General features: G+C 38.3%; 1 protein-coding gene across 1 annotated transcript; it reads right to left on the minus strand.

Annotated features, from left to right (window-relative positions):
* Positions 1-39,400: 39,400 nt before the first annotated feature.
* cenpw (centromere protein W) lies at positions 39,401-46,589 on the minus strand. The gene is made up of 3 exons (XM_036579300.1): positions 46,403-46,589; positions 40,906-41,019; positions 39,401-39,844 (listed from the first exon to the last, which is right to left on the minus strand). The coding sequence occupies exons 1-3, from the start codon at positions 46,487-46,489 to the stop codon at positions 39,818-39,820; spliced, it is 228 nt and encodes a 75-aa protein (XP_036435193.1). The 5' UTR covers positions 46,490-46,589; the 3' UTR covers positions 39,401-39,817.
* Positions 46,590-61,374: the final 14,785 nt, after the last annotated feature.

Raw genomic sequence — 61,374 nt, forward strand, 5'->3', positions numbered from 1 at the left:
GCCGTTTAGGTCATAAAATCCAGGTGGGTGGGGGAGGAATGTGTGATGAACCAAGCAATGGGCCTTCCCACGCTTGTCCAACTTGGTGTTTGTGCTGGACCACCGGGTCAAACAAAGCAGAACTTATAATTCATCCAACATAAGTCATTTTTCAATTTTAAGGGATGCTTGCTTTGTGCATACAAACAATTCTTGAACTTTGGATAGATTTTCAGTGGGGTTTTTCACCTACCTCGATCTGTAATTATAGCCTGGTTGACCACCCTGGAGCTGCGTTTGGTTTTCTCTACAGTTTCAGTGTGGCTATGCTGTCATGGCAAGCCTAATTTGTAATGTGTAAAGAATCTCTAAATGTTAAATATATGATGTACATGTTGCATTATGGATGGATAATCTATAACACTGGATCACAGTTTTTCACATATTATGAGAAGCAAGGTGATATTTAAGCTCAAATATCTTCAGATATGAGTATGCAAAACAGAGAAGCTAAAATTGAATGTACTAGATCCATAATACATGGACCAAATATTATTGAAGTGATTTACAAAAAAAAAACTCTTTACTATAAATTGAATTGTCTTATTGTTATGCTTTACTTGACGTAAGAGTTGATTCTAATTATGGAACTTGTCAACAGAGACTAGTTGAAACCTCTTCTTTTCATTTTGCACTAATGTGTGCTGTGTGGCATAAAGATGAATGTCCTGATATGGCTTTTGTATAGATGATACTAGTTAAGATGAAATGTGTGTACTGTGTGCTGTCAGATGTAATTATACTGATGGCTTGTATTACAGAGTCATGCTAGGCTATAAACAAGAACAGAAAAAAGGTCAAATCCCTTGAAAAATCAATAACAGGCAGAAGGCAGATTGGCATAAAAAACTCGGACATATGGAATATTCAAAGGTCAGTTTATAGCAGGATGAGCACCTTCACTCTGTGCTATGCTGTAGCACAAGAGGATGGACTAACTTGCAAATTGCAACTTTAGTAAAAGGTAAACTTTTATAAGTTTAAATGGTTACTGGGGGAGAATAAACTGAGATTCATAAATTTAATCAAATTGCTTTTAAATCTCCACAATCACCTCTCAATTTTGTGTGGGCAACAGATACAGAAGAAAAATGTATGTACATAGACAATCACTGAGCACTTTATTAGGCACACCTACCTTGTATCTGCACTCATTGCCCATTTTATCAGCTCCACTTACTATTCCAGACTGTAATCCATCTGTGTCTCTGCATACTTTGTTAGCCCCATTTCATCCTGTTTTTCAAAGGTCAGGACCACCACAGAGTATGTATTATTTGTGTGGTGAATCATACTCAGCACTGCAGTGACACTGACATGGCGGTGGTGTGTTAGTGTGTGTTGCGCTGGTATGAGTGGATCAAACACAGCAGTGCTGCCGGAGTTTTTAAACAATGTGTCCACTCTATTAGACACTCTTACCTTGTTGGTTAGTCATCCTCTAGTTCTTCATGAGTGGTCACAAGATGCTGCCCACACGTACCAGCACAACACACACTAACATGCGACCACCATGTCAGTGTCACCGCAGTGCTAAGAATGATCCACCACCCAAATGATACCTTCTCTGCTCCTCTGTGGTGGCCCTATGGGGTCCTGATCTTTGAAGAACAGGGTGAAAGGGGTTAGCAAAGTATGCAAAGAAACAGATGGACTACAGTAGAAGTACAAAGTACAAAACTATCAGCAGATAGCTAGTATTGTCTCTTTTACACACATTCATTTTCAGAAATTTTTATACAAATGTAGCTGGCTTAGTAACAGCGATTGTTTTATATTTCTCCCAGAATGTTATTCTGATTTCTCTCACTATTATTGACCATCCTATTAAAACACAGCCTCTGACAAGTTTGTCAAAATCTAATAACCTTTTAGTTGACTAAGTTTAGCTGATAAATGTGAGCAAACCGAATACCCAGGCTTGCTAGCAGCTAGTAAAGGTTAACTGCTCAGTAAATATAGTGGAGTTTGTCAAACATTTTGCAAATGTTCATTAAAAACTATGACTTCTGCCTTTTTGATTTCATAGCTGTGTATGTTATGTATGAAGGACATGTTCATGAGGGAGTGCATGAAAGACTGTGATGAGGCTGACATTAATGTCTTATGTCCTTTAATGGTGCAACACGTAAATTGCTCTTTATTTTATTACCATATCAGCACCATTTAAGGTCAAACAGAACATCTGAATACTACTAAGCTGACGAATAAGAGCCTAACTTGTTTGCGGTTCTAGAATCACCACTGTCAAACACATACTTTGAATGAAACAATGCAAAACAAAATTTTAGTTTAGATCAGGGGTCGGCAACCCAAATGTTAGGAAGAGCCATTTTGTCCTTTCAACAAAAATCTAACCACCTTGGGAGAGCTGGCCAAAGTCAGCTTGTCATTCTCCAGCTTCAACTTCCTGTCCCACCTTAAGTGGCAGCTGAGGTGCCAAAATGTTACACCAGCACTATTTAAGGTGGAATGGAAAAATTTGAACAAGAAGCTGACTTCAGCTTCGCGACATTTTAGTGTTTTACAGTTTCTTGTTGCACATTAAACAAACCACGAAACGAGCTGAAGTAAATATAAATGCTAATAAGTCCATTCATCCCCAAATTATTTCTTTGCCTTCTCGTTAGCTACTAGTTGGCGAAAAAGTAAAAGAGCTCGTTGCGCATTGCTGACCCCTGGTTTAGATGAACAAAAGCAATATTTTACAATCACTTGTACAATCCACTTCTGCTGTGTTCTACTTTTTACAGTTGAGCTTGGATGTAAGATTCCAGGGGAAAAAAAAAACTTTAATTGCTATGTTACATGGAAGTTCATTTACAAAAGTAGCTCTTCAAAGAACCATCCATTACAAGGCTCTTTGAAGAAGTAAAACTGGTTCTTTTATAGCATCGCTCCAAAGAATCCTTTTTGGCACCTTTATTTTTGGAGTGTACACAGTTTTTTAGGAGTGTACACAGTTAGCCTGTTATCTGTCTTTATTTCTGCTTGGAGTAGACTTTCTTGTAATCATTTTGACCTTTCCACAGACCTATATCCGTTTCCTCGTAGTATGATCAGATTTATACATACTTTACTTCTTTTTCTGTTGCTAAACTCAGTTGCCAAACTATGGGTTTGGCAAACTCTGTCTAAATATCACAGACTGCTTCTCTAATGTAGGACGAGTTATATGCCTTCTTTACTCTGTTCCTGAAAATGAACCATCACTGTGTTTTGTTTGAGGCTCCTAACATCACAGTTCTCAGATTTCTTAGATTGTTTCTTAATGAAGCTTGTCAATGTTGATTTCCTTTGCCAGTCAATGCGTGCAAAAATGATTTCCTACACAAACAAAGCATCCTAATCGCATATCTATGTCAAAAAATGTTCTCAGGTTCCAGGTTGTCAGATTCCAGAGGTTTAGAAAGCTGGCAAGTCATGCTTACAAAATTCCAAGTTATAGATTTTGAAATATCTATTTACAAATGCAATAATATTCAGTGACGTTATTCAGGGTCTTTTTGCTTACATATAAAAACTGGTATTTTAAACATAATTATTCTGTTCTGACAGAGGAAGTATGCAAGGATTCCTTCATTTCTCTAGACAAGTGTAAGCAAATCAGGGAGCTGTGATAATGGTGAGGTATGAGTTATGAATATGTTATGCAGAAGGTTTGTTGATGTTATACTAAGTTAACACATCCTCTACAGAAAACACACTTAAATAAGACATTTTTTCTGCTTGTTTGCATATTGGAAAAAATAAAACATAAAAAGTTTCTTTTCAACCATAACTTTTGCACAGGCCACAGTTTATGTCAATTTTTTCCCAATATGTTGAATTCAGCAAATAAACAGCACTTGTCCATTTAAATGCACAGAAGTGTGTTGTCTGTAGAGGACATATTCTTATCTTCACTTAGCAAATCAACAAAACCTGTTATTTGACCAGAGGGACCTCACACATTCTGCTAAGATGTCAAAAACAGCGACGGTTAATAAATGGATCTTGGCTTGAATGTACGGTTCTAGGAACAACTCTTAAGTGGTGTAGAACCTTTACATTACAAGGAAGTTCTTTACACTTCACATCTTATTTATCAGAATATTCTTAAGAAGAGTCATTTGAAGATTAAATATGGTGCAAGTAGGTTCTTCTGAGGTTCTAGATACAAGCGGTTCCTCTATGGCATCACGTAAAAAAAAACCTTTTAAAACATTTAGGTTTAAAAGAGTTTGTTTCATTGCTGCCTATTTGCAAAAAGAAAAAACAAGATTTTTGTTTTGTGATGTTCAGGTTTATTTCAATTACAATGAAGAGGTCATTTAACTACAAGCAGATAGCATCTCTGGAGAGAAAAGCTTTGAGACACGTTTACTCACGTGCTCCTCCACTGGCTGGCAGAGGAAATTAGCTTCTGTCCGTCTTTCTTAAGTGTCTTGGTGACAGTAAGCATTAATGGAGACCAGTCTAGCTGCCTGTGTTTTGAGTGTCATGGTGATCTTTAGGTGTGAAATGACCGTACAAGACTGGAGGAGCTTACAGAGGAAAGCCCACACCTCCCCCTCCTTCTTTTGTGCTGTGACAGTGCACAGAGACTAACCACGTCACTGACAAGAGAGAAAAGGTGGAAGACACTGATGCAGACTGATGCATGTTATGTTGTGATTTAAACAGTTTAGCATTAAGATAAAACAAAAACAAAATTAATGCTCTAGAACAGGATCTCATATTATAGCAGAAAAAGTCATATATAATAGTAATAAAAATACAGAAAGAACAAAGTGTCCATTATTGATATTCTTATGCGCTGCATCTTTTGAGCACTGCTAATGCCATCATAGTTTATTTTAAATAAAGGCATCAGACACATGCTTAAAGATGGCTACCAGCTGAGCACGGCTTTTCATGTTCTTGCAATTAAACCTCAGATGTTGTACAGTCAGTCTCTAAACACAACACTGAATTTTTATTAATGTCAGAAATTTATAAAAATATACTTCTTTAACGGTACTACAATACCCAGCATGCCTTACACAAACACATTATAAAACCATTGAGAATCCCTGTGGTGTCAACCAGTCCTGACTACTAGCCTAGCCACTGAGCTATAGGCTAATAAATACAGCCAAGCTAGCATTAGTGTTGTTCTTACCTCAGTTTTCAAACAAAGTAGATACCAGAGTCAGTTTTTACTCTTTCTAACATATATGGGAATAATCACAAAGCTGAGCACATTTAAATAGTCCTAACTTCCATTCTCTGACTCTTTCTGTTCCCCATCTTATAATACCCCCACAGAAACACACACACACACGTAGACACACACACAGTAGTAGTGTTAAAAGTTTGTTCACTAGTACAGATTTGGCTGTGCTGTTTCTACCATTGTAGCTAGCTAGTTAGACTATGTGGTAAACAGTCGCAAGACAGTTCTCCATCTAAAATTGAGTTAGCTACTTTACATAATTCCCATGTGAAAATGACAAGATTAAACAGTTTTTACTTTTAAACACAATAAAAACACCACCATTTCTTAAGCAACCTATGGCAGCATTGTGTTTTATTATATCAATCACATTCTTTCAGACAAAGTACCTTTGATGTTTTAAGCTCTTGAAAGTGGTGTTAATGGTCTTATAAATTTGGTTTAATGAGATTAAACTAAAGAAAAAAATTAATGGAATTCTTTTTACCGCAACATAGTCATGATGTTAAAAACACACACCAGTACCATAATGATAAAAGCACTGAACAGAAATGTAAAGAAATTTTAAATGTTAATGGTAACTTTTCATGCTAAGATGCATCAACAGGTACAAACATTTTTGAAAATAACTTTAAAAATATGGTTTATTTATGAGATACAAATGCTTTTGTTGTTGTGCCATTTTAATGTAGCACTACTGTTTTTCTGGTGCATTTTGTCTGTTCCATCAATAAATACTGCGATGTACATTGTTATGCACACTGGGTATTGTGAAAATGATTTTAAGTATTGTGATGTTATATTTTGGCCATCTTGACCACACTAAGGTAAGATACTACCTACTTGTTTTATTTTCTCAAATACATATTTTGGGACTGTCAATTCCTACCTCAACAGTATGACACAGTAAAGTGTTTTACATGACTGGGAACAGGCGTTTAAGTTCTTATCATGTTTCATTTTGTTGAATCATAGTATTTCTGCTCAATGCTTTTTCATTACTCTGTTAGTTTTCATCACTCTGAAAGCCTGTTTTCTAGACAACAGGCTTAAGATGGTACAACCAGCCCCTTATTGCAGCCACCACACTGCTGTAGCATATTAAAGATAACAGGGAACAATGAAGATGATGCCATAGGCTTTAACATACAATGCATGCATGAAACTGTTTTGTCCCATCCATACATACAATGTATATCTATAGTGCAATTTAGAAATCAGACCGCTGTGTTCTTAGAGACTTGTTGCCTAGTAAGTCATTAGGCAGCACCACAGGGTAGTATATCCTGCCACTGGCTCAGACTAACTCTTAAAATTCCACTGCTCTGCTGTATTGGATTACAGCCTCATAGTGGGGAAAGTAAATACCTGCTTTATTGCAGCTCATCCATTTGGTTTATGCCTTATTAAATTATGGACCAGGCGGAGTAATAACAGGTATGTCAGACATGCCGTCCCGCCACCCCACCTCCCCCCAAGTTTATATTGTTTTCATTTCACATTCTCAGTTTTCATTTCGTGTTTATAATAGTGGACAAAAATATCAGGCACAGAAAATGGTTAGTAAATATTTGAAATTAAACACTCTTTGTTCCAAAACGTACCTTAAGGCTTTGGGGTTAAAGTAAACAAACAAATAAATAAACCTCCTTCCAAACCAATAAACAAATGTGAAACGTGATTCCTACATCACTTCACTTTACATAATGGTCAGGGTTGAATTTGTCAAAATTCCTGGAATTCACTTTGCGTACTACATACGCAGCACTAGTCAGTTGGAAAAAGAAATGGGCTTGATAATCAACATTTTCTTAAACAAGTTTATCCTAGAATATACCTTCATTTCTTCGTCACACAAAAGGTGCAGAGATTCACTGTTTGGCTGTGATGTTTGGCTTATTCCCGCATGGAACATTTAACGAAACATCTTATCGACAGCTGTGGGATCGCTATGGTCTTTCCTTCAATGATAAGGGTGAGGGCTTTGGGCACCGTCTCTCTGCTTACAGGCCAAAAAAAAAAGCACTGTCAATTCATGAACATGCTCGGGCAGTAGCAGAGAATGAACTAATTCTGGATGTGTTGCTGGAGGATGAGCCCAGTATGAAGTGTTCATGGCATGCATAACTCAATGAAATGTAACTGAAACAGAGAGTACTGAAAACTAGAGGGGTAAAAACAGAATGTCTTCAAGAAACAGAACACTAAAATCTAGCCAATTCACGGGTAATCTACAAAATCTACAGTGCACAGGTTTATTTTCATCACCGTAAACTAAATCTAAACAAGACAAAAATATATATTATACTCAGATCAATTATCATACCAATGTTCTAATTAACACTACATTTCATGACTTTTTAAATAACATTTGCTAGAATATGCACTTTTAAAAAAGATGGTTCTTCAAGGGTTCTTTAGTGAAGGGAATGGTTCTTTTTAGAACTTATGGTTTCATGCTTAAAAAGTGATTTGCATGGTGAAATCGTTCCTCAAATTGACATTGGATATGTTGTATATGGTTCTATATAGAAGCTTTTTGAAAATGTTTCTATATAGCACCAAAAAGGGATCTGCTATTGTTATGATGACAAGATTGCAACAATAGAAGAATCCTTTTGGTGCTATATAGAACCACATAGAATATAGAACCATATAGAACTATTTTCAAAACAATTTCACCATGCAAAGAACCATTTAAACATTAAATTGAATAGTTCTCCACAAAACTTCTTGTTCTAAATAGAACAATTGCCTTGACTAAAGAACCCTTGAAGAACCATCTTTTTTAAGAGTGTTGCTAAAGTTCAAAGTGTTGTCAGAATGTAATATTGGAATTTCTCAAGAATGCAAATGTACTTTTTCTAGACAAGTTTAAGCTGCTACAACCAGACCCACATTGCAGCCACCACACTGTCGTAGCATATTAAGGATAACGGAACAATGAAGGTGATGATATTGGCTTTAACATACAATGCATGCATGAAACAAGCTGCTCTGCTTCTGAAGCATGGAAATAATTAGTCTGAGGACAAATGAAAACATGAGTCGGGTAATAGTGAAACCAATGCACATTAAAATTGGAGTGCAACTTAGCAGGAATTTGGCTCACAGCTGGTCAGGGCTCTAAGTTCTGCATTCCAGTACAGTGTTTAACTGTGTTTCAGAATAAATTATTTAGCAGCAGTCAAGTAAGGTGACCTCCACCTGCTGTTCTTTTTCATGAACAGTGGCAAGTTAATGTTTGAGTTATCTGGAAATTAAAAGGTCCACATTATGTTGAGACTTCCCGCCCCAGTGCAGTGATTCCACCACAAATCCAAACCCTTCCCTCGTAAATATGTCCCCCGCCCAGCCGCAGCTCATGAAATCCTTCTGCTTCTTACTGTGTGATGATCCAAATTAAGTTGTCATTGTGATGACAGTAACCGCCTCCCTAGCATTTACCAAAAAGTGCTCTTTCAGTTGGGGCTGGATGAAAAAAGGAGCAACTGGAACAGTGAAACTTTTTACTGCCTTGCAAATTCTTCTAAGGATTATTGAGCCAGCTTGGGCTATAAATTTTGTACTTTATTCACTGAACAAATAAACAGTGCAAAGAATGAATAATAAACTAGAGAAGAGTCAGTGCTTCGTCTCTAACAACATGCCTGAACTCCTCAGGGGTTCCCATTAACACTGAGGAAGCATTAAGAGAACAAGTCATAGTATATTACCTTTCTTTAGAGCCCTTCAGATGAATTCAATTAACACTAGTGATATGATGTGCAGTTACATTTTTAAATATGGAGTAAAAAACTACTGTGTGATCATTTCCATTAAAAAAGGGACAAATGTTACAACTGACTTGGAATGCATTATCTGATAAACCAGTAATTTGAGCATACTTCTGAAATTCTGTGGAAAGCGCCAAGGCACTGATATGCATGGGAGGGGGGAGCAGGGGAACAAAATGAATAGTGCCTGTTTTGATGAGCTTTAAATGGTTAATATCTTGCTGTGCAAACCCAGTATAAAACTTCAAACTGGGCCTGGAGGACAGGAATGGTTGGTTGTGTCTGTCAATGTATAAAAGGACCTTCATCATCAAGTCACAAATTGTTAGGATTATTGAGATATGCAAATATGATTATCACAGACTGATTAAAGAGTTTGAATATTATTCTATTGCCATTGCAATTATTTAGGACATTTATTAGGAGTAGCTCTGGTTCTTGCAACAAGAAAATTGAACTTGAATACACGTGTATAATTAAAATCGGCACACAGAACAGCACAATATTAGAATAGCTGCCTATAATGCTATTTTCTTTTTTTTGGAAAAGTGTCAGCATGAACTGTTCCTCATTTGCTCCCACAAAGTGCCCTTTAGAAACAGCTCAGCCCCTGCCCTCGCCAAAATTGTTGCGGTATGGGCCGCACCAAGGTAGAGCTAGTTCTTCAGTCCAGAGTGTTTGAACAGCTCCTTTCGACTGCTCAGGATCCACACACGAGCCCACACCTCAACAATGACCCGAAGGGAGACTGGCGATAATGGCAGCCACATGTTTCGCACAGTTCACTTACTGTAAATACACTTTTGAACAGAAAACGCACACAGATGCACAAGGACTCTCCCGCTCTGTCCCCAGTGATCTCTCTTTCTCTCTGCATAGCTGTGCTGCAGATGTTGTGGGAGATGTTATCCAAGCACTGGTTAGGGTCAGAGGACTTGCTTCTGGATCAGAGAGCATTTAAGAATAAAAACACATTAGGCTGAAAATCTGACATACTGAGCAAAATTGATGCTCATGTTTGCATGCAGTAGCGCACACACCAATCCCACAGTAGCTGCATTAAGCCAGAAGAAAAAAAAAAAAAACTAAAAAGACAATTTTATCTCTCTTAGACATCTGATAAGCATCATTTAGATATTCTTTGGATAACTAATGGTACAGGCAGTTTACGATCAAAGAAAGATTCAGCTATAAATCGTTCATACTCCTAGCACCGTTGCAAGGATTTTGGAGGGAATGGCTAATCTTTACACAAATGAAGACATTTGCACTCCCACACACTGCTATCTTGCACAGGATAAAGCTGCATGAAGATGAAGTCATAAAGTCTTCAGGGATTTATTTGAAATTTTAAAAAGAATTAAGATGTAAGATTCAGATTGCTTTTTTGGGATCAACTAGCCAAAAGAACAAAGTATATCAGCAGTTTTATCATTAGAAAGCCCAGAGACATATCCATCAAAAAAAAAAAAACTTTTGCAAAGTCAGCACATCTCGTTTAGAAAGAGAGAGTGGGAGAGAAAGAGAGAGAGAGTTTCTATTTATCATTGCCTGTCTCAAATGCTTCAGTGTTAACAGCTGGTCTGCAGACATCATTCTGCTCTGTACAATCTAGCTATTCTCTCTTTTTACACCACTAAAAACCAGCTTTCCTTTCAATTCTCATGCAATTTCAAATGTTTTAGATTTCATTTTAAAAAGTCTTAAAAATCCCCTTTATTTGGCATTACTGACAGCGTGAAAACACACACAAAGCAGGTTTTCCTGATCCTTCCAATTTTTTCAATACTGTAAATTATCTTCCATGTATAAATGTTGTAATAAATATTTGGACCTTTTATACTTCTATGCTATAACATTTCAGATTTTTCATTTTTTCACCCAAAGTTAGCTGTAGTACAGCTACCAACCTGTGAGGGTGAGGGCTACCATCTTCTAGTTGTTGCTCTCATAATGGTATAGTGCATCTGTGTGACTTTATGGAAGACCTAGACTGGTTGGCATCATGTAGCCACATCAACAGAGAGAAACTAAGCCACTCTAGCAAGGTTCTCTCAGGTTCCAGACTGAATCTTACTGTTAGCTGGTGCAGCTACTTTTGCCTATTTTCCATTTTGAATTTAAAATACTTTTTCAAATGAACTACTTGGATTAAAACCTAGCGAATATAATCTTAGGCTTCTGCAAGCACTAAGTGCCTCTTATTGCAGGCTTACCAGAGCAAAGTGTGATGGTGGACAGACTCAAGTGAGTTGGGGTGGAGGGTCTGCCTGTTAATTACACTTGGACAGTTGTGGATGTAATTTACTTTCAGTGTGTACTCTAAGTAGCCCCACTAAGTCAGATAATATTTATCTATGTATGACATGATCATACTAGCAAAACATAAATGCATTTTCATAAACAAACCACTTGATTCAGATAGGTGATCTTAAAGACAGTGATGAAACTGTAAAAAAAAAAAAGGAGAATATTTCAAATGACAAATCAGGGGAGGAGCTTGCTTATGAGCTGCACAACCGTTTTTCCCCCTCTTCTTTTGTTAGTATAGGAAAAACATCTTCAACTGTGATTACATGGCCTATAAAAACGTAAAAGCTCTAATTCTGCAGATGTTAATATACACATGCCCAATATTAATCTAAAGGGGTGGCATCCCCCTACATCTTGTCCTCAAACTGAAGCCTGCTTCATGTAAAACGAGCCCCTGTGTGAAGGATCATGGCAAAGAAACAGCATTGAGAAGTAACTGCACCAACCACTGCAAATATGGTGAGCATTTCCCCAGCTGAAACATGTACGTTTACTGTTTCAGAAGAGTGGGGACAATGCTTGCGGGGACTCCATGAAATGTCTATTATGATCTAATGCCATGTGATGTGCGAGTACTAGGTCAAAAGCTGTGACCCCTCAGACACTTGGGTGTTGAGAAGCCTAGGCCAACAACTTTCCCAAACGCGCTCACAGTGCAGAACGGAAGCAAGGCTAAGAGAGTGTGAGGACAGGAGATTGTAGGAGATCTCTCTTGACATTGAGACAATGTATCTAAGTTGAGGCAGACTGGTGCTTCTTTTAGGCAGCAGACTTTGGGCCCCTCTCACACTAAGCCATCTCCTTCTGCCAACTGGAAATAGTGCATGCAGCTTCTATGTCTGCAGAAGTGGCCTGGGTCCAAGTGAATGGGGAGAGTAGGGAGCCTGGGTCAAGCAGGGTCAACAGTGCAAGTGTGGCTATATAGAAGTAGATTCCTTATGGGGGAACTGAGAGATAAGTGTTCTACTGTGACTTTCCCAGCTACTCTACTCAGTCTGCCACAGACAGTGATAAACGTAACAGGTTGATATGGTCAGACATCCCTAAAACAAGTCCATAGCAGCATCATAATCTCACTGTAGCTAGGAAAACTTTTTGTTACACTTTCACTTAAAAATAATCACAGATTTATTAAGTTATTTTGTTTCCATCAAGGTTTGAAGTCTCAACAAAAACTATCAACTGCTGATTCTTTAGTGTAGAGCTCTTTAGTGTAGTTTATATATTTTCTGCAGACAATATAATCTCTTTTAGTGCTTTTCGAACAGTGGGTAATCGGGAGAGCTGGGAGGACAGCGGGGTGTTATAGTTTTGGGACAGTCACTTTAGCTAACACGTCATCCCTGTCCAAAAAAAGACAAGAATCTCATTTTTTCAGATTTTTTTGGTTTATAAATTTCACAGTGATTGAAGCAATAGAGGTACTCCAAAACGGCTTGGAATAAAATCTCCTTCGTTAACTTACATTGAAAGGTAAAGATTTTTTGCCCTCTCTTGTAAACTTACCATTTTGGAAATGTCAGTTTTTCATTGGACAGTGACAATATAATGTAATTTGCTGATTGTTATTAGTTGGGTAATTAGCACCACTGAGTTGTGCAGAGAGGGTAGAGATTAACCCTGTCAAATATGTCACAGAGGTATGACTCTGGGGCTGGTTGATACAACAGGCAAAGTTCCAGAGAGAATATCACTTTTTGCATTGCTTTTCACAGTAACAGTTATTATACATGAATCATATGAAGACAGCAGTGGCAAAAAGCCACAAAAAAGAAGATGCCACTTTAAAATATTAGGTAATAAATATTAGATATGTCTGAGCAGACAAGCAGTGAGAAATGCTGATAGCATTAGTTCATAACATATTAAGACATGTTAAGGGCCACGATTATATCACATTTAACATAAAGCCTTCTCCATTTTTCATTTTATCACAATCTAGCCAGCTCAGTTATCTCATTATAATAAATAAATGAGAGCAGGAAATGAAGAAGATGAAAATGCCTAGATTTTAAAAAATACTGTTAGCTAGACTAATTTTAACACTGGTTATTTAGTCTATCTCTGTTAAATTAGCTGTTAGTTTGTAAAAAAAATACCTAATAGCAATTTTCAGAAGGTGAATGGGTGTAAAGCAGACAAACTACTGTTAGAGTTCAGAATCAGTGTGAAATGGGTCCCACTCTGACCCAGCTGGTCAGTTTTTCTGTAATCCCAGAGCATAAAAAATGTTCTTTTCAACCCAGTTTGTCGGTTCTCTTAACCATGACTAATATGCAGAATCAAGAAAGGCGAAAGTCCTCCAGCAATGATTTTATTTCACTTTCTTTCTTTCTTTCTTTACTTACTTACTTTCTAATTTAAGTGCTTATGCAAGTTTTTATAGGCAGGAATCATGAATGAACAAATGAATGATTTTAAATATGCTTAATTCTTTGACATATCCACATATCTAACACAGACATCGGTGTGCCACACTGACATTCTGACACAAATGCACACCACATATTCCCTGCTATGCTCATTAAAGCTGTCGAGTTTGACACTGTTTGTTTTGACTCTCAACCCTAGGAGTCAATTTAATTTATTCAGTCTGAGTTTGGCTTCTTCACTGGACTCACTTCATAAATTTTAATTGTCCCAATGTAGAATGAATAATCTGATCAAATACATTTTTAGGGGTGGGGGGCCAAATAATTTTTTTTATATTCCCTGATAAATGAGTCTGTTTTCATGGCTGTTTGTGTGATTCTTCCTTCTCTCTAGATTAAAAGTCAAGTGTGTCACCTTGTCTTATAATTACTTCTCTCTGCTAAATTTCATTCCAAATCATTAACATATCCAGTCTCCCATGTATATATAACAGTGGGTAGTCTGTAATATGTCTGAGATGATCAGAGTTGATCAGAGTTGACTAAGTTGACTACCACTGTAAAATGAGCGTAGGATGAAGTCTTAACCTCCGATTGTGATAATAAGGAGAGAGGGTAAAGGTAAAGGTTCAAGTAGCCACCGTGGACCTCCAAAGTTTTTAAGAGGAGTATCAGATGTTTAGACCCCCCATTTTCTGGTCCAGGCACATATGCTGACCTGACCCAAGAGATGGGAGGTTAGTCTATGGTGGCTCTGCTCACTTCCTGCCATAAGGACTAACTGCCATTTAAGGTCTGCAGAGTCAAACAAGTGAGAGGAAAACGAGTTTTCTGACAGTGACATTTCGAAACCTTCTTGTCACTTATAATAAAAGTGAAGTTTGTCTTACCGGAATGAGCAGGTTCAGTGAGTCAACACTCTGTTTTCCCTTCCGCTGTTGTAAATTTATTTGAGAGGAACAGGAGTGAATGAAAGCAGATGAGGTAGAGCAGAAATGTACAGACCTGCAAATCACATCTCTTACCACTTGGGTCGTGACTATGCCAGGCATTCAGCTGAGTCACCAAACAAATGTAATAAACACTGCAAACGTATGCTGCTAACATGCTGCAATAATCACAAATACTGTGTCTTTACTACATTTATTAATACATTAAAGCAAACGGAGGACTTTTATTATGCCATCAACAAGAGTATAATGATATATTCTTATATTTCAAAAACTGTGTGGATATATTTAATGGAAATTTTGTTTTCACTCATGAATGACATCATTTTGAAGCTATAATTACCTTAATCCTCGAGGCCTGTTCGGAAGAAATTAGATTTCAGAAAATTTTGTAAGGTTTGCATACTGGTTGCACATCAGCACATTGCCTGAAATCCAATAATCTATCCCTTTTTAAACTGATCAGGAGTTCATAATTGCCTTAGCTTGATACATGCCCCAGTTTTTCCTCTGATGCTCCTGCACAAGTTGCTGGAAAGCAAGCACTTTTAATGATTGCAAGTCATCATCACGCACATTACCAGTGTAAAGATGTGGAACTGGAGTGGAGACCCATTTACAGTGAAAAGTCTGCATGACAAGGGTCAACAGTGCAGACTGGATGAGGTGGTGGAGTAACAGAACCCTTCTTGTTCCACATTCAGCAGCTGGAGAGGGAGGCCAAAGGTCTGCTCTGGGGTCAAGGCAGCCTTCAGGACAACGGACAATGGCCAGGACAGTCATTTAGGACAGTCATTTAACATGTGAACATGAAGAGCATGATCTCCTCCTCTGCAACTCTGCTTCACTTGCATCCCATTACCTTTACGTTTGTTTTGTTTTTCTCAGGCCCTGTTCTTGGGTGTTGTGAATCCAAGAGAGCCATAAAAAGAAAAACGCAAAGCTCTCAGCCATAACAGTAATACATCCAGAGTGAAACTTTAGACAGCCATTAAGCTAATGGGCCACTCAGGCTGCGGTAATGGCCTCTTCACATTTCAGTGGTAGAGGCCTCTGGACTACATATTGATATAAACATTGAGCAATGAGTAACGTTTATGAAGCATTAAATAGACTTTGATGGCAGCTCTCAGGTACAGAAAATTCGACCCAGGTGTCCATTGTTATTTCAGTCAAAAGAGCAGGACATACAGGAGTGTGGCAGGATCTGTTATAAGAGAACTGTAAGTGCAGTCTAAATTAGTCTAAATAATACAGGCTCTGTGTCAAACATAGAGGTGAAGTGCTCAGGGTCGTATGTGAGCAGTGTGACAGTGATTGATCATGTTTCATGCTGGGACTGCAGGTGAAGTGCATGTCTGCATTTTGATGGGGAATTTAGGTTGGAAGTTGGCTTTAAACAGAGTTGAGGGCTCTGTGGTGCTGAGCAGATGCCACTGGCACAGAGAAGTTCAGATTATTCTCATGAGCTAAACAGATTCCCTATGACAATGAAACATATTGTTATATGTTGTCAGTACAATTCAAAATATCAACAGAATTTATAGTAATACATATTTAATCCATTACATTTTTGTGTCAATGTTGCCCAAAAATGACAATACTAAGTAAATTTCCTGCCAACATTCATGTGATTTGATTCACTTTCTGTTTCCTTTATTGAATCCACCCACTCATTATCTCTCATTCGTCTTCACTGAATATATTTACATGTACAAAATAATCTGCTAACTGCCAATAATTTGTTCAAGACATTTACAAGCACTCAAATAATCTGCCAATGGAAAAACTCTACATGGTCTACACAAGTCAGTAAATAATCTGATTTCTTTCTAAATGCACAATGTATGCACCATTACAGTAGCTTTCAGCCCACCAATGAACACACCAAACAAGAAGCATGTGATGTAATAAAGCAAGTAATGTTGTTCTTTTTAACATAGTGTCAATTGTGAATTTTTCTTGTTCGAAATATATAATGTAATTTGTAGCAAGTTAACAGAATTATTGATGAATTAAGCCTGTAGAGTTTTACTACAATATAAGATATTGCAGTATGCTGTTTTTATCACAACTTCATGATCGTATTATACGTTGTGTGCATTCAAACATACCCAGTGCTTGACCCAGGATACTTGCTATTATGGCAGTCTTTGGTTGCTGTCAGATCCAAACTTTGTATCTTCACTGCATTCATTTTGTAGTTCACACCATTTATAACACCAGGTGAAAATTTTATAATGAATACCTAAGTAGAAATGGTCCATAATTAATTGTAATAAAAACGTGTTAATGTATATTAAGAGTTTTTAAATTTTGTTTTCTTTTTCCTTCCACTGAAAAGTTCCTTTTTTTTAAAGCGATATTAAATAACATTCATATAGTAAAAGTAATACTGAGTGACAATATCTACTTTTCTGTAACCAAAGGTGCATTATATGCCTTTCTATGCAATCAACTTGACCAAGTTGAATTTTAATTAGCTGATATAGCACACCCATATTTAGAATACATGTTGTTGTGAGGTGCTGTTAGGCCATTTGGAGTATTAATTTATTGCAAAAACTGAACCCCACAATAGACACACACACACACACACACACACACACACACACACAGACACACACACAGTAAGAGAGAGGATTTTTATTTTATCTCTTGGGCTCCAGACCTCCCAGTCTGGTCTGTCTTTTTTGACCACTGCAAGAATTATGTTGTCCTCACTTATAGGGGAAGTGCTTTTTTATGGGTTCCTCTCTGATGGTGCCACCACACAATGCTGTAACAAAGTGTCTCCAACAATGATGTCTCTTTCTCTTTATTGCAGATAAAACTGAAGACAGCAACACTGACATTTCATCATAAGCGTATAGAAGCATCTTGCCTGCATCTGTGACAACTTGGTCCTCACTGATTGACAGTTCACTGTACAGCAAAGCAAAGAGCTAAGACACACTGCCACAGCAACCAGAAAAATTTTAGAATGACCCACCTCCTGAGTTAAACTCTGAAACATGCATTCCACTTACTGAACAGGAGAATGAAATCATAAAGACCATAAAACAAACAAGAACTGAAAATGTCCGTAGCAACGACTTGGCAAAGATCACCAGAAAAGCTAAATAGCAGAATGTTGAGTAATATACGATATAATGAGGGAATATTTCATGTATTTGTAATCATTAATGTAATCTATTCCTTGCAACAGCACAAAAGTAAAACTAAGTTGATGCACAAAAGTTATACTAAATCTAGTTACATAAAAACATTCTAGATATTAATACTGAAAAATGTTCCCAGGAAAATTGTACTTGGTTTCATTATAATAGATTTATAAGTTTCAAGCTGCAAGTAGTAATCATGGTGAAGTTGAAGAAGCGTTCTAAAGTTCACAGGGACAGTATTATTAAGACCATTAGAACATCATACCCACAGTGAAATACGGAGGTGGGAGCATCACGATATGGGGTTGCTATTCTGAAAATGGTTTTGGGAACCCTTGTAACCTAAGTAATTGAAGATGTTTTGCCAAGAAAAACAGGCTAAAACTGAACCACCATCTGCAAAAAGCTAATTTCTTCTTACCGTAGACGTCTCCAAGCTGTAATTGCCAACAACAGCTTTGCAACAAAGTATTAACATTATTAATTTGTGGTCTCTGAGAACTTTTTTCCCCACATAATGTGTTTCTTTAAACATATTTTAAAAACGTATGCTGATGAATACATTTTTTTTTTATTTATATTTAGAAGTACAAAGTCAAAAAACATTGTGTGCAAATTTGAAATGTATATATGTACTGCAAGTGGATTATATAAATAAAAAATAGCAAGTTCTTTCTCATTCTGCAATGGTCTGTAAATCATACTCGTGCATGTAATGACAACCAATGCAAGACACCACGAAGAACTGTCACTTATTTGTCCTACACTAAACTGTATTCACAGTGCAGAAACAACAGGCAGTTTCACCTAATAGATGTCCTAGACCATTTTGAAATAAGTAGAAAAAATGCTAAAATAAGAAAGAGAGTTGGTGAGAGAAAGAGAGTGATGTGGGGGAAGAAATAGGGAGGGTAGTTTCCCATTAGCCTGCTGTGCTCCATCTCCTCAGTGGGCAGACCCCTGAGAGGAGGCAGCTTAAGCCATCCATATAGAGCACAGGCACGTGGGAAACAACTTTCATATCCCACTCTGTGTGTTCTTGTAGCATTAAGGTGGACCACCCGCCCACCATCCCAACTTAACAATGAGTGGATGTGGGACGATTAAGGAGCAGGGATCTCCATCCATAGGACTGGAGTGTAAATACCTGGCCTCCTCCCATAGCTGCAGATGAAGGGCAGTCTGCTCCACAGCAGGAGCTCCAGAGAGTAATGAGAGCAGAGCTGCAGGACGGCGATTCCAGGCTGCCTCTGTGGAGAGGCTCTTTCTCCAGGCCCGGCAGGTAGCAGCGACACGGCCTTCAGCTCAGGATTCCTGCACTCACTCGCCTTTTTCCTTGGACAACCAAACTAATTACACTTTAGCTAACATAGTAATGCGCCTGCTCTTCACCTCAGTTGAATTTCCAGCCCTACCATATAGGGTTATTACAAACCATGCATAACCTTTCAAATACTGTGTTTATCAGTTTTCTTACTGGAAGAGAGAGGGATGGGCATTCCAGTTTGATATTTGAATTTGTAAGGTATTATTAGAAAAATATTCAAATAATTAAAAAAGGTGAATAGGGCAGACAAAATGCTGCAAACGTTAAAAAAAGCCTCACTCAGAATTTTACTACTACAGTACAAAATTAAATCCAAACAACAAATCCATTGTAGGTAACCAAGGCATGAAATTTACGCAGAGAAAGTAAATCTGAAGACGAATACTAATTGTTTGTTTCCTGCTATTTAAAAATTCATGAAGAGTTAGTTATTTAGTTATTTAGCTGACATCAAACAATAAATTCACTAAATGAGAGTTTTATTCCATTAAATCTAGGTTTTCTGCAATGCTTCTGACAGCATGGAGCGTAATATCCGGTGTGTGGTATTCTTTAGCCGGCTGCAGCAGGCCGTCTATGCTTACTTCTTTGATTTAAACAGATAAGAAGCTTTGACCCAAACATTTTACACTGCCTTCCAATGGAGTACAGAGCTCAGACTTGTTGTAGTTCTTTTATATGACAATTTACAATGTTAAAGAGAAGCAAATTTGCATGTCAACAACCCAGATTTACTATTTAATTTTTAAAACTTTAATGACTATTTGAATATTCAAAAAACACCTCCCTGTTTATGCGCATTTACATGGTAAAAACGTTCATCATGCATATGCATTTGAGAGAAACCCGCACAAAACATGGGAGGAATGTGCAAAAATGAGTGTAGACACTGCACATGTGATTACATATTCGTCTCGATTTACTGATATATAGAGTATTTGCCATCAGAATAACACTGTTTAAGCTCTCAGGACCAAATGTACAAATGTGAGAAGACAGATTGTATGCAGCCACAGTCTGTATTATCATTTCAAAAACTACTGTCTTAGCCAGAGTAAAATAACACCTCTAAAAAATGTTTTGGTAGGAAAGAACAGATGCGTAGCCTGCCTTCCAATGGAGTACAGAGTACTCAGACTTGTTGTAGTTCTTTTATTTGACAATTTACAGTGTTAAAGAGAAGCAAATTTTCATGTCAACAGCCCAGATTTACTATTTAATTTTTAAAACTTTAATGACTATTTGAATATTCAAAAAACGCCTCCCTACGAGAGATTAATAAGACAATTCAAAATACGGCTTATCATCATGCATATCGACAACTAGTCTTCTATTCATTGCGATGGTAAATTTTAACCATTTTTTAAATCTAGTAAACAAGTTTGAGTAATCATGATGTTTAAGAGATAAATTCATAAAATGGGTTGCTACTGCCATCACCCGCATTTCCTATTCTTTCCTCACTTTCTTATACCATCCAGTGACAGTGACCACCTTACCATTAGCTTTCATTTCTTAATTTCCTCCCTAGAGCATCATTCCCCTGTCTTTCCAGGTAGCTAGGGCTTCCCATGAGGCCTTGAAAAAGTATATAAATCATCACAGCCCTAACAAAAATCTTGTATCTCCAAAGTAGTAACTTTACAGAACAAAGCAAAAAACATTGCTAATTTTTTAATGTATGTTAAGGTAATAAGACTTTATTCCAAGTCATTTCAACCATTTCTATTGGTTCATTTGTCATGAAATGTTCAATGTGAAGGCCAGCTGCTGGAGAGGACATATAGTATACACTCTACACACACATATATATATATATATATATATATATATATATATATATATATATATATATATATATATATATATACACATATATACACACACACACACATTTTCAACATTCATTCTATCCTCCTACTTGTCCTGCTACTTCCTTACACATGTGTCACAGGATCTGCTACAGACAACCCAGCCAAATAAAAGCTCATTAACGCTAATGTTGCACTAACATGCCACTCACTGGGGGTGGGAAACATAAGGTCATAGTTCGGCAGTGCGGGGCACCAACTAAAGTTAATTATACACTCCCCAGTGGGTCTAAGGCACTTAACCCCCTCAGGATGAAGTGACAATATCCAACAGCGTACCAAATACACCAGATAGAGTCCTCTAGTTAATTTAGTGTCTTTGTCACTGTTTTAGAAAAAAAAATCCAAGATTTTTATCCAAGAATAAAATTAAACTAGACAAAATGATACTAAAAAACTTAGAAATGAACTTATCCAAGACAGAGGATTGTATGCAGCTACCAAAAATGCAGTAGTTTGCAACATAGCATTAAGTATTAGGTCAGAATAGCACTACACATGGGGGAACACAGCAACTTTTATCAAATTTATTTATTTTTATTTAGGAAAATTATGTACAAAACTGGAGAATGTATCTAAATGCACAGTTTATGCGCATTTACATGGTAAAAACGTTCATCATGCATATGCATTTGAGAGAAACCCGCACAAAATACGGGAGGAATGTGCAAAAATGAGTGTAGACACTGCACATGTGATTACATATTCGTCTCGATTTACTGATATTTAGAATATTTGCCATCAGAATAACACTGTTTAAGCTCTCAGGACCAAATGTACAGATGTGAGAAGACAGATTGTATGCAGCCAGTCTGTATTATCATTTCAAAAACTACTGTCTTAGCCAGAGTAAAATAACACCTCTAAAAAATGTTTTGGTAGGAAAGAACAGATGCGTAGCCTGGGCCTACCCAGATTGATCAAAGACCAATCTAATGGGGAAATATTATTTATTGAGCTGCATTTTTTAAGATACTGAAATGTGATTTGTCTTGTGTGAGTGCCGTCATTGTATTAAGGCAATAAAAATTATTACGCTATCCGCATCATTCATGAATGTGCAAGGTGTCATTCAAATGACCAACTCCAAGCTCCACCTTAATTTCTTAGCCCTTCAATCGCTTGTTAGCAACCACTACTTTCTGATGTCGCTTCAAGCCTTCAGTTCTTTATCAGCATGCCAGAGTTTGAATTTGAAGTTCCAACTGTCATCAAAAGATGTACCTTGTTGACCTGTAAAGTGAAATCCCATCCCCGATAGAATATGTGGTCTTCTACCCATTTTTAAAGCCAAAAACAAATAATAAAAAAAAAAAAGACTTTGCTGTGGTCGGTGGTCTATGAATTTGGTACCTTGGTAAAGCTGAAATGGATCAAAATGTCAAAGCCCACTCAATGGAAAGGTAAGACATAAATGGTCAATAAACATGTTTCATGCCTGAATGGCAGTATGCTTTAGCCTAGGATGCTTAACGGTTTAGGTTTGTAGGTTTGCAGTGTTCATTTTCCTCATCTCTACACATCTCAGTTGTCCGATTTGAACTCAGTTGTCTTCAATGGGCAGAATTTGTGCCTATTGAGAGTGGATGTGTGAATCGTCCATTCTCATTGATGTGTACAAAGTCTTTATCATTTTCTATCATCACAAGGCAAAAGCGTTTAGATGGGATCGAGGCAAATTTTTTGCTTCACTCTGAAGTTCATCTGGTCCTGAGAGGCTGCCTGAGCAGTAGAGAGGTTTCTGTCGGCAGGAGGCATGTTGAGCTCTCTAGGGGGTGGATTCAGAGGATTAAACAGTATTTTCAGAGAATTACTCAGGAAATCTGGCTTGCCTACCCGATTCCCATTCAGGCATTCAGAAGGTCCTAGCCTCCTCCCAAGACGTCCCCCCAGAGACATGCCCACACACCCCAATAGGTGGGGAGGGGGTGATCCCTAGAAAACAGTCTGCAGAGCACCTTTATAAGAGCACCATCATGTTGCAGACAGGTATTTACTGCCGGATATTACCATCGTCTCAGTGATGATCTACCCAAACAAGATTAAACAGATACTAATATTAATATTAAAATTAAAATGTAACATTCCTTCACATTAGCTAAAAATGGTCTATTGTGTTAGAAGAGCACTGTCACTTCTGGGAACACAGTTTTGCTTGTAAGAGGAGCCTTGACTCCAAGTGGGCCTCAGAGGTACTGGCAGACCTATTCATACAAGCCCTATCCTCTCCTTCCCACAAGGGTAAACACATCCTTTATACTTTTCTAACTGTAAACACAGTGTACAACGTTATTTACACTAGCCATTCTTTTCAGAAAGGGAAAACAATGTATTCCCTAACCTTGTTTCATCTTATTTGACCCACCGCAAAAGCCATCATCTCTGTAGGCAACGAAAGGAGTGTTGTTGATGCTAAAATGCAATTTCCCATATATAGTTCTAAACCTCTGGTCATGTCATGACACATCAATGCGTTTATTTATTTGCTCCTCAAATTAAACGTGACTAAAAGCATATGGTTATGTACAACCCCATTTCCAAAAAAGTTGGGACGCTGTGCAGAATGCAAATAAAAACAGAATGCAATGATATGCAAATCATGTAAACCATATTTTTATAGGAAAATACTACAAAGACAACATATCAAATGTTGAAACTGAAGAAATGTATAGTTTTTTGAAAAATATATGCAAATTTTGAATTTAATACCAACAATATGTTCCAAAAAAGTTGGGACAGGAGCATGTTTACCACTGTGTTTTATCACCTCTTCTTTTAACAACACTCTGTAAGTGTTTGGGAACTGAGGAGACCAACTGCTGTAGTTTTGAAAGTGAAATGTTTTCTCATTCTTGTTTGACATAGAATTTCGGCTTAACAGTTCGCTGTCTCATTTGTCGTATTTTTCATTTCAAATGTTGGTGCAGGTCTGTGGTGAGAGGTCTGGACTTCAGGCAGGCCAGTTTAGCACCCAGACTCTTAATACGGAGCAATGCTGGTATAATAAATGCAGAATGTGGTTTGCCATTGTCTTGCTGAAATAATCAAGGCCTTCTTTGAAAAAGATGTCATCTGGATGGCAGCATATGTTGCCAAAACATGTATATATTGTTCAGCATTAATGGTGCCTTCGCAGATGTGCATGTCACCCATACCATGCTCACTAATGCACCCCTATACCATCATGAATACTGGCTTTAGAACTATGCACTGATAACAAGCTGAGTGGCCTTTAGCCCGGAGGACACGGTGTCCATGATTTCCAAAAAAAATTTTCAAATGTTAATTTGTCAGACCACAAGGCACTTTTCCACTTCCCCTCAGTCCATTTTAAATGAGCTTGGGCCCAGAGAAGGTGGCAGCATTCCTGGATCATGTTTATATATGATTTCTTCTTTGCGTTTTTGAGTTTTAACTTGTATTTGTGGATGCAGTGACAAACTGTTTTCACAGTGTTTTTCAGAAGTGTTCAGAGATTTCTCCAGATTCTCTGAATCTTTTAATGCTATTATGTACCGTAGATGGTGAAAAGCAAAAGTTCTTTGCTATTTTACATTGAGAATTGTTAAACAATTTGATTATGTAGTCTTTCACAGATTGGTCTACCCCTCCTCATTTTTACTTCTGAAAGACTCAGCCTGGGATGCTTTTTTATACCCAATCATGTTACTGACTTGTTGCCGATCAACCACTAGGTGTTTTTTTTTTTTGGCATTACACAACTTCACCAGCCCTTTGTTGCCTCTGTCCTAACATTTTTTGAACGTGTTGATGGCATTAAATTTAAAATGGGCATATATTTTTCAAAAAACAATAAGATTTCTCAGTTTCAACATTTGATGTGTTGTCTTTGTACTATTTTCAATTAAATATAAGATTTAAATTATTTGCACATCATTGCATTTTGTTTTTATTTACATTTTGCACAGAATCCCAACTAGAAATGGGGTTGTAATATCAAAAAAACATTCTGAATGCTGTCCTCAAAATGCATGTGTGTCTTATTGCATCACTTAAAACAAACAATACAGTAATGAAATTACAAATATCAACATATATTTGAGTATCAAGTACCTGATAAGGTGTAGGGCCGCCCTTAACCTCATAACAGTTTCTTGGAATGCTGTCAAGCAAGCACTGAACTGTCTGAAGACTCGGTCCAGCTTTAAGAAAGTGAAAGCCTTCTGTTCACAGTGGGAGGACAGAGATAAAGAAGGTGCAAACCTACGTGTTGTGCTCCAAAAGGAGGTTGATAATGTTTCTGGTAACTGGGGTATAATTCTGGTAATAATTCTGGTAGTTGGGGTAACTATGAAAGGTGTTTAACTTCATCATGATGTTGGGCATTTTTAGCAGTGTATATAAGGGCATAATCATCTTAGAGCATGGCCACATCATGAGGGAACAATGTTTACCCCATATGGTGCAGCTGGTCCTGCAAATGGCTTCATATTCCTTGGCCATTAAACCACCATGCAAGAACTGAACCTAATGACTCCCATTACCATTATAGACCAACCTCCATGTTTAATAGGTGGCAACAGACTTTGTTAGTAAAATGCATCTCTTGTTGTTCTTCAAATGGGAACACTTCTATATATAGGAAAGTTCAGATCATATCACCTTCTCCAAGGCTCAGGGATCTAGGTTTTGTGCTACCTGGTTACAACAGGTTACGTCTTTGTGTACTGGCTTTGGGTACAAGCAGATTCTGAACAACAGCCCTGCTGTTAATTCCGGCTTTGTGAAGCTCACAATGCACAATTTTTACTGAAACCAGGTCCCAGATATACTCTCTCAATGTTTTGGTCATTTTTTAGGCCAATGCAAATTGTCCATTTTTGACATGTTGTCATGACTTGAGACTGCTGTCCTTGACATATTAAACATTTCTGCCACTTTTATGATGGATGCCCCTGCAGTTCAGACTAACTAGTTTTTTTTGGATGTAATGAAACTTCATTAAAATAAGGTTTGTAATTCATATCAGACACATAATAGTAAGTATGATTCAGCCTAATATCTTTGTAATTTGATAACTTTATTATGTCGAAGGGTGTTAGCAGCTGAAATAGATCACTCATCTGGACTGGATAGGAGTCCACAAGAATATCTGGCATAATCAATTAAAAGCAGAGATGCAATAAGGGTCAACACAAGAAATTAAACCTACATTAATGAAGTATTGGTTTGAAAAATGTCCAAGTCTCAGGTTTTTATTACTCATCATAACTCTCAGTGTGTAAGAACTAGAGGGATGTGGTCATATGATCAGCTGCCCAAATTACATCTTTGCCATTGTTTCATCATTTGAGTTCCTGTCAGTTAAAAATCCTGTAGTTGGGTTTTACATAGAGTAACACATTTTCTGTGTTACAGCTGGGATTCAGTGATGCAAGTATTTGTGTTTATTTTCACAGCTTTCAGCTTGTTTGTTGTCATCCGATAACGCTTTCACATTCTGGGCCTGTTGTTTATCCACACACTGCCAGATGTGTTGAATAGAGCAACCAGAAGAGAAATGTTCCGTTTTGCATCAAATCACAGCTCCACTGGGGAACAATCCCCAGTGGAGGATTGTTCCCCAGTGGAGAGAGAAAAGAGTTTATGACATTCATTGCCTTATCATCAGTTTTCTTACTAAATGCTTTATGGATGTCACTGAGGTTCCACACAATTACCCAGTGACAAATGAAATGAGTTGATGTTTTAAAGACGAAGGTCAAAAATTAAGGTTGTAAAAATTGAATAGCCAGTCCTCCTTAGCTGTTCATCTAAACATTCATGTCTTTAACAATCTCATCATCGATGGATACACATAATTGTTTCTGTTATTTGGTACACATGTATAGATATTAGTGATATTCATGACGCACGCAGTCAGGGTTGGACAAAATACTTAAGAAAAAGTAGTGATGGCTGTACACTGCATACACTGTCCTAAATGTATTCAGTAACATATTCCATGACAATATGTAAAAAAGTAACATTCAACATAAATTTGGAGTACCTTTAGAATACATATTAATAAAACCCTTTTTGTACTTAATTCACAGTTCCTCGCTGCTACTGGTTGGCAGTTTTCTTTAAGTAAATATTCTGTTAATATGTTTAATGAAAAATTGGCTTATCAACATGAAGTTCTGAAAGTTCTTAACTTTTTTTTCCTATCTCATTGCCTGTTTCAGTACACTGATGCTCCCACAACCCCTTGAGTCTAGTACAACACCGATGCAGAAATATCCACTACTGAGGAGATTATTAGTTTGATCATCCTTCAAAAGAGCTTAGTAACACTGAGATTAATACCTGATCATCACAGTGATTTATCAGTCTGCTCAGGCTTTAGCAGAGCTTAGTAACACTGAGATTAATACCTGATCATCACAGTGATTTATCAGTCTACTCAGGCTTCAGCAGAGCTCAGCAATACTGAGATTAAAAAATGACCATCATATTGATTTATCAATCTACTCAGCCTTTAGCAGAACTCAGTAACACTGAGATTAATAGCTTATCACATTGATTTATCAGTCTTTAGTTGGAACTTCAGAGTTTGTAAAGAAACTGTCGAGTACCTCTTTAGAATTCAACTGATGAGCATGATTACTACGTACCGTGCACCAACCTTAAAACAGTTAATTAAGAAGCACTGATGGTGTTTCTTTTGAATATTTTTTTGTTTGTTTTTTTTTATTTAGTGGGTAAGTATTCTAAAAGAATTATCATGAAAATGTAAAAAGCAACTATTTTTTGAATACTGCCTTCATAAAATGTAACTTTTGAAGATAGAAACCCAGAACCTCCTCACAAAAAACTTGTGGATTCTATAATTAAGCCCAATAATCACAGCCACACAACACTCGCTTATCTGCATGAAAGTGGAGTGATTTTTATGTTAAACAATAAAAATAACCACTGACTCAACACAACCGTGTGTGGATTAGTTAAATACAATGATCAAACTAATCATGTCCAGACAGACACTTTAACATTTAAATTAAATCAAGTAAAACTGTCGGGACACTGACAAAAAATTGCTCATAAGAGGTGAAGTGACTTTTTTACCACACTCTTCACTCAAAAGTATAGTGGTTTCTAAGTCACTGCAACTTGACCTCATTTACAGCATTATGAAGAAAGGTGATTGCATAGGAGAAAATCTAAGTAGAGTAATAAACGTAGCATAAAAAAAAAATGGAGAATAAAGGAACTTGAGGGGTGCTTTTGCTGCATGCTTTGAAAAGGAGCCACAGAGCATTCAGCCTTTCTCTGACCATGCGAGACACCACTGACAGAGACAGAGATGGCATTCACTGATAGAGGCTGCTCATCATCACACTGTTCTCCAAAGCAACAGGTTGGTGTAGGATGGGGGCAGAACCCAAAACAGCTATCACCAACACCCAACCACCTAGCTGACTGGCTATTAGCTCAGGTCTTATTTTTTTCACAAAAGAATGAGAGAAACTTAATCAACACTTAGTAAACATATATTTGAAAAATAGGGTCAATAAATGATAAATATAATCTTTTAAAGCTAAGGCAATTGGGACAGGGCGGCAAGCGAAATGGAGGAAGCTGTTAGTCGTCAAGAACTTCGATCGCTCTACTCCACCCTACATCACCTCACTGGCAAAAGCCAACCTATCAGTGATAAACTCAGGAAGGTTGGCGGCATTTTCGCTCGATCAGAGAAGGAACGCCTGCAGTGTTGGCACGATTACTTCCAGGGGCTACTTAATCACCCTGCACCAACCTTACCCCTGGAGGAAGTACCACCAATTGAAGACCTGGATGCGTTTGTGGATGAGAAAGAACCCTTGCTGTGGGAGATCCAAGTTGTCATCGCTGAGCTCAAGAACAGTAAGCCAGCGGGAGATGACGAAGTCGAGGCTGAGGTCGATCAAGCACAGGGGAGAACACCTACTTCGATGGCTACACTCACTGCTCCATATGTTAAGTTAATTTAACCCTTCTGTGCAGTGAAACACCCACATACACACTAGTGAAAGCACACACACTAGGGGGCAGTGAGCACACTTGCCTAGAGCGGTGGGCACCCCTATCCACAGCACCCGGGGAGCAGTGATTGGCAGCCCAAGGAGTTACCGCTGTGCCACCGGGAAGCACAGATGGTTTGAATCTCTGAGAATATACCATCTGCTTAAGAAGGCCATCATCATTCCAGTCCATAAGAAGGGTGACAATACAATCTGCAGCAACTACTGAGGCATTAGCTTCGTTTCAACTGTGGGCAAAATCTTTATGAAGGTCATCCATAAATGAATACTGCGCTGACGAGAGCAGGCAGCAAGAGAAGAACAAGCTGGTTTCAGTCCAGGGTGAGGATGCTGCAATCAGATTTTCAGCTCCTCTAGAAGAGAGGATCTGTTGTGGCAAACAAACTCTCATCGTCTTCATCGACTTCTCCACAGCATTTAACAGTGTCCACCAACCTGCACTATGGAAAGCGCTCACTGCTGAAGGATATCTGCCAAAGATCATCCCCCCACACTTATAATCGCTCCACCAGCACTATGTACGTACCCAAAGCGGCCGCAAAGAAGATTTCCCCATCACCACTGGAGTCCAGCAAGGATTCATTCTATCGCCCACTCTCCTCAACACTGTGGTCAACACGATTATGAGTAAAGTGTTTTATGGCAGTCGAGGAGTCGTCTATGGCGAATGGTTTGAGCAATGCGTGACTGATCTTATGTTTGCGGATGCCTTCCTAACGAATGACGATGACGAAGACTCCAAAATCCTTCAGGAAATTGAGGACGAAGTTGGGAGATTTGGATTGAAGATCAATGGAAAGAAGACTGGTCATGACTTCCGACGGCTCCCCAGCTACTGTCCAGTTTGAATGGATCAACTCTAGAACAAGTACATCAGTTCAATTACCTCAGATCAATCACTGAAGAGAAGGTACTCGCAGCGATGGTTGACATCGCCCACAGGATTGGCTTAGCAGCTACCGCCTTTGGATCGCTGAACTGGTGTGTCTGGAAGAAACGCACAAAAACAAATCTCACTCACCACCAAGATGCGAATGTACTGATAAATCGTCATATCAATACTGTTTTACGGTGTGGAATGTCAGACCATTCTGTAAGCAGATCTACGAAAATTAGAAGTATTCCATGTGCACCGCCTTCATCGGATCCTTGGTGTGTCACTGACAGACCAAAGTCCTAACGAAACCATTCGGCAATGATGCTGCAAACAGGCCACCGTCCTGAACCGAAATCCGCGAACACCATCGTCGATGGTTTGAACACGAGATGCCAACGATTTCCGCCTGCCTTATAGAGCACTTTTGAGACTTCAACCAAGCACCTGGAAGATACAACCACAGGCACCAAAGAAGATATGGCTCGACCAAATCATCAAGAATCTGGCACCATCAGGAATCTCACTGGAAAATGCCCAGGATTGTGCAACCCCTGACCGAACAGAATGGAAGAACATTTTCAATTTCATATGTGAAGGCGGCTTCCATGCAGCACCCTCAGTGTCATACGATCTTCGGTCAAAGCGGGGGCCTATGGGACGAAAATGAATGAATGAAACAAATGATTATTAAAATACTTCAACTAATACAAGCAAAAAGCACTATAGTGCCACACTAATTTAGCACAATTTAGGAAATCTATACTATGATATGAAGTCACTTTTCTATCTGTCTAGTAGGTCTAGGTTTTTCTGGCTTCTCTCAGGAAATATCCACAAAGCAGACTCTGGCACTGTTCTCCTATTCCACAGTTGATTTCTTATGTAAGCAAATTAAGTGGATTGTATTTAAAAAGAGATTCTCTTTAATTTTATCTGTACTCATGACTTTATGCCCTTAAATTAAAGCTCTCTGAGCTCTGTCTGTTTTATTTTAGATGTTACTTTGCTAGTTTATAGGTTTATTAGTCTTTTATGTAGTCCTGAAGGAAGTGTGTAAATTCAATCAGGCCTGGCAGAATTTCTGCTCAAGTCTAGGCATTTTTAGCTTTTTGTGTTAACAATTGTTTTATTTATACCTTATTTAGGTGTTCAGTTTGCTGCACTGCCTCACTTATGTACCTAATTGTAACAGTTTTATCTGCAATTGTTTCGCCTTGAGTTGATAGTTTTCATTTGGCTGCTCATTTTAATCTGTTACTTTTCTTTAAACTGTGGGGTTAAATGATCCACATACAGCTAAATGATAGTTTGGAACATTGCTTTGCTCTGCAGCCTTTGTGTGAGTAAATGCTGCCGAGAACTGGAATCTGGACTAAACTGGCTCTTTTCCAGGGATTTTATGTAGGCTGCTATTAAAGCATGACATGTACACCACATTAGTGAGGCAGTTAATTGTTGTGGTGATACAGCCGAATTGTTCTTTCTTTCTTTTTTACATCTTTATTGTAACATTAGTCTTGCTTTATTACAGTTACAGGAAAGTCAACTTTCCTGTAAGGCTCATGTTATTCTGATTAAACATGTCATGTCATGCAAGTCATCGAAACTCATTAGCCTAAATACTTGCTGTTAAAGGAAGTTTAGCATTTTGAACAATAAATTAGTAACATACTTAAAACTCTGCTAGAAAAGCATTCTATACAATAATCTAAAACCTCATTAACAAATTGTCTTTGGTGAAAATATCTTTATTCTTTCTGGATACTTTGCAATGATGAGTAGTAACAATGTGCTGTCATGGGAATTCTCTGATTGAGTTCTCTCTAAATAACAGAACTCATATGACAACACATTGTTGCTACTCATCATGGCAAAGTACAGTATAACATCAACAGTTTTTTGTATTGTCATAGTCTTTTTCAAAACGACCATACTTCATAATAAATAGAGGAACCCATCAGGCTGAAACTCATTACATATCAATTCTGAGGAGACCACTGCTACTTATTCTAACCCAGAACACCAAAAGTTCCAAAAACATGTGGGCTGGAAAAAAAAATAAAGGTTGACGTTACTTCATGGCCATGTTTAGCGGTGTGGAGTTCGTTCAAATAAATGTTTGCATTGTGTAAGTTGATCTTAACATTTTGATTGCAGCGTTTAGGGTCTCTCTACCACCAAGCGTTATTATTTGGTCTGGTTAGTTCTGTGGACTATTACATCAGTACAGTATGGACAAAGCTCACAACTCAAGCGTAGCTGCAAGGAACCAAATTACTAAACAGAAGCTTCTACAATATTGTGTTAGTCGGGATGCAGCACTACTCTTCAACCTTCTTTACAAGACAAATGTGGAAGAGAGGAAGACATACCAGGTGTCTGACAGACATGAGGGTGAGTGAAAAATGAAATGAAATCACTATTAAGCTGAATGTCCCTTTAATGTCTAAACATGTTACACTGACACAGCTTTTACCCCAAACAGGTGAGGCCAGGTGGTGTGTTATGATCACAGCTCAATGCTGTGGCAACTGTGTCAGCTGTCTGAGTTTTGCTCTTGGTAACTTGAGGACACAGGAACAGGGGCTTGGATTGGCCAGCAGGCGAGGTAGCCGTGGGCCTCCATGTCCATGTTGCTTTACGCTAAATAGCGAACGGAGCGAGATGTGCCAGCCTCAGTCAGGGGCGATTGGGCCTGTGGTTTGTTTTCCCATGAGTCATCTATAAACACTGCTCAGGTGCTCGCCGTCCTCATCTAGTGTTTTACACGAGCTGCGTGATGTCATTCACCCCTTGAACGCCCAGCACAGCAAAAATAATATTTGGCCTTAAAAAGTGTATTTTGCATTTGTTTCTATGGTTACTTAAAATCGTATAAAGCTATGGTTCAAACTGTGGTAAGAACATAAATGTAGGCTTGGAAAAAAATTCCAAATGTCATTTTTCTTTCTTATGCGCACAGATATGGGAAAAGTCCTTCAGTCCCATAAAACCAACATGAATGCACCAAAGATCCGCTGCACAACAAATGACTGAAACAAATAAAAACTTCGAAGAAAATCCTATTTTTTTGATTGTCGAGGTAAAAGATATGGGCTCTAACCACATTGTTGCTTGCTTAAAAGAGTCATGGGGGATTACAAGGTTTACCTCTGTACAGAATTCTGTGAGACAGCACAATAGTTTGCTTTAATCCAAGAACTTACCCCCTCTGTTCTTCCCTTAAAAATAGCCTTTAAACAAGAGGTCCTCTCAGTGGGCCAACATCAACATCCAATAAAGCTCAAAGATAAACATGGACCAGGCTCCATGGCAGAGTAAATTTCATCCCTTGGGAAACACAGCCAATTCTCTCCCATCTGCTCAAACACAAACCTGCTGGCTTTTACACTGAACAAAAATCAAGCATGTAGAAAAAAATCACCTCCTGGAATTTATGTGTGATTGTGTCCATGCTGCAGGGAATATAGTAAATGTTTTCATTTTGTCCTTCAGTCATGATTGGTCTGTGGCAAGTCTACTTTTCTTATGTGAAATCCTGCAAAGTCTACTTGACTGCACATTTTCTTTTTTTCCTCTTTGCAGGAGAGAAGCGGTTTCATTTAAAAAATAAGCAATGTTGCCATCTTATTGCAAGTATGCCTTTGATTTATTGAAAGCGGATGTCACGAGTGTTTTCTGTCACTGCAAATAGAGATTAGCAGCTCTGGAATTAGGTTGTATTATTATTATTATTAATATTATTGCATTGCAGTTAGCGTCCATATCTTAGGCTGACCATATGTCCTCTTTTTTCCGGTTGTGTCATCTTTCTGGGACCTAAAAAATGCATCCAGCCAATTTATAAATTGCCTTCATAATTTACTTAGAGGCAGTGTTCTTTAGGTCTTGTGTTTTAGTGCTGAATCTACATACTTGTTAGGTGAAGCCCTCGTTCCACATCGATTTATTCCTTTAATGTCTTTCATATACATTGTGAATAATGGATTCATTAATTTTTACTTAGCTCAACGAGCCACATTCACAGCAAATCACCAAAGTTCTACCCATTTGGTATCAGTCTGCTAATTTAACCACCCACAACATACAGCACATCCCTATAGTGCAGCCAGTATAAATGCAAAACTTCCTATGTTAATTGATGCTGCCTTTTATACTGGGTGAAGTTCAGTTTAGTGGGTTTAGTGGGGCATGATGATTGGTTGGTGGGGCACTGCATTACTAAATGACTCCCTGATGCCAGGCTGGAGAAAAACCCTTCAAAATTAGTAAAATATTAATTATTATTATTGATTCCCCCAGTGTAAATAAATTACAAGAAGAAAATCAACAAAGCTCTATAGCTTTGTCATTCTAGATTGTGTAAAACATATACCCTTTTTGCATGTGTTTAGCCATCTGTATAATGAACAGGACTGTGCCACTGTACAGTTGGTTTACAGGCAGTAAATAATTCATAATGTGTACTAAGGTTTAAAATAAATACATAAATAAAGTAATAAAATAAAAGATTTTTATTCACAACTTTCCTTTTCAGCAGCTTACAAGATTCTTACTCATTGCTTATTTAATATTGCTTTTACTAGGCTGCCTATCTCAGTCAGTCTAACAAGCAAGTGTGCTAGGAACAAGATGAAAAGAAAGAAGGGACAGACAGGGCCCCCAAAAGTTCTCAACCTCCAATAACTAATGAAGATCTGGAATAGTCTGTAATCAAATGCACCTGAATCGTGCTTGTTCTAATTCGCTCAGAAGATCATGTAAATATTACAAACCCTGTTATTAGAGGATGCTGTCCAAGGAATTTACCAGCTCTAGTTACATCACCTCTCTGCCTGAGGTCAAACCAGTGTAAACAGTTGTTACTTGTCTCCTAGGATCAGACTTAGCCATCTATGAACCACAGCGGCTGGTTTAGATACTAAGAATAACACAAGCACGTTGTTATATTGAATGTTTATGCGTCACAGTTGTATGCTAATGGTCTTTTTTATTTCATTTGACTTTATGACAATTTAATATGAGTTTAACGTCTGGACAGAATAAGTAATCCCACCAAATTAGGCTGTTAGCCAGAACAGTCCAGAACCTGAAGTATGACTAATTCTGAATCAGCATCAACTCATCTCACAATTACAGAACATGAAGGTATTTAACAAGGTAAACATGCTCATACTCACTGATTCATAACGTTAGACGCAGATTCACTCAGGCAGTGACGACATATCGTTGTTTGTATCACCTTCCAAAAAAAAAAGTTCACAGAAGTACACTATGGTCCAGCCAGAGGCTAGTCCTGCTAACACCATGTCCAACTTCAATTATTCTGTGTTTTCACTTGGTTATCTAATTAAATCTGCTCAGAGTGGGTCTTGGGTAGTGTTGAAGCACTGTGGGTTCTGGACAAGCAAAACAAATCGAGACCTCAAAAGATAGATTAGAAGCAGACCAGCCACGCAAGAATCCGCCCAGAGGGTGGGCTGGTGGTCTTTATTGAAACTGAGTAAAAAGTCAACGAATGACAGGGACAGTGAGCCAGCCAGCACTGAGGGTTAACTAGTGAAGTGAGGCAGTATGTTAAAGTTCTTCACCTGGAACAGCATCTGTAAATATCCAGCTGTGTAAATATGCAGGTGTTAAGTGTGCCCCAGGCTAAGAAGCCTGTATGATGGTACCTTTCATACAAACAAACAAACAAACAAACACAGAGACTTAGACAATGTCAACGATGTAATGAAATCAAGCATGGAAGCTCTACTGTTTGTTTATGCACTTACATCCCATTACCTTTGGAAACTGATCTCTATTCAGTTCTATCTGTTTTTTTTTTTCCTAAAAAGAACCATATTTCAGTTGGCACATTGGGTTAATATCACACCCAGGACAGATTATTAAAAAAAAAATCATGTGCAGGTCCAGCAGAAAATTGTACAGATATAAAATGCACGAAAGCATGTCAAGGCATTCACGGCTTGGTGCGGTTTTGGGGTCTTTTGCGTCATAAACAAGTGACCCGAGACACACTGCCACTCCAAGCTTGAAACTGATGTTTTCAATAATATAAAACCATGTACAAGAAATTGTACATGTACAGATGTGTCCGGAATCATGAATGGAGCTTTAAATGATTCCAAAACGATGGGGAAAAGCTGTATTGAACTGAACTAGATTTAAATGATGAGAAAAATGCTAAAATAAACACCTCGTGATTTGCTCATAACAAATCTGAAAGTAAATATTGTAAATAGATATTATTTTTGACTGAAAAACTTTGTGAAATACTGAATAAATTATCTAAAATTACACTTGTGTCCAGTTTTTAGTATGTAAATCTACCCTACTACTCCATAAGTTAGTAACAAATAAAACAACAGCTACTAACATGACAAATGACTTAGGCAGTAACAATTTTCTTGAGGGCAGAGAAACACCTTCTTGACCAAGACTACAGCCAAGGGCAGGTCCAAGGCAGGAATGAAATAAGAACGGAAAATCAGCATCAAATATGGCAAACCACAAAGAACCTTCAGAAAATGCAGACTCTGCAAGAGGCAACAGAGAGAATCAGAAGTTTCAGAGCGCTCCAAGAGACCAGGCGGTGCCCAAAGCTGCAAAGGCAAGTACTGTTCCAGTGGAGAAACATCACATGTTCAGTTCCACAGTAAAGGTCTTTCCAATGAGAGAAGGTTTCAGTAGTGTTTCCAGATTGATTTGCTCATGGTAAATCCAAAAGACCCACTTGTACTTGGCACCCATTTGACACACTAACACTTAGGTTTATTTGTGCGTGTATGACATCAGGTAGTCATGAGGCCAGTAAATTTTTTTTTTCTTCTGTAAATCAGGCCTCTCTGGCTGCAGGGCATGACATAGGCCATTTGACAGCATACGCAGGTGTGGAGGTGGAATCCTCACTCTGAACAGAACCATACAGAGTTTCTGTTTCTAAGGTGATATCATCCTCACACCTTCTGCGTTGTTGTGGGCAGAGCGTTTGGTTTAGCGTAAGCCAAGTGAGCCACAGTGCAGAGCAAGCGAGCAGACAATCATCACCTCCTAAAGCGAATATGACCCCATTGAGACAACAGAAACAGTTCCCTTAGCTCATTACTCTGCATGAGTCACAAAAACCTGAGGTCAGACCAAAGACTTCTGACAATCTGAAACCACCACATGAAAGTAAATAGAAGTGGTGACTATGTATGCACAGTGCGCATGGTGAAATGTTTTACAATGTCACCAATCACCAAATCACAAATACAGGTGTGACAATATTATAATGCATTTGGGTTACTGTGTACTCCTTCCTAACCTGTAGTATCACAGCACATTTATGCTATAAGACATAAATGGGCATTTTAACTCACTGTTTCACTGACATCTTTTTCTCTGGTTTTCCAGGAATATCCCTGATCTCTGTATCGCACCACCTCAACCACACAAGAAAGGAAGAAAAAACCTCATTCTGTACAATAGATATTTTTATACTCGTTATGTGGAGTAGTCTATTTCATACACTAATATTTCAGTTAGACAACATAAAACAAAGGTCAACACCACACACACACGCACGCACACACACACATTTTCTAAGCCGCTTATCCTCCTGGGTCGTGGGGGGTGGTGGAGCCTACCCCAGCAGTCATTGGGCAGAAGGCAGAAAGACAGTTCATCACAGGGCAGACACACAGACGTACACATTCACACACATTCACACCTAGGGACAATTTAGCATCTTCAATTCATCTGACTGCATGTCTTTGCACTGTGGGAGGAAACTGTAGCACTCAGTAGAAATCCCACACAGATACTGGGAGAACATATAAACTCCAGAAGGAACTCCAGAAAGGACTCTGGTCGGCCAGCCAGGGAATCGAACCCAGGCAACAGCACCACCCAAGACTTTACAACAAGAAACTGTTTTATAAAGGAGCCTACTCGGTACTGGTTACGATGAACATAAGTTTGAAAAAAAAAATGGTACTTAAAACAAATAAAGTTATTGCTGTAAAGCCACAAATTAAAAAAGTCTTGAAGGGCCCAATATCACAGAAAACCTATTTTTCCTCCCTGTTTTAACAAGAATTGGTACCACTCACTCCCCAGTTTATATATAGTTAATATATGGAAATTGAGATGCAATAACAGTCTGTTCTTAATGTTAATCAATGTTTATTTATCTATTTTTTTGTGATACCACAAAAAAAATGCAACAAATTTAGATATATCCACCTATTCAACCTACAGCAGCCCTGTCCACTCATGTTTCAACATAGATGGCATTTTCTGAAAAAGACTAAATATACACAGCCAATCAGAACAGAGATTATTTATATATAGGGGCCTTGAAGGCACAGTAACAAAAAACAGCAAATGGTCATGTAAAGGTGAATTACGACTGTTAGACAGATGTTTACATATATAATCCATGTAAAAATGTAGATATATAATCCATTTAAAATTATTTCAATCATCTTTATTAAGCATGCATAAAGTATACCATCATGTGTGATATATACTTTTTTTTTTAAATCATTAAAATCATAATTAAAAATAATCATTGTCCAGCAATTATTGTTATAGATCATTTTTAAAACTGGACATCATGTATGTGTTAATTTGTGAGGTCACTTTACACTCAACAGTACTGAATTCACACTACTGTATTTTCAGCATGGTCGCCCTCTACTGGTCAAGAAAGATGAAGGACAGGTCATGACCACAGTAAACTCGGCGCTCTCAGGCTGACCTCGCTCTGTAAGCAGACAGCATAAAGAAACGTGATGAATATGCTGATGGTAAGAAGGGGCCTAGATGCTTTGTTGGATTAAGATAAAAAGGCATAATCAGAGGTCTGGATAACATTCTAGTCTTTTAGAAACATGCTATCAAAGGCTACTTTTTTGTTAGCAAAACACTGAGACCACAGCAGAGACAACCCAATTAATTCTGACAGTAGGATTAGAGCAGTGTGCCTCCCCGGTCATGTGACCATCAGTGGGACACCCTGTGATAAACACACAAACTGAGAGCCAAACATTTACTTTCTTGTGGTCTGAGGTCAAGGCCTTTGTTCATTTAAACACCCAAACAAGCAGAGATGCACAGGCCAGTTGCAAGCATCGAGATAATTAGCACTAGAAGCTTCAATGGGCCAGATATGTTCACCTTTTAGAACAAGATACTTATAAGTAAGAGGTTTTACCAACCACATAAACCACAGTCCAGATTACTATGCATGCACATTAATATACAAGTATTTTGTATATATTTGTCACATGACTTATGTCAATCCATGTGTCATTTGTATGTACATGGTATGTATTTTTATTTCTTCATTTTTATAACCACTCTTAATACTAAGCACTGCTTTCATCACTCTGGCAAAAGTTATTAATTGCAATTCATGCCAGTGAAGCTATCTGAAATTGAACTGAGACAGACAGAGAGAGAGGAACTGAGTGTGCTAGAGTATAATATATTACACAGGTTAAGTGGCATAAATTGTTTATTAATAGGTAATAATTAAAAATACAGTACAAACTCAGGAGGAAAACATTTGAGGCTGCAGATATTCGGGGCTGATACCATCTGTCATGCACCAAGTTTATACACAACTGTTTCCCAACACCATCCGAAAGCAAAAGGTCAGCCGTAATAGAGCGAAACAGTGAACAGATCTCTGCAGAGATTTAATCCATGAATCTGTGAGGAAGGTTCACTCACCATCTCACAGGTTAGGACTACATGTAAAATTAAAGGACATTGTGTGCACATGGTGACTGGTGACAGTCTTATGCTGGTTCCAGTGAGGGGCTGAGCCTGGTGTGCAGTGCGCAGAGTACCTGGATCCTTCAAACTTATGCCTCTGCGCAGCTTCAGTCTCTCAAAGGAGCAAACTTTCACCTCATCCTCGGGTGCTCTTTAACAGTTTCTGAAACCCAGAGAAGACAATGTATGAAGTGTAACCAGGCTCAAACATCCCATCCCCCAACTCAGTCACACACCAACTTTCCAATTATGCCTCTCAATTCACTGCTTGTCAATTGCTATAAATACTAATCTGTATGGCATGGGTGACCATGCTAAAGACGCCTGTGGGAGAACCACATAAGGCATGTAATTTCTAACATATTTGCTTGTGCCTGTGTTTTAGCAGAGCAACCAGACCATTTTTTCACACCCCCCTGCCCCCAAGTACAAATGTATGTGCATGGACAGGACTGGACTCTTCTCTACGTCAGAAAAATAAATGCAGCGTGCTCACTCAAAATTGCCCGGATCTCTGCTTAGCATTACTGTGACTCCTTTGGTGCAAAAACACATCGCTCTTTTTGAATTTGCTGAGCTGAAGAAACACATCCACCAGAGAGGTTATTAAAAGATGGTCTTGATCTTTAGGCTGTGTTTTTTCTACTCTCATTGATTCTGAAAACAAGAATGTTCACTTTGATCCAAGTCTGAAGCAAGTCCCTGCATCGCACAAACAAGCAGCACCAGTAACTGACGACCATACTGAATGGTGCAAAAAACACTGTGGCAGGAATCAATGGAGCAGCCTCAGGGTTTTGTCTGCAATGCAGTCTAATTAAGTGATTATGTATTCGGAACTTAATCCAGTTGATCAGAGGTCTAACACCAATTCATCGCAACAGATTTTTGGATGTTAGGCTTAAATAATGAGTAGATTGAGGGAGAAGGGTTGAACATGTGTCTGTAACAGCTCAAGTACCAACAGGAGCTGTTTAAAGTGATGTAAAAATAATAGTGGAAACAGACAAATCAATGACTTCTCATTTGTTAGCAAATTAAACAGACAAACATCAGTTCGGTGAAAGACTGGTAAACTTACAGCGCACTTATGGGAAACTTGATTAAAAAGTCAACATAAGTTTTTCCAACATTTTCTATATCAGCACATTTTCCAGTGTAAACCACTGATTTATGTCTTTTTTCAAGCACAACTGACACTTTTAGGATGAATAGACTGAATACCTTTGCAACAGCTTTGACATGGTGGACTTTGATAGTAGCTGTTTTCTCTTCAAAGGCCTTCACTCTGGACTCCTCTGCCAGTCGGTGTAAGACAAGCAACAGATTTAGCTGGACCTGATTACACAACACAAATAATCCAAGACTGAGTCATCAGTGATAATCCGATAACATTTTATGCAGGACAATTTCACAATCATCTCCTGCAGATACAAGATAACCACTTCATCAGAAAGTTCATTTTATATCACAACAAAGGAGTTCATTGTCAAATGACTGTAAAATCACAGACACTCAGAGTGTTTGGATAAACTAGTAGCACTCAAAAAAATACACTGTTGGATTAAACTGCAGTTATCACATTTTATTCTTCTAAGTATTCAGAGAAACTACTTCACATCTCTAATTGCAATGCACAAGCCAAACAAGTCACATGTTTTATGAGCTTGTTTAGTGTAGCATTGTGTGCTGACGTATGCCCCATTTCAGCAAGCACTGGCAGTGATTCGTTCAGAGTGAAGCCTGATTATACTACAGGAATTGTGTGGCACGTCTAGCCAGGATAGGGGGTCTGTAGAGGATGATGAAACCTCCAGCCCTCCTCATGAATCATGGTCTCCCCCCCATGTAGTCAACCATTCCGTGCATCTATGAAGGATTATACCAGGAAATTGCCTCGTTTTCAGCTCTTCATCCACTTTGTTCTATCTTGTCACGAGAGGCTAAACTGGGGGTCCACAGTGGAGGTCTCATCAATCCCACACTAGCTTGTTTGGGCCACATGAACACAACCTGAGAGTCCTGTGCAAACCTCAGCATCTAGCCAAAAGACAAACAAATAAACTCAAATAAATAAAGAAATTCAACTACAACTATGACAGATTCAAGTAGAAGGAAGCTCATTTCTCAACACAAGTAGTGTTTTACTTTTCAGCTCTTAATGTAGACATGAAGCACCTCTGACACTTTAGGCGTTACTAAATGGTTTCAGTGATGCAGAGGCACAGAGAACATGGGTACATAAATGTATCTTATAACCATAATGAAATTCAAAGCACAGATCTCAATGATGAATAATAATTTGCTGTTACTCCAGCCTATCACAATGGGCACATTTTAAAGATTCAAGATGTAGAGTTAATGTGGACGAGCACTGGTTCACCACATTGTAAGCATGAACTCATTTAAATGTGCACAGTAACATGCAGTAATCAAGCAACTCACACACACCTCCTGCTGCTTCAAACCAATGTTATAGGAAAGGTCTAATATGCCATCTCCTGTTCTTTCTCTCGTCTTATGAAATAAGTTGCTACAGTGTCTGAACCACATCCAGCACATTTTCTAAACACAGCTAATGATTTCAGCGTGCATCTACATGACCATTTGGATGTAATTTAAATCTATTAATACCTCATTTTCATAATTGTAGGTCATCGCGGGGGCGTCTGAACATTTCTCCAACAGCTGGTCTTAAGAGTATCTTTAGGAGAATGAAAACTGAGAAGCACAAACTTGCACTGTGCCAAAGCCTTTGCCAAAACATAACGACTCGACTGAACTGATTAAAGCTGAGGGCTCTCTGCAGTGCCTCGCAAATACCTACATAACACATGGAAACTTCAGACAGGAAAGGAGCGCACAAAAAATGTTTGAGCAGAGCTGCAGATTAAAAGAGAGCGGCTGCCTCCCAAGAGTGTCGCTGCCTCAGACTGCTACTTTTAAACTGCCAAAAACCCTGAAAATTAGAGTGTTCAAAACAGAAAAGGAAAAGAACGTTTCTAAGTAAATTACATTGTTAAGCTATTTATTAGTAAGTAAAGGTCCCCCTGAGTGGGGAAAATCTTTCAAATTCTAGCTGTTTTCATGGAACCAGAAGGAGCTCGACTGAAGACTGCCACTCAAATAAATGTAAAAATCCTAAACTCCAGTGGAAAATGACTTTAGGCTACCACGACATTCTGACATTCGCACCGAATTTCTCCCTTTTTTTTAATAAACATGTTCAGAAGCAGCCACTGGTTTCTGCCCAAACGGTCTTCTGCAAGCCATTGCACAATTACGGTAAACAAGCCAAGCCAACTTGAAAAAACTTCCATTAACCTGGTGTGAGAAATGCCAAGGGCACTTGGCCCATGTTTCCTAAACACAGCAGTGAATACAGTCTTGATTTGTACTCCCTCTTCATTTCTCTAACACAGGGGCAAAAGCTTTAGTTAGGGAAAAAAGGGGGCACACCATTTGGAGAAAAATCTGGAAAAAGAAAAACAGACACTTTCACAGCTTCCCTGCAGGATGAAGCTGATTATTTTCAAGTTCAATCAACCATCAAATGCTGCTGAGTCCATCTCAGTTCACCCAAGGAACAAAGGCCGATCTTAAGCCACTGCCCCACCCTTAAGGCAGCGCTTATAACTGTGAGCAATGAAAATGGGGCTTTAAGGCCAAAACAGCACTTGTGAGGGGATCCTGACCAGCCACTACTGAATCATTTGACACAAACATGATCAGAGGACGTTTGCTGTGAACCAAAATTGAAGCAAATAATGGCTTAACATGAGTGACTTCATAGTTTAGAAACTAGATTCTGCGTACAAGGTATTTGCAACTAAATATTTTCATTATACATCTTTAGTATGTCTAGCTCTAGTAATTCCAAGACCACTATTGTTAGGCTTAGTCATAACAGCATGTAAGGCAACGTGTGAAGGGTCTTATTAGGAATTTGCCATTAAAACCAGGAAACCAGATCAAACCAGCACATACTCACAGAATGATGAAAAAGTCTTTTATTCATTTTCCCCTCAGTCTTTCTTTAAGTTTAATGGCTGGATTAGACCCCTGTAAAGCAGTGCACCTTTCACGTGGGTTTTTATATCTCAGAAGGGTCCCCACCTCCAGTCTCAATAAAGCACGACCAGCTGCAATAGCTTCTTAATTAGGACCTATTACTGCAGGTACAGTTCTCCCCTGATTCTCAGACATGATGTGTTCTTTTTAAGAGAATGGTGAGAATGTTCTGGTGTCCAATAACATTTCCTATTTTATAAACAGAAAATGACCCACAGCAAAAGAAGTAAAGCAGTTTTAACCACTTGACTCACCTTCTGAAAACAGAAGGTTCCTTTAATCATAGTCAGTTTGTTTTAACTTAAAAAAATGTGCACAAGGCATATGTTATAAAGCGATCTGCATCCATCAATTTAGAGGAGTGCATAAGCAAAAACAAACAAAAAAAAAGATTGCATACAATGCAAAACACCCAGACCGCAAAAATACATATAAATAACAATTCATTAGGCACAAGAAAGGTTAAACTAATAGCTTAAACAACTAGCCTACACTGTTAACTAAAAACCTCTGACGGTTATTTACAGCCATAGACCTCAGTAGCTAATATTCATCATCTTTAGTTAAATGTTTCTCAGCTTTGCAGTTTTTGTGAATGTCAACACCTGGCCAGCTACAAGAGAAAGCTCATCGCTGCAAGAGAAAGTTCATCTATTAAATTTAACACATCAAAAAAGATTCTCATTTTTTCATACCAAATGAAAGAGAATGGGAGTCATCAAATTATCTCTGCAACAGCATATTAAATCACAAGCTGACAAAGTTTGGCATGCCTGCGTGAATAAAAGTTTAGTTAACAAATCAGCTAAATGTTTACAGGCACAGTCCAAAATTCCATATCTGCTAATAATCAGATCAACCATGGTATGCCAGTGATGAGAGAACCACAGAAGCACAGCTTTTGTTTTAAGGCAGAGATTCTCAGAACTAGGATTTGTTAATTAAACACTCTTATTGCAGTATGCTTATGACAGGGAAATGGAAAGGAAGCAAAAAACCTGTATATTAATTCTTTTTACAGTTTTTATTATAGGCACGATATTTGCAGCCTCTGCTGAAAATTACATTACACTACAGATTACATTAAATGTCTATTTAGGGCAAGCCAGTTGCATCCAGTTGAATGCTGTAAAACTGCCACATCAAAGTGACCATCAAAACCACGAGTAAATGTGACGATGTAAGTCATTCAGATTGCCTGAAAATGTTTCTAAACACATGTGGTTACTCATTAAAACAGGTTACTAAGAATAGTGAAGTGAACTGTGGTGGAAAGTAAACATGATCATAATTTTCCTGAAGTGTTTTAAGAGTAATCCTAAAGTAGTGTGAAAATGCTATATACTATAATGTGAAGGTCAAGTAAACAAACAAAAAATACAATCAGTATTACCATGAATAGCAGTACTTTTGTAAGTAAAATAAAGTGTATTTCTGTACTTAAACTAATAATAAAAGCTTCTGACATCGGATGAGATCGGGCAGGCACCAAATTATATATTAAAAACATTTATTTATGTTTGTATATATGTTTTAAAAAGTGGCAAAATTTTTACCCAACAGTAAACTTTTGTCGCCCGTTTGCCCCATTTTTCGACCCTGCTAAAATATAAAAATGTATCATTCAATGATGGCACCAAGGGATGTTAAATGAGTATTTGAGATATCAGGTGTAACATGAAACCGCAATAGTGTTAAGTGTTAAGACTATTTCAATCCCAACACGAAAAAGAAAAACCATGAGGAAAAAGCACATTGTGCATAAGGAGAATTCCCAAAACTAGTATAAGGGAAAGCCAAAGCTAGGAGTATACATTGCTCCTTGACACTCCACTAGATACCCACTTAGATACTGTACTTGATAAAGGTGAAGACTAACTTTTAAGATGCCAAGAAACAGGATTTAGCCGTTTTTCTCTCGTTTAGTAAAAGCTCCTGCCATTCTAGCAGTGTTGACCTCAGACATTAACTATTATGGAACATGATACACCAAGTAATGAATTAGCTTTTTATATATAATTAAGACATGAGTAAAATGATACAGTCATGGGTGTTTATAAATGTCCAGATCTTACCTGTACCAGACAGCGTGCCACTCAATCACTGAGAGCCAGTTCAGAAAGCTATGAACCGAATAGGCTGCAATGATCATTTTCTGGCAGCTAAATAGCTTTTCATGTCATGTAGACTCTTAAATACACAAGCTGGTATTAGGGTATGTATATTGTTATAAATATTGCATATTTTTGCAAGCATATTATTATACATATTACACATTATTGTAGCCTACATACTATAACATTGTAAGAATGTCCTCAGTTTGCATTTCTCAGTGAGATTTCTCATTCCAGATAATGTGAACTTAAAGCTCAATGATTAAACTCTTGAGGTGGAGACGTGCAGCAGGCAGGGGCTCTTTTCCGGACTATTATGAGAGTTAGCCTGTTATTATGACCAGATTAACCACAAACTAACAAAAACACACCGTTCAGAACTAAATCAACATTAGTTCGTCAAGCTAAATACTTATGCAGTGTGAGGGTCTGAGAGAGTATGGATCAGGGAGGCAGCGCTGCTGGTTCTTCTGGTTCTGGTGAACAGACTAAAGTTCTCGTCTCGTCAGATCTTTTTTCCGTTTGTTCAGACTCACCATCAGATCAGCGTTCTTTCCGACTCGAGTGTCCGATTTCTTTCTCATGTGAGATTTCAGGACTGCCCTGGGCGCTTTCTTCGACATGTCTGCGTCGCTGTACTCGGGTTTTAACGGCTGATAAACAGTTTTGGCGAAGAGCAGCGAAACCGCGGTTTGTTATTTTCAAAACTACCGCGCGCTTCCGTGTCGGCTCAGAGTGATGACGTCCTCTCGGCGCGCGTTGATGTCGTTTCTCGAGGCTTTCTGAGAGCAGAGGGTGGTGATTATAAATGTAAGTATACAAAACAAAATACATTATTGCCTGTATTTATAGACGAAATTAAGCATTATTTGAAAATGACTGCCTGTTTAAAGAGTGAGACAACTGTAAAACAGAGTAGAACACAGAGACGAGACGGTGTAAGTCTGTTGGTGTTTTTCTGTAATGTGCTGCAGGTCTGGTCTGTGAATCCCCTCACTGTCTGTGAAAGCTGGCTTGTGTTCTTGAGGAAAAAAAACACGGGGGACATTGTCTTTATTGTACAAAGAATTTTTTAAAAAGCTGTGTTTTCAGCCACTTTAATTTACTATTATATTTTTAGTTTTTATTATGCCCTCAATGGCATGAACTGCAGAGTAACTTTACCACACCACTCATTTTGCACATTATTGTCTCACTTAACACAAAGCCTAAACTCACTTAACGTAAAGAGCGCTTATAATTCTCTACAAGATCTTATATACTGAAATTGTATTTTCACTCACTTAAAGTCTGTAATAAAGGTCTTGAAGTGTTAAAAGTGTTAAATGTAGTTATAGTTATTACTGTCAACAAAGTTTTGTGCATGAAATTATAACTACTTAAGGGCAATTATACAAACGTATGCCTGGTATTATAAAGAATTATACATGCCATATAATACTTTATAAATGCATTTATAATGCATTATAAGTGGGGGATTCAGAGGAAGTGTTAGAGTCTGATAGACATATAGACATATAGTACTGTGCAAAAGTCAGTGATCACTCTTCATTTATTTCATTTCCTGTCAAAACAGCCTTTAAGTACAAGAGTTTTTCATAAAAATCTGCTGGGATATTTTTCTTCATCTCCAAAGTTTAGTCTTTGAAGTTAGTTGTATTTTCCGTTTCTTATGATCCAAGTAATTCAGTGATGTTGAGGTCTGGACTCTGGGGCAGAGTCTCTGTTGTTCAGAGAGCACCAACAGCGTCTCTGATTTGCAAGTTTTCTTCTTTTTTATCTATGTATTTCCTCAATAATAGCTTCTTGACAGCTTTCAGAGTAGGAAGTATACTTACTGCTTTTCTATCTGGTATTGATAGTTTTGGTGGCCTACAAGGTTTTGCATAGTTGTTAGGAGTCCCATTTCCTGTTATTCACTCACTTTTCTTTGACTTTCCCCTTCCTTATGCAAGTGAATTGTCTTTTATCTCGCCAGAAATATCTGAATATGAAAAAGTTAAGGGCATTCTCTGACTTTTACACAGTATTGTACGTTTTTGTCATTTCGCCAGTTTGATGATGTATGTGGTCAGTGCCTGTCTATGTTGAATTACAGTGTAGACTATAGCCACAATGGCTAAGCCATACACTGCACACTGTAACAGTTTAGCATGTCGTTTCCTTTACCATAGAGATGCATTAAGTATTGCTGCTTAAGTACAAAGCATATGAGACATCTGCAAAGCATTTGCTGAATTAAAAAATAAATTGATATAATATGTATCTGAAACTTTGCCAGAACTCTGAGTCCATTTTAATGGCACATGTTTTATGGTTTCTATTAATTTCTTTGGGCTCTGACATTTGGCTGAGTTTTTTGAATGAAAGAGTAGCCGCCCAGGCTTTATACATCATACTCACTAATAAAAAGAATCAGCTCAACCTTCTCACTTTTTCCCTCTTTCATCAATTAGAGTTTAAAATACAAACATGAAAGTACAGGGACATGAAAAGTCTTTGACAAATATGTCACTGTAATAGATGAGCTTGTCAGAGTTTTAATATATTTGCTCTGATAAACTGTGTTATCAAGCAACACCACCTCTGAACATCTGAAATTTAATGTTCATGTTTTTCAATACTGTACAGCCATTCTGTGAAATGTGCAGTATATGTGACAATTGAGGTATTTTTGTCTTTGTCTTTATTTATGTATGAGGTGTTCTACAAGCTTGGAGAAAAGTGGCGCCTTTTGAGGAATTAAAGAACAATGTATGATGTCAGCAGAGAATACTTACTGATTAAGAAATAAAACATTAGGCCTGGCTGGAAGAACTTTTTTGAAAATAAGCATGCTTTCATCTTTTGAGTAGTTATGGTTTTCAGTTTCACGCAGTATTGACTTAAGGTAGACTTACCTTTAGACTTAAAAGTATTTAAAGAAGTTGTATGTGAGGCATTTGTACTGTATTTAATAATCACCAAGAGGTCCTCATTAATAAGTTCCTAACCTACTTGTTTTTAAAACCAAATTTGACAAACTGCACTAAATGTGGTAGTGATTTTTTGTTAAAAATACCCAGGTGTACAGATGTGAAAGATTGATAAAGGAAAGTCAAATATTTGCTCACTTAATCATCTAGCTCCTTGAGTGTAAAATATGAAGGACCTTTTGTAATACAATGGATTTCAGATGAGAATTTATGAATAAAACTGTATACGGAGAGAATTTCTTTCTACTAGTCAGTAAGTTGTTGGCAGAAAGCAGCATATTTTCCCACTGTTTTTGGCACAGTTGTAGGTTTCTGCTGGCTTGCGTGATCAAAGCTTCTTCATACATCATTAACTGGGGAGAACTGCTACAATGACTCCACCACTAAAGCTTTATTGCCCTCATCTTCACACTCTGTCTTTAATTCCAGCAGTTCCCCACAATCCTTAAGATCTAATTCATAATTGAGATTCTCAGACTGCCCTGATTAAGTTTAGTTTAGTTGCATTCATTTTTTAGAGTGGCTTCCTTCCCCCTTATGAAGTTTCAGGGTAATGGACGTGATGAGCGCTCCACTTAGGCTGCCATAAGCTCCCGGTTACTGCCTACAGACTGCAGCCTTTGTTAGGCAAACTTATGAACCAGACAAATTTCTCAAAGAGTGGCAGACATAATGCTATACAAATGCACACTGTCATCAGTGAAATACTTCAGTTTTAGATGTGTGCCGTAATCACTGGAAACCACTTAAGGGGCCACAGATTTATAATATTCTTGTGGATACCGCCATTTTGATAAATCAAGTAATGAGGACAGATGGTTGAAGAAAGCCCTGCAGGGACCATATATTTGGCCTGGTGAATTACCTTGTCCAAACACTGTCCCAGTGTGCATCTAATTTATCAAACGTATAGTGAAGGAGGAGGGACTTGACCCAAGCATCTGCTCTCCAGGCTTGTGCTCTGTTCAGCCTCGTATTTACAATCATTGGGTATGTTTGAGTGTCTGTGTCATGTGCTTGACCCAATCAGAGATAATGACAGAAGTATTAGCAAGGGAACAGACAAAACAACACATGAAATGTTTGTTAGGTTAACTGTATCATTCTCTAAGGGTCATTTCAGGCAATGAAGCCAATAAAAATTAATGTCTTTTGGTCACATTTTTGTTACATTAAAGCTGAAGATTGCTCAATCATTAAAACATCCCATTTAAAAGTAGTTATGTCCTTTATATGTGGGACCAACACAAAGGCAGGTTACACTAGGCTTTTGCATTGGACAGGACCTAAAACATTTTGACACACTGATTGGATAAAGGTGTGATACAGTAGGTGTTTTGTCAAATCCGTTGGTTGAAATCACTACCATCTGCAATGACCCCACGAAAGACATCTGTCAACTCTTAAGGCATTTGCTGAGCCCAGACCTCCAGCACAGATTTCCAAATTGAAGCAGGTGCATATCTGCAGTAATGTGGCACGCAAATTCACAAGAAATATGTACTAAGGATTTTCCTGTCCCCGCTGAATATCTTGACACCTCAGGTAATATGTTCCACAGATGAGAGAGTGCTGATTAGATAAAGATGGGGAAAAATTGCATTTCTATTAATGTACATGGATGTGCAATTATAAGATTGTTATATTTTTGTAAAATTTTAATATTGAAAAATATAGAAAGTAAGCAAAAAATGTATCTGCCTACTTTATTGATGAAGATGAACTATATACATTAGACAGGGACCCTCAGGACCTTCTATGTGTTCAGAGAACGCCTAATCATTTCTGTGAATTATAAAAATATGTCTGTAATTCTTAGTTCATTTTTATTCAAAATTATTACTATGCTAGTTGCAAGTTTTGTAGTAATACTCTTATTTCATTGATAACTTTTATGGGAAAGGGTTAAATTCTTGAGACACTTGATGGAAAATGATCTAATCAGGATTTTTTTTCTTAGTGGTATCCAGATAGATACAGCCACACTAGCTCTCTCATTGGATAGGCCTTCAGGAGCTGAACTGACATCCTATTATGTCAAATTAAGCACCAACATAATTAAAAATAGACATTGGAATCAATTAATCATTTTGATTTATAATGGGGTAGGACCGATTTTGTGAGAAAAAGGTCACTCTAGGCCTTCTGGAAGTGCTAAATATGTCACTGCAAGTGCAAGTACAAGCTTCAAATGTCTTAGTTAAAACGTTCAAAAATTGTTTATGTGAATTGCCATTAGCTTAGTGCTAACATACTACTAGAATCCCATCTGCTAGCAGAAACTAGCATTGTTATAGAGGTTTTTTTCCAAATTTCTGACATTTATGGACCAAACTAAAGGCCTAGCTCTAACAGACACGGTTCGCCACTGCTATTTACACATATTGCCTATGTGAGAAACCCACTGAATGACCTTTTAATTGGATCAAAATAAATTGTCCACTCATGGAAGATGAAAGGAACATCATCCTCTGCTCTCTTTAGGATCGATGCTATGATTAATAGCTCTGGAAACATATATGTGAGCTGTAGGATTGAATGAATTCCATATGATAAAAAGGCCATACAGCTGGCATGTCTGTATATCCCTTTGATGAATTTATTGAGATGATTAACATCACTCTGAAGATGCCACCAAGGAAAATCCTAATAGTAAATGTTCTATTGCCTGTGGAATTATATGGCCTATGGCATAATATGACATAAAAAGCTGTGGATATGGCATTGTGTTTGTGGTGTGTGTTTATGCATATTGAAGAGATCACTTCTCCACAGTGAGTCCAGAAGGTATTCCCAGAATCCTTCACTGCAAATATGATTAATCAGTCATGGATCCCTGGAATTCTGATGAGTGCCAGACATCAAAGGCATGACTGCTTGGATCTAAACCACTTTTATAGTTGAGGAGGGGGTTGGGAGGGCATTCTTCACATCCACTGTAGCAGCTTTGAATACATTAAAAGTTTCAATGTGTACAGTGAGTTTCTTTCAACTACAACCTACAATAACTAACGTCACTTTGTCTTTTGATACCTGAAATATGACAAAAAAGTGACACAAAAGCATAAAAAACCACTTTTAACACATTAAGCCAGCTAAACCTCATTTTTCTTTATGGTTAACATTGTCAAAATCCAACACTTACAAATACAAGTTCCTAACTGTGTCTTGGCTTGGAAGTACAGGTTATTTACACTCACATATCTCATTTACAACAATGATTCCTTAATGAATAAACAATTGAAAAGCTCTTTAGGGAACCAAAAATAGTTTCTCTATGGAAACGCTCCTCATTGGCCTTTTTCTGCAGCTTTATTTTTAAAAGTGTACTCTTGCAATTATTATCTAAATATGGTGCTTCACAGTTTCAATTTCCATTCTGGTCACAAAGCAAGAATTTCAAAGAAAAATGAGAACAGAACTTAGGGATGGTGAGGAATTATGCTCTATTGTGGGAGGAAGCCTCTACTGGTACCATGTCGTCCACATGGAGTTATTTCTCTCCTCGTTTGAGGCTGAGCTCTTATCAAATCGGAGAGTTTCATCAGGGCAAGAGAGAAGCAGGAACAGTGGGAGTTTCATAACTCTAACAGGAGCATTCTTTCTCTGCTCCTGTCTACTTTTGCTTGATTTAGAGAAAGGCAGAGTATTTAAACATGTCAGCATTACCCTCACACATAGTATGTATACATTAATGTATATGGTACACATGTAGTTTTATCTAAGGGATTTTGCATGTGTTTTTTTTAACCTGAGCGTGGGAACTATCTGTATGGACCTCCATCTCGTCAAGTGACCATTATAGTAATAAAGTAAATCTACTGCTAGATATTAACCCTTTGAATAAGGTTTATTCAGTGAATTACATGGAAAGCAAACTGGCAGAGTTACTCTTAAGCTAGAAGTGAGGGATGGGAGCCTGGACCCACTGGAAGGCCCTGGCTGTTTAAGGGGCTAAAATAACATTACTGAACTTTTCACAATCACACTATTCTATTTTGACTCTGCTGAAAATATAAACTACCTGAGATGAATGAGGTTGTGCCAGTGACATTTGCTGATCAGCAGAATCACCTGTCCTGGCCAAGAATTTCAAACATCCAGCCTGTGGAGGGGTCTGGTGAACATCCCGATGTACATCTGTCTTCAGCATTTCTCTTTATGCTACTAGAATAATTACTTTGCCTAATTGCAAACTCAATCCATCTGCCCTGTGCTTATTTAACCAAAAGTCTCAACCCCAGAGCTGAGGAGTTCATTGAGAGCTTTGTCCGAGTGGCCCTTTGTAATACAATCTCTTGCGGAAGCAAGCTGCGGAGCGTGGCTCAGAGCGAAAGTGGAAACAGTGAAGAGAGACGGAGCATTTGTTTGCATTCCCCCACGGTGTTTATGTTCACTGTGGTACAGCGCCTGACCATGGGCCCAACTGTGGCTGTGCGAGCGAGACACTCCGGAGCTCCCCATATTAAGAATGATAAATATTGACAAGGTTATGGATTAAAGGGAGGGGGGGCAGCCGCTACTTGTGACAAAAGGTTTCTGATTTAGAATAACAAGCAGCTGTCAAAGTGTCGACCATTTGTTACAGTAATGAAGTAGCTGTTAAGCTGGAGAACACAGGCTTTTTTTGATAGTGTGTTCAGTCTTATTCCATCAATTCTCTAATATCTGTACATTGTCTGGCAGGCATACTATAGAGAGACAGCACTAAGATCAGGGCTCTCAGGGCTTTAACATTTATGCTCCCACTGAACATCTATTCCTATCTCTCCTGTCTCTCTCTCTCTTTCTCTGTCTTTAACCCCCCTCTCCAGCTCATGGAGAGAATAACGCTCCTGTCTCACTTCACGCAGCTCGTTATCTGATGACATTCCTGGGTGTCAGAGACACAGTGGAGACTCCAATAGCTTGCTGTCTTATCAGAACATCATGCGCTCCCACCACAATCTCTGACTGCATCCCCTCTCCAGCGTTTCCTCATTAACTACCAGGACTGGCTTCCCTAAGAGCACTATTGCTCAATGATCATCAAAAGAGGAAGAAGACTTTATCAGTTCAACAGATCTTAACACTACAATGCTTTTCAGATACTGGGCTCAAGCTGTTCCTGCACCAAATATGCAAAATACCCATTGAGAGTATTGACAGAATATTTGTGCTTGTGCTGACTTTCTCTCTGTTTCTGATTCGCAGTGTTAGAGGAAGAGGAGAGTTTAGCCTCATCAAAATTATGAAAACTAAAATGTTTTAAAACTGTTTTGAAGTAAGTGTTAATTGGAAAATCATAATGCATTTACCTTCCATATGTCTATGTGAAACACAGTATCAAAGGTTCTGAGCATTGTCTCTCAATGATAGGTGGGGTGTGGTGGGAGGGAGAGGTGAAACATGATATTGTTGGTTAATATTATTTCCTCCACCTGCTGGTGCACAATGACATAATCAGAACTTGTTTTAGAGTCAGCAAAATCAATACACTTCAGTCAGAGATCAAAGACAAAATGCGTACGTTACAATGCGTACATTGTATATAGAGTACAAGTCAGAAAGACAGACTACATAAAGTGCAATTAGACAAGACAGTGTGCAATAGTAAAAAAACAACGACAATACAATAAATAAAAGACAGACAGACAAGTTGTATGAAAGTATGAATTAAAGAAAGAGTACAGCTCTGATGTGAATGTAACAACAGCAGCAGATGTTTTGTTGATATTCTATGTGAAAATATTTACACCTAATTTACAGAGACCACATGTCTGTGCACAATTATGCACTACATATAGAAAAATGCCATATTTCTGTTTGTTCTCTGTAAAGGATATGATATGCAAAGAAGTCAAAGGGTTTACAGATGTGCGATTGATGAAAACAGCAAATAAAGCAGATTTATTGCATCTTTGTGGGAAGCACTTTACTATATAAAACTGTCTAAGCTTGAGTTACTGACCCAGCACAACCCACAAACAGCTACACTGTTGTTCTCTTATGTCTTTTCACCTTTTTTGTATATGTTGTTTCACTCTAGAGTGTTATGCCAAATACAAAATCCTTTTTAGGCACACTAATAATGCTAAGGATTTGTCAGTGTGCTTTAACTGATATTTTCCTGTTATTTTTAAAGGAGGAATGGAGTAGTTTTTTGTTGTTATTCTATCTTCAGCAGTGCCAGCTATTCTTTACATTGTGTAAACATTGCATAATGAATGGAGTAAAATAACTTATGCAAAATTATGTGGAATAAAATTTAGTTGCATTAACTCATTGACGTAAACCCATTAACCCCATCACATTTCCTTTTGGTCCGTAAGTTTCATGAATTTGTCTCAGTACAAATCTGAAGGAATTCTTCAAATCAACCAAACCATCTGCTATAAGTTTTTATCACTTAATTTATTATTTTAAATTTAAATTACATTTTTGGTACATGGGAGATTTTTAACTACAGAAAAATCCCAATTTCATTGTGAAAACATAACATTTTGTTACTTTAGACCAGGGGTCGGCAACATGCAGCTCTTTTACTGCCCTGTTGTGGCTCCACAGCAGAATTAGGTTTGGTTTTCTGATACATTTAATTTGCAGCGAGAAACGGTCAACAACTGAAAAAATCACAAAGCTGAAGTCAGCTTCTCGTTTACCAGCTTCTTGTTTGAATTTTCCCATTCCACCTTAAATTGTGCTGCAGCTAGCTGCATTTTGGCACCTCGGGCACCAAATCCATTTAAGATGGAACAGAAAAAATTTGAACAAGAAGCTGGTGAATGAGAAGCTGACTTCAGCCTCGTAAAAAGTCAAATGTTGAGAGACATTTTACAAGAAACTATTCAACTTTTGTGGGAAAGTATCCTGCCAGAGATCTGGGAAAAGCAGCTATATCTCAGCTAAAGCTTAAAGCAGAGCAAAGTAAGTCTGTGTTTTCATTTATTTTATGTAGTTTAGCCTGTACTAGTACATTAGTACATGCTGAGACATATTTACAGCCAAGATGGTAAAATGGACATAAAATGTTGTGGCTCCCAAGGTGGTTTGATTTTTGTTGAAAGGACACAATGGCTCTTCTTAACATTTGGGTTGCCAACCTCTGCTTTAGACCAGTCACAACAAGCTTTGAGACGTTTTTCCCTATCATACTAGATTTAGCTGTTGGATATGAATGGGTTAAGAATGGGTGATTTTTTTTTCTTTATCCTAGAAAGTTATCATTTTGGAAGTGCAAGGTTTTCTTACAACAGCATTTATGTTCTCTCTAAAGTTATGTTTGTGTGCCTGTTTTGGTATTGAAGCTAGTTGGCTGTGCCATGCTCTAGAGTCTTGTGTAAGAGAGCTCATCTCTGTGCTGATGGGTTTGGGTTGGGGGGAGTGAGGCACTAGTGTTATCAGGCCAATGCTGCTCAGAGGCCTTCTGATAACAATGCAGCACGACTCTCCCCTCCCATCAGCAAACACTGCCTCAATCCAATTAAGCACAGGGCACCAGGGTAAAAAAGGGAGCACACACACAAAGACATCCAAACAAATTCCATCATCTGCTCTCGCAAAATCCGAGGCGCAGCATCTGCGTTTCAGATCGGTGTCCATGGTCAAGGTATTCTTCAGAAGTTTTAATAAACTTGATCCAGCAGTCTGACTGTGAACACCATGGGAGCTCCTCCTGAGAAGAATGCATATGCGGTGAAGCATGGTGCCCTGTGTTAGCTTAACGGTTTGTTTTACGTGCTCAGGTTCACTGACCTCAGCCTGTGAACATATGAGACTACAAGGCTGAGATGCTTCTCATGCCTGGAGTCTCCACTTGCTGGTGTGCTCACTTTGAGGGTGTTTCTTTATGCAACATGTTTCCATCACACCTTATGTTATCTAGGGCTCCAGCACAAGGAGTCAGTGGCTTCGAGGGTCTTCCTCTGAGGGTCTCTCACTTGTTCAGAAGATCCATCCCGACTCCAGACAGGACAAGAAGAGAGAATGCAGAGCCATCACCGATGTGTTTAACACAGCTACTAAATCCTCCCTATCTGTAATTCATTCTCTGACCTATGCCTGGGTGGTGAAATTAAGCAGATGTGAACAGTTAATCACTATCAGTGTGCTACTGAAGAAGGCACTGCTGATTGTGAAGCTCCTACAACACCTCTTTGTGGTAGTGGTCTGTTATTGCTGCTCTGTTTGTCTGATTAGCAGCACCTGTTAATACTGTCTGGACATGCAGTCAGTGTGGCGAGACAAAACAAAGAGTGTAGCCATTCCAGTCATGTCTTCAACATAGCTGGGACAATCCGTCATATAGCTTGTCTTATATAGAGTTGTCATCTTTATATAGAGACAGTCACCTGCATTTGACATGGAATAGAAAAATATGTTGCTAACAGAATCTCTCTATTTAGAACCTATGGTACTATGCAAAAGTCAGAGAAGTCTTAGGTAATGTATAACTTTTCTTAACAACCATACAAGGCCTGGTAGACCCCCAAAACAATCTCCATCAGATAAACAGCACCAAAAGCTTTCATCTTTGCAAGGTGTTTCTGTCCATCCTTCCACTGTGGTATCCATGTAATTTTCTGTCAAATATATGGTTTCTGCTTCCTGATGCTGAAAAATGACAACTTGCACTTAATGGCCATTTTTATTAGAAATTAAATAAATGAAGGGTGGTCTCTGACTTTTGAACAGAACCAAAATATCAAAATGCTTTCTTCCTTGGTTAATAGGAAGGAAGGAAGGAAGGAACGGTATAGAAATTATTTAAAACAACTTGTGTGCCAAACAAGAAACTGTTATAAGCTTTAAAACTGTGGTGATACAGTGTCATCTAGCACAGACAACAGAAACTATAAACTCATTCATATCAGATCTCATGTCAGAGTTACAAAAGTCTGCAGTATCATAGCAAATTTATACTGGCCACTTCAGCGTCCAGACCTCAACCCTCATCATCATTGAATGTAGACAAGCACAAGCAGAGAAGCAGAAAACTCAACCAACTTCTAAGTCTGAAAAACATCCTCTATGTGGATAAATATCCCTGCAGATTTCTTTAAAAAACTGAAAGCAAGTCTCTTGAAAAGGATGGAAGCTGCAATAAAGGCACAGAGTGAACACAGTAGATACTTAAGGCTTTTGTGTTACTTTCTGTGAAATATGTTTTCTGGTCTTTATCCTGAAGCTGAAAATTGAATAACTTGTACTTAATGGCTGATTGACTGAAAGTTAAATAACTGAAGATTGGTCTCTGAATTTGCACAGCACACTACATAGGATAAGTTCAAGATGTCTCTTATTATGTCTTAATTACACAAGACATAATAACACACACCGGCAGACATAGTGCATAACTATGCAAACATACACGTTCACTAATTAGAGCCTGTGATATAAACAAACACAGAGTGCTACCATGTCACACCAGCTGAAGTTGTTAATAAACAGGGCTGCTAATGCAGCGGCTGTGCTAATAACGGTGCAGCTATTCATGGTGTCATGTTGTTCTGTGCCGAGATTAAAAGAGGAGATTCCTGGAGCTCCGTCCCGTTGATCCAGGCTTGTATCCCCATGAGGGGAAGGCGATCCCGGGGATTAGGCTAGTGTTGGTTCAGGCTGGTCTAGTGGAGACAGACTGGGGCTGTCACCCTGCCAGAAGCTAGAGTCACTCAGAGGTGAAAGGATAGGGAGGAAAGGGGGACTCGACCTGAGCAAGGGAGAGACAAGGGAGAGGAGGTGAGGGTCATATAGGGCAGAGTAGGGACTTATGGGTGATGAATAGCACAGAGGCCAGATTAATGTGGTCATTATTTCCAGATGGAAATATGATAGGAAGGATTCGTCCTCATAGAGATACACTGTGTGACTCACAGAGGCTTAAAGGGAAGGGTATAGATCGCAGTTTTACTTACATAGCATTTTAGTTCCAAGAATAGTCACTAGTTACAAGGAAATACTTGATAATAATGACAATAATTACATTGTTATTTTGCCACAGAAGTACATGTGCACTGAAGACCACATCAAGTATACACTCTTAGCAAATTGGTTCAATATAGTATCAAAGTCACAGCATATATGACTGGTAAAAGTAGTGGAACCTTTTGGTGCTATTTAGAACCATTTTAAAGAACAACATACAATAGGCTATCCATTCTGGTGAAGAACCATTTATACATTAAAATGGTTCTTCAAGTTGTCACGGTTCTATATCTAACCATTGCCTTTACTAAAGAATCATTTGTTAAGAGAAACCAATAATCCCAAAGAAGTCAAAAAAGTTTATTTGTTTATTTGTTTATTTATTTAATGTTTTATCAGAATGCCAGCTGCTACTTACATTGTGAACACTTCATGATGAATGGACCAAAATTCCTTGGAATTACATCCTATAGAATTATCATACATGATGTTGAGAAAGTTTTTCCACCTCCTGTAAAGTTTCCATTTCAGATGTATGAGGTTTTGTTACAACGACGACTTTGTACTGCTTCAACTGTTAAGGTGTCTGTTTAGAAACCTGCATAGATATGAATACAAATGAATATTTGATGGTACTGAATCGCTGGCAGGTGCATGGCCTATTCTGTTTCAGAAAAGGCCCTCTGTGACCCTACCAGAGAGGGAAAGAACCCATCAGCACCTCTTTCCACTGACAATGGGCCCTTGCCAACCCAAATGATGTGTGTGTGTGTGCAAGTGTGCGATTGTTAAGGAATTACCTCATGCAGAGTCACTCATCTTTCTCCTGCCCAATGACCTTGCCCTGACCTGGAAGAGTATCTTTTTCACCTGTCTGCACTGGAACGGCTGCTTTTGGCTCTACCTGACTTGATTCATACTTGGTCTTTCTGTCTAACTGTCAGTGACCCATGAACAATGCCACTGTTTATTGTGAATAGTTTGTGTTTATCCTGGATCAGATTTGCTTTTGCACTCTTCTTACTGACCAGTAGAGAGTACTCTTGACCCTCCAACTCCCTCCTGTGGCCAGATTACCATGGATACTGAGAAATTTACCCTTGGAAAGGATGATGAACAGCATGTCTTTCGCTTTAAGATTTCACTCAGACTATTGAACGCACCAATCTTCTGAACTGTCTTCAGCCTCTTTCAGAGACCACCTTTCTTTTATTTAATTTCCAGCCATTAAGTGCAACGCATTCATTTTTCAGTGTCAGAAAAATATCAGAAAACATATATTTAACAGAAAAGTACACCAAAGCCTCAACAAATAAATATAATTTCAGATTTCCAGTGTGTTCACTTTTTGCCTTAAGTGCAGCTTCCATTCTTTTCAGGAAATTTGCAGTAAGTTTTTCAAAGAAATGTGCAGGGACATTTTTACACACCTCCAAAGTTCAGTCTTAGAAGTTGGTTGAATTTTGATCCATATAATCCCAAACACATTCGGTGATGTTGAGGTCTGGACTCTGAGGTGGGCAGTTCATTGTTCTGAGAACACCAGCAGCTTCTTTGTTAGATTCTTTGTCTATTTTCTTTTTTCAGTAACAGCTTCTTGACAGCTACACATCCTTTCAGACCCATAGTGGTGGGTTGTCTTCTCACAGTGAAAGGAAGGACAGAAACACCTGATGATTTTTCTGGATCTGAAGCAAGAGTGGGGCTTGATTTTCTCTTTCTTTCAAAAATGAAAGCATTGAACGATACTGTTTATCTGCTGATGGCAGTTTTGGTGGACTACTAGGTCTTGCACGGTTTTTAGAGTCTCATATTCTCTATACATTTTAATACTTTTTTGTACTCCAGTTTTTGAAACTCTTAATTTTTACTTTATTTCCCTTTTATTATGCAAGTGGATTATCTAATATCTAATGTTCTTAGAAATATCTCCTGAAAAATAAACAACTTGTGTTTAAAGGCAGTTTGGACTGGAAATTCAATAAATAAAGAGTGGTCTCTGACTTTTGCATAGTACTATACATCCACAGTGTTTCCTTTATATCTCAATGAGGCTTTCTCACTGCATTATTATTCAGTTATTAGATGACAGCTCCAGCTCTGTACAAACGTAGGTTGACCACTTTTAGTAACCCAGTAACCCAGTGCCATTAGATAGTTTTCAATCGAGCTGGTGTAATTTGAACTTAATTGTAAAATACTGAGCTTGTGAAACAAGACCTTCTAAGCAAAGATCCTGAAGTTGTTGAGGTAACTGGAGGAAATGGTCATGGAAAGAGAGAGACTGGCTGGAGGACTGCTGAAGCCTAAGAGGTGACGCTTACGGTTCAGTGGCATACAGAGGCTAAGTATTTGGTCCATGAAGCAGGGTGACCTCCTTCTCATACTGAACAAGAGAGACTGTAACAGGAGCACTGAGAAACACGTTACCTCAAAGACTTTGTAGTAGTTTGACTAGTGCATGTCTGTGGATCTACTGATGGAGATGTCCTGGGTATATTTGGCCCTCTTGGATCTTCAAAGCCTGCAGGTGAGAGCAGCATTGTGCTCTCTGCCTTCTCACATTACCCTTTCAACTCCCAGAGGGGGTAGAACATCAAAGAGGAAGCTTAAAAAGCCTGTCACTGCTT

Source organism: Colossoma macropomum, unplaced genomic scaffold (genome assembly GCF_904425465.1).
Source record: "Colossoma macropomum unplaced genomic scaffold, Colossoma_macropomum, whole genome shotgun sequence".
NCBI classification, from domain to species: Eukaryota; Metazoa; Chordata; class Actinopteri; order Characiformes; family Serrasalmidae; genus Colossoma; species Colossoma macropomum.

Bases quoted from the DNA above. Each gene is read 5' to 3' on its own strand.
- cenpw (XM_036579300.1), bottom strand. From the start codon at position 46,489: ATGTCGAAGAAAGCGCCCAGGGCAGTCCTGAAATCTCACATGAGAAAG. The intron at 41,020-46,402 runs GTGAGTCTGAAC...TTGTGTAATCAG, and splicing joins GAAAGAACGCTGATCTGATG to GTCCAGCTAAATCTGTTGCT. The intron at 39,845-40,905 runs GTATTCAGTCTA...TCTGGGTTTCAG, and splicing joins ATGTCAAAGCTGTTGCAAAG to AAACTGTTAAAGAGCACCCG.